Genomic DNA, 67,870 nt, shown 5'->3' on the forward strand with positions numbered 1-67,870 from the left:
GGCTGTCACGCGTGTTCTCAGATGTATGGGAGGGCCAGGCCGAGGCGCTTGACCGTGGGTTGGAGGGCGGCGAGCGCGGCTGACTCTGGAAGCTGAGACAGCCCAGGAAGTGGGTTTCCCCTCACCCTGAGGGCTCTGCCAGGACCCTTGACCTTGGCCTGAACACTGGTTTTAAACTTCAGGGCTCCAAGAGAGAATTGTGTGGTGTGGTGTGCTGTTCCTTTCAACTGAAGATTAATATATTTATGTGAAAGGCAGTTACCGAAAGAGGACAATGAGTGTGTTCATCTAGTTAATTCTCCCAATGGTCACAGGGGCCGGGCCAGGCCAGAGCAACCACGAGGTGCGGACCCAAAGACAGGGGCCGTCTGCCACTGCTTCCTCAGGTGCAGGAAAGTGGAGCAGCCGGGACTTGAACATGGGGTGCTGATGCTGCAGGCAGAGGACTAGCCCACTTTCACACAGTGCTGCTCTGAGCCACACACACGTACCCATTTGTCACAGCTATCGCAGGACGCTTGGCCACTCTCTCCAATCTCCCACCCTTGGGGAGTCCCGGCCTGCTCATGACGGGGACCCTCTGGAGCTGCCACAGGCTTTGGCCACATGTGTGCCACATGCGTGCCACAGGCTTTGTAGAAGCCAGGGCTGCCCGGTGCCTGGAGCAGAGCAGGGGGGAGGGCACCAGTGTCAGAGTGAGCTGTCTGAGCCTGGCATTCACTGACTTATCCCTGCCACCCGGACCCAGTCCCCAAGGTCAACTCCAAGAACTCCAGGACCTGCTTTCACAGATACCTGGAGCTGTGCAGGTGCAGAGAGGAGAGGGAGGGGTGATGGAGTGGGTGGACACCCCAGCTTCCTCCCAGAAGCAGCCCCCTGAGCCCTGGGGAGGTCCGCCCTGTCAATCTTGAGACAGAGCAGGTCGTGTGCCCCCTGCACACCCCAGCCCCTCTCCTGGGACCTCATTGGAGTCTGCAGGGACACCGTGACACCTCACCCCCGGGCCACTAGGTCTGCAAGGGAAAAGAGACGCCCACACCATCACCTCCCTGGCCTCAGCTGAGAGGGACCCCCTGCTCCCTGCATCCTGGCCACCCTCTGTGGCCCCTTCCAGCACGTGGCCGTCCCGACTTCTCTCCCCATCACACCTGCTCCTGGGTTGCAGGGGCTAAGGCAAGAGATGGGTGGACCCAGCTGTCCATGTACCCTGCACCCTCCAGGCACAGCAAGGGATAGCCTCCACCATCCTGAGCCCCTGGGAGCCACACCCAGGGCAGGCACGAGGGCTCCATCTGCAGAGGGTGCCCTGTTCCCAGAGGCCACTGAGCACCCTCAGGCCCAGGGCCGGGGGACACAATGCCCCCTCTCCCCCGGGGCAGGGGAGTTTACTCTGTGAGCAGCATCGGAAGCAGGGTCGGCTGAGGCTGGGCAGCGCGTGAGGGGCCTGGGCGGCGCATCCTGGGGCCCCTGGGACCGTGGAAAGCTGCCACCCCCACCGTGACGCCTGCTGTATCACTGACAAGGCCTCCGCTGGGGAAGGTGGCGGCCCCCCACTCTGCAGATGTCCAACGTGGAGGAGGGCTGTCCAGACCCAGGATAGGGACTTGTGGCAGCGCCCCAGCAATGGGCCCTGGCCCCGAGAGGAGCGGCCTGCTGGGTTTGTCTGCAAACCCTCTCCCTGGGCTGCTGCCTGCCAAGGGGAGAAGCTGCATATGTCTCACCACCTCCTACCCCCGCTGTGCCCTGGGCACCCCGGCTTGCCCACTACTGTCTGAGACAACCTGTGGGGGTCTCTGCTGGGCTGGTGCTGGGCCATGGAGCTGGCGTCTCGCTCCTCACGCTGGCAGGCCCACCTCGGTTTGTTCATTTCCACTTGCAGCTGTGTTCTGCATCTGCAACGATGTATTTAAAAAAAAAAAAAGAAAAGATTTCTGGTAACCTAGCAGCTAAAGTTCTCGCCTTGCACGCGTCAGGAACCCATATGGGTGCCGGTTCTAATCCCGGCAGCCCTGCTTCCCATCCAGCTCCCGGCTTGTGGCCTGGAAAAGCAGTCGAGGACGGCCCAAAGCCTTGGGACCCTGCACCCGTGTGGGAGACCCAGAAGAGACTTCTGGCTCCTGGCTTTGGATTGATGTAGCTCCAGCCGCGGCAGCCGCATGGGGAGTGAGATGATGGATGGAAGATCTTCTCTGTCTCTCCTCCTCTGTGTATATCTGACTTTCCAATAAAAATGAATAAATCTTAAAAAGAGAGACTTCTTCATTTGAAGTCAGAATTGCAGAGAGAGCTTCCGTTCATTGGTTCACTCTTCTTCCACCGTTTTCCCTGGGTGTGTTAGCAGGGAGCTGGATTGAAAGTGGAGCAGCTGGGACTCAAACCAGCACCCCATGGAATGCTGCTGTCACAGGCAGAGGCCTCACTTGCTGTACCACAGTGCTGGCTTAGCATGTCATCGTGCCGTGACCTGGTGTGCGGAGCCCTTTTAATTGTTGCCTGGCTTCCCACCTGTGGAAAGATGCACGGTGCCTCTGTGCCCAGCTGCCCCGGGGCCGAAGGGAGGGGTCAGCCAGGGTGTCCTTCATGTTCAGCCATGTAACCTCTGGGTGGCTTCGTGGGGGAGTGGTTGTGCCAGGGCCCTGGCTGGTGTGAGGTCCAGTGGCATGGAAAGCTTAGGGAGGCCACTCCAAGCTGGGCCAGGCTGGACAGCAGGAGTGAAGGCAGCGCCCCCCTGGTGGTGACTTCCCTCCATGCTGGCCCACAGCAGTCCTGGGCTCGGAGCTGGTCCTCACTGCCCATGCCCAGCCCCTCTACCCAGCAGCCCTGGGCTTGGAGCTGGTCCTCACTGCCCATGCCCAGCCCCTCTACCCAGCAGCCCTGGGCTCGGAGCTGGTCCTCACTGCCCCTAGCCCAAGCATCCCCGGTTGCAGAGCTGGTCCTCGCTGCCCAGTGAGAACACAAGGCTGTCTCCCCCAATCCTCAGTCCCACTCTAGGACTCAAACCTCCACCTCTGGACCACAGAGGACAGCCTGGGGTCATCTTGACCATCATGGAGGTCCCAGGTCCCGGGAGGGATTTAGGCTGGTGGAGCTGAGCAGGTGTGGCCTGGAGCCCTGTCAGCACCTCCCCAGCTGTGAGGCTGGGCATGCTGGCTCTCCAAGGACTCAGTCTTTCCCCCAGGAAATGGTTGCAGGAGCCCCACAACCCAGGGTCGCATGATGAGTGTTAGGGTCAACAGGTTCCCGAGTGGACCGGATCTGAGAAACGCTGGCCAAGCCAACCACACGCACCTGCTGACCAATAGGCCAGTCAGGGCTAACTGAGGCGCCTCTGCCCCTCCCCCGCCACCTCTCTGACATGCTGGCCATGGCCAAGGCCTGGCAGGCCCAGGAGGATGAGGTAGTGTCTGTGCTGCCCGGTGCTGGCGCCACCAGTGAGGGACAGAGGAGGAGCGGGCGCCGGGCAGCCGCTGGGAGGCGCTCTGCCATGCTGTAGGAGGCCAGGGAGGGTGGGCGCAGAGAGGACCCTGCCCAGCCCCTCCCCACGTGGGACCACAGCCCCCACCTGTGCCTTCTAGTCTGGCCAGGCCGCTGAGACGCAAGCGGGCAGAGGCCTGGCCATCAGGACCATCGAAGACAGCTGTGGAGAGATGAGGTCACCGAGACAGGAGGCCTGGTGACCTGCAGCCAACGAGGACATGGAGGGACAGACACTGAGGCCCCAGGCCGGGCTGGGGCAGCGGGGACACTGATACATCACCTGTTAGGAGCCTTGCGGGCATGTAGGTGGGCGCACATGCTCATATGAACATGCACTCATCACACACATTTACAAACATGCCTACATATGCACACACATACACATATATGCAAACACATATACATATGCAAATGCATACATACGCATACACACTTGTCACATCCACACAGAGGGACCCACATATCCACATTCCCATAGGGACACACGCACCCCATTCACACTCACAGGCACACCTGTGCACACACAGTATTTCGGCTGCTGCAGGCGAGACCATGTGTGGGTGCAGGTGGCCAGCTGGCAGTGTCCCCAAGCTCCTAGCTTGTGACGTCAGAGCAGGGATGGGAACACGTGTCTGCTTCAGTAGGGTACCGGGACAGCCTTGGCTCCGGGCAGCATGAAGCCGGCTCTCAGGAGGCTGCCCTCCAACCAGGGTGCCCACCTGTGCCTGGGTCATGTTGAGCCACCCAGGGACGGGGCCCCGTTGCCTAGGCCTGCTGCCCACTGCTGCCAGAGGTCCCGGGGCTGCTGGGAGCAGAGGTGTGCTGGGCCCTGACCTGCCCCGTGAAGCTGTGTTCTCCACCTCGTCCCCCCATGGCCCTCTGCCAGTCGTACTTCTGTGAGAGGTGTTTGCTTTGTGTCTTGTGGTTAAGGCGTGGCGAGTGTCTTCAGCGTCCGAGGCCGTAGGCGCACAGAGGTGGAGCTGTGTACCGTGTGCTGTGGCCACGGGTGCTGGAAATGGGCCATGGTGCTGACCTAGGCGTGTCCCACAGGGCAACGCCTTCACACCCTTGGGGTCCCAGCCTCTGACCAACCCCCACATATACGCCAGGACCGTTTCCACCCTGCAGTGCACCCCAGAGGCAGCCAAGGAAAACTGCCTGTCGCGGGCACCCTGTGGGCACTTGGTGGAGCTAGACTCACAGACCACTGTGCCTTCAGGAGCACCCAGGCAGGGTGACCAGCAGGACGGATAAGATGGAGGGGATGAGGCTGACCAGGCACGGCCCCTGGTGGGCACAGCAGCCCTCCCCAGAGCTCCCAGCGGACACCCCTGGACCTTTCGTTACCTGCTCCTCACGCCCCGTCCATCCCGCCTGGAAACGGCCTGAACAGAACCAGGGGCTGCAGGACCAGTGCTGCAGGCTGGAGCTGACCCTGCCCAGCAGGCTGGACTTGGCAGCGAAAACAAGCAGGGAGTCACTGGCCGAGGGAGGGGCCGGCCGCCCGTAGCCCAGTCTGCCCCAGCTCTGGGCGGGCCTCTAGTTTCCTGGGAAGCAGCCCAGAGCGGGACTGAAGACCCGGCGGCCCCCACTGGGAAGTCTGCCAAGAGCCTGACAGCCGGAGAACTAACAACAGCGGCTCTCAGGAGCGGCCGTGGGCGCCAAGTCCCTCCTGGCCTTCAGCTGCCCGGAGGTTTGCTTTTCCCATTTCACAGGTTGGCAGCTCGAGGCCCAGGCCATCACTGATTGCTCCCTCAAACCTGGAGCAGAAAGGAGGGGTGGGGTCTCAGCTCAGGGCCACCACCTCGGACCTTGTGTGCACACACTCATATACTGCCCCTACACACACACACTGCCTCACACACTCACACACAAACTCACACACACACTCACACACACGCCCTCACACACACACTGTCCTCACACACACACACCCTCACACAGCTGCGCACACATGCGTCTACATGCGCTCAGCATGCACACGTACTTACATGCACACTACATGCACTTGTACACATATACATATAGGCGACGTTGAGGACTCCTCTTCCTCCCTGGGCTCTGTCCCCAGAAGTCTAGCCCCTTCCCCTCAGCTCTGCTGCCCCGTGCACGCCTCCCTGGGGACTCCTGGTCCTGCCCATGGCCTTCGGCACAGTCCGGACCCATCCCTTCTTCCCTCTTCCTAAGACACGGGTCCACCCAGAGGCCGCGGAGCCACGGCCATTGCACAGGGACTGGTCCTGGAGCAGAGGTGGTGGGAGATGGGGCTGGGCTGAACCGGAGGGCTGCTCTGGGGGTGCTGGGGACAGCAGGGACTGCACAAGTAGGAGCAGCCTTCCGGCTCCCGGCAGGGCCCCGGGGGATTTGGGGAGCCACAGGCTCTGCCTTCTCACGGGAATGTGTGCTGGGGAGGCCTGGGCCATCTCAGGCCCGAGTGATCCCTGCCAGCTGTTGGTGTTGCAGGCGCAGCCGGCAGTGGGGCCTGGCTGTTGCTGTCTGGGTGAGGCTCCGGTGTGCGTGTGTGTGTTAAAGAGAGGCAGCTGTGAGGCGAGAAAGAACCTTGAGTCCCCGTCCCACTGACCGACTCAGCGCTGTCACTGGCTGTCCCCTCCCACAGGGCCATCTCCAGCGACCCCACAGGCTAGAGGGCAGGCGGTGGAGCCAGCAGCTTGCCCTGTGTGAGGTCACGCTCAGCGGGCAGAGGCAGCCACCAGGCCAGCTGAGCTCCTGGAGCCAGCCAGCCACCTGCCAGGACAGCCTGCTGCTGTGCCCCAAGCTGCCACCAGGAGTGGGGCCTGCCCAGCCTCCATGGAGCTTTCGAGGAAACCAGCCAGGGGCAACACTGGTCCCTGCCCCGTGGCCATGCCAGCCACGCCCAGCACAGGCCTGAAGAAGGGAGCAGGGATGGAGCGAGGAGAGAGCGGCTGGAGAAGGGCTGGAAGGGGAAGCCCAGGCCCAGGATTCCTCCGTCACCTCCACAGCAGGGTTCCGGCCTGAGGCTGTGCAGGTGGACTGTGAGAAACCGAGTCATGGAGAAGCCACCCCCTCGTGGCAGGGAGAGACAGCACTGATTTCCAAAGGGAAGATGCAACCCTGAAATTTGTCATGGGAGATCCCCAGTAGTGGCTCCGTGTCAGAGGGGTTTGTGTCTGACAAAGGGCTTGGATACACGCTGTCACCTGCCCTTGCCTGCTCCGTTACCGCCATACAGCACCTGGGACTGCGGCGTTCCTGCTGGGGGGAAGCATGGTGAGCTCAGGATTCTGGGGCGGGGAGGGGGAAGCCAGGAGCTGGCACCTGCTCAGCTGGGCAGGGCGCAGGTGGGCTGGGCAGGGGGATTAAACCACCAGCTGCAGTGCTGCCATCCCATGTGAGCCCAGGTTCCTGTCCAGGCTGTTCCACCTCTTATCCTGCTCCCTGCTAACATGCCTGAGGAAGCAGCACAGGGTGGCCCAGGTGTTTGGGCCCCTGCTCCCATGCAGATGGGGTTCCCGGCTGCTGGCTTTGGGGGGCCTGCAGTGCCCAGCAGATCAGTCACTCAGGCCCCAGACGAAGGAGCAAGAGGTTTCTTGTCTTGTCTGCCAGGCCTGCAGTCGCAGAGCCAGGGTTGGGGGGCTCCACCAGCAGGGATGGCTGAGCCCCGGGGCCCAGTTAGGCCCGCTCCCCCCCGCCCCCACCTCCCGTTGGCCTCTTGTCCTCCACCCACAGACACTGCCTCTCCCTGTGTCCTCCTGTGCCCTGTTGAGCGGAGCTGTTTGCTCACTCCTCGCCTGCCCGTGGAGCGGTGAGCACGCTGCACTGGCCCCTTCATCTATCGGGAGGCTGTGCGACCCCCACGCTCGGGCCACGGCTTCTGCTGTCACATGGTGAACAGGAGTGGCTGGAAATCAGCTGCTTCCGCGGCCTGGGACAGTTCATGCTGAGGGAACAGATTTGGAAATTCCGATCCGCGTCTCCTGGGGCCTGAGTCAGCCAGAGCTTGTGCAATGCAGCCGGTGCTTGCCGGGTACCTGTGACGTGCCACACTGGGAGTGCAGAGGAGCCGAGATGGGCAGGGCCTGATGCTGCACCTGTGGGCAGTGTGGTGGGAGGCAGTGCAGAGGACGCAGGTGCACAGGAAAGACAGCTACCGAGTCCGGAATCCCGGTGACTGGCGTGAGGAGGGAGGTGGGCAGCATGGTGCTGGCCGGCTGGCGGCAGCCCACAGTCACCCCTGCTCGGGTCACCTGAAATCCAGCCCTGAGTGGACCCAGGGAGGCCGGCTGGCCTGAGACGCCAGCTGAGGTACCCGTATCCCATGTCGAGCCCCGGCTCCTGCCCCAGCACCCCGGTGGTGTGCATCCTGGAGGCGACACACATGGCGGCCTTGAACCTGGGCCCGGCCTGGCTCCCTGCTTCAGCCTGGCCCAGCCCCGGCTGCAAGGACTACCCAGCCTCGTCCTGCCTACATGGTCCTCCAGCCCCTCTCACAGTCCTTGCGGGGAGGAGTGGACACATCTCAGTGCCGAGCCCTGCCAGGTCTCCTGGGACAGGCAGTGCCCAACCAGACAGGACTCACGCAGGTGGCTCTGCACAGAGCACGCCAGAGGGCAGCCTGGGGAGGCAGCCGGCGGGGCCCAGGACACATGCCTTGCATGGCTGTGACGTCACAGGGCAGCCCACACACTTCCCAAGTCCACGACAGGGCTGTGGGGAGGCCACCCCCTGGGGACAGCCAGCATGGGCAAGGGCCACCAACCACACACCCACGGAGGCAGGCTGCAGGCTGGACAGGGACGGCTGCGCAGTCCCGAGTCTGGGGTCCCAGGAGGCCAGTACTGGCACCCACTGGGTGCTGCCCACGAGGGTAGCAAATGTGAGGATGAGGGCAGGAGGTGGCAGCACGCAGGCCTGGCTTCCTGCACACCCTGAGGGTCATGGCTGGCCTCCTACCAGGCGGCTCGGCCACAGGCACCTGCAGCGCCAGCCAGCCCTGCTCCAGCCAAGCCCAGGATGGCAGGCGTGGCTCAGAGGGCAGCAGCAGAGGAGAGGACTGGCAGGTGGAGTGGGGAGGGCTGGGGGCCCGGGTGGACGTAGCCCCCCGCCTTTTCCTGCCCTTCGGGCTCGTCCTCCCTAACAGTGCAAGTGGCTGACACTGCCTGGCCTCGGGAACAGAGTGGGAAGAGAAGGTGGCTCCCAGTAGCTGACCCTGGAGGACGCGGGCACAGTGGCCCCTGCCCAGGGGACCTGCTGGCTTGGGCAGCTGGGGTCGGGGTCACCATCGGTGCTTCATTGTGACGTGGCTCAGTGAAGTCACACACAGAGGCCACGGGGACACACAGCCCCAGGGAGCACGTGACAAGACAAGGCTGTGTCTATTGATTTTTCTTGGAAAGGCAAAGTTAAACACACACAGAGAAAGATCTTCCATCTGCTGGTTCACTCACCAAAGACTCACAACAACCAGAGCTGAGCTGATGCGAAGCCAGGAGCCAGGAACTTCTCCTGGGTCTCCCATGAGGGTGCAGGGTCCCAAGGTTTTGGGCCGTCCTCGACTGCTTTCCCACCAGCAGGTAGCTGAATGGGATGTGGATCAGCCGGGACACGAACCGGTGTTGAAATGGAATGCCAGCATGACTGGTGGTGGCTTAACCTGCTTGTGTGGTCCAACCGGGGTTCCCTACAGGGAAGGAGGCCCCCGGGTGAGCAGGGGGAGCAGGTGAGCCGTGTGTGTGTGGGGGGGGATGTGTGTGTGCGCGCGGGGGTGTGTGCGGGTGTGTAGGGGGGTGCGTGTGTGTGTGGGTGTGCGGGTGTGTGCGGGTGTGTGTGTGCGTGCGCGCGTGTATGTGTGTGCAGGTGTGTGTGGGTGTGCGCACGGGTGCACATCTACCTGCCCACAGTTCCTTTTCCGGTGGCTGTCCCTGCAGCGAGCCCAGCCACCCATGGCTCTGTGCTCTCTGCCGTGTCATGACGACCCTGGACTGAACTGGGCTTCCTCAGCTGGAGAATTCTCCAGTCACTCCCCACACGTCCCCAACCTGGCCCACGGAGGTGCAGGGCATGGCAGCAGCACCTGCAGCTGGGGGCCCACATGCAGCTCCGACGGCTGCTACAGGCAGCCCTCAGAGCAGGACTCCTGGCTCGGGTGGGGAGGCGTGGGCAGACCCACCTGTGGGAGTGGGGAGGCCTCCCAGTACAGGCTGTGGGGAGCGGCCAGGCCGGAGTCCTTCCTGCTGCAGGGAAATCACCCGCCGTCCCTTCTGCTCGCCCGTAACGACGATGGGGGGTGACCATCCACCCGCCAACCATCCACCCATCCACAGATTCATCCGTCCACCCATCTTTCACCCGTCTAGGCATCCACCTGCCCATTGGTCCACGCACTAGCCAATCCCTCTTCTTCCCTTCCTCCAGCTACCTCTTTGGTGCTAGCCGAAAGCTTCTGTCTCCACGTGTGGCCCTTGTGGGGACCTGGAGACATGGATGATTCAAGCCTGGTCCCTGAGCTCAGAGTTTCCAGTGGGAAAACTGACCACAAACTGGTCAAGGCTGCCCAGAGGACAGAGACTCTGCTGGTCACGGGAGGCCACCTCGCCACAGCAATCACTTCCAGCAAATGAGTCACAGGCAGGCATAGAAAGTGATGGGGTCCCACGACCGTCATGCCTGGTGGGCCACCAGGTTCTGGTGGGGGCAGGCGCAGGGGGGCAGCAGGTGTAGCCAGGGCTTTCCTCGCTTGTATCCCATTTCAGGTGCTCATTGGAGTCCCGGCTGCTCATCCTCCCAGCCAGCTCCCTGCTAGCATGCCTGGGAAGCAGTGGAGGAGGGTTCAAGCACTTGGGCTCCTGCCACCACATGGGCTCCTGGCTTCAGCCTGGCCCAGCCTTGGCTGTTGTGGCCATCTGGGGAGTGAACCAGCAGACAGGAGATCTGTGTCACTCTGCCTTTTACAACGGAGCATGCACCCTGACTACCCCCAGGGAGGCTTAGATAGGCATGGCCAGGGAAGATGCCCAGGGCTGGTACCTCAGCAGCCAGCGTGCGACAGGGTGGGCAGCTGGGTGGCAGCAGGGCGCCACAGGGTGAGTGTGGCCAGAGCGCCCAGACTGCGAGCAGGAAGCCCACAGGGGCTGCGGTATGAAGCTTGGCTTGGGGCCTCCCTATCCACGGAGGCAGAGCCAGCCCATCCCCGCCCCTTAGGCAAAGGCTGTCCTGCTTAGATGGCCCCAGTCCTCAGGGCCACTGGTCCTCAGCACCGCTGGCCATGGGCGTGGACAGGAGGGCAGCGTCCCAGGCCCCGCCCCGCCCCGCCCTGGGGTCTGGGCTCCCCTCAGTGGCCGTGGCAAAGAGCCAGACCTTCCTAAGACAACACTGGTGGTGCGCGCTTGGCTCCCCTCAGACAGAAGCACGCTAGGAGTGCAGGAATTCCTGCAGACGGGACGGAGGCCACTGAGGACAGACCCCGGGGTGGAGCGGTTCTGGGCTTTGTTTTCCTACCCCAGGGCTCGGCCCCAGTAAGACCAGATGCGTGCTTTCTCTCTCAGGGGACTCCGGTGGGACGTGCGAGCCCAGCACAAGATAGGGCAGCCAGTGGCGCTGGGCCCACCAGCTGTGGGTGGAGCTTCACCAGAGGCCTTGGCAGCAGGTGGGGGCTCAGGAGGCTGCACACTCGCCAGCTGACCCCCACAGACCCCCAGCCTCCTCCCCAAGGAGAGCACATCGCCTTCCCAGCAGGCACTGGGTAGGGGGCAGAATGGAGTGCCCAAGGGGCTGTGCCAGGAACTGGAACTTGGTTCCTCCTGTGCTGCCTCTGGGGTGCACGTGAGTAGGGAGTTGGCTGCACCCCAGGCACCCTGTGGTGGGACGCAGCCGTCCTGGCCACAGCTTGGCCCACTGCACCCCAAGAGGCGTGGAGGAATGTAGAGTTTCTAACAGTCTTATTTGTGTCCAAGAAATTAAGTCTGCACATCCTCCCACACTGGAGGACTCGACTCCACACTGTAAACATTGTGGGGAAAGCAGAGCTGGCCGCTGTGTGCCTGCAGCAAACGGGCATGGGCTGGGGGGCAGCCAGCACGCCAGAGCCGGTTCACATCCCGGCTGCGCCGCTGCCAACCCAGCCCCCTGCTCAGGTACCTGGAAAACTGGCAGAAGCTGTCCCAAGTGCTAGGGCCGCCACCTCGCCATGCGAGACATCCGGCTAGAGCTCCTGGCTGCGGCTCTGAACTGGCCCAGCCCGGGCTGCTGCAGGCCTCGGGGTGTGAAGCAGTGGACGCAGATGGCCCTGGGGGCTCCGCCTTTCAAATGATGCGTTCCAAAGCCGACCTGGTCCAACCCCCCTCCTAACCACAGACCAACAGCCACCCTCGGCCCTCCGCTCTGAATGAGCCACCTGCCACTCACCTGGGGTCCCAGTGCTGTCCTGCTGTCCCTGCATGGTCACTGCTGCTACCTGGGCCCCAAGGCCCGTGTCTGTCCCCCAAGCCCGCTCTGTAGGGCTGGCAGCGATGACGTCAGTGCGCCAGCCCTTCCTCCTCCTCCTGGGCTCTGCACCCCCGCACTAGGTCCCTTCCTTCTCTATTCCCCCCATTCTGCCCGCTGCCTGCTGGGGGTCCCTGTCGAGTTCTCACTTGCTAAGATCCACTCCCTCAGGCTGGGAGGCAGCTCCTCCTTGTGCCCCCTGCAGGCCTGTGGCCTCTCAGTCCTCAGCGTGACCCTGCGGACACTAGGGGGGACCTGGCTCCACCTGGGAACAGTATTTGCAAATGTCCTATTTTCATCAGCTCCAAAGCCATTTTACCATATTGTTGCCTGTGCACCTGACTCAACTCCATTCTGTGGGCAGGCTGGGGGACAGGCAGGACAGGGGGTGGGCAGGCTGGGGGACAGGCAGGGCTGGGGAGGGAAGAACTGTGGGAAGGGTAGGCATGAAACTGCCCCCCACCCACTGCCCCCCACCCACTGCCCCTGGGGACAGCACCTGCTTAGGGACAAGCCACCCCGACATTCACACACCCACTCATTCTGACACCCCATGGGGAAACACCTGTTGAAGGGTAACTTCCTGCACCCTCTCAGTGACCAAGGCTTGGGGCTTCCGAGGACCAGGTGCCGTCCTGACAGCTGGCTGTGGCCAACAGCATCGACCCACACGGTTCTCACGCAGCCAAGCGAGCTGACTCAGAGCCGCCCCATTCGGCGCTTAGCAAAGCAGAGCTTTGTAAAAATGATTTCCTGTTTACTCAAAAGATCATATCAGCAGAAAATGCGGAATAATGAGCATCCCATGCTATGACGCCAGCTGCACTGCGGATCACCAACACGCCCCTGGGGTCGGCCCGAGCCCCTTCTCAGCCTGGGTGGCGCTGTGGGTCGGAGGGGTGCGGCTGCGGTGGCCCGACATCCTTGCTCTGCACCCTTGGTCGCCTCCATTGGGTCCGGCGCAGGCCCGTGCTGGTCAGCTACAGCTGTGCCTTCAGGTGCCTGGGCACGGGCTTGTGGACGGCCTGCTCTGCCCACCAGGCAGGCCGCTCCAGCACGCCGCGCTCCTGCAGGACACTGGTCCAGAGGTTCTTATAGAGCTGTGCGAGACACGCGTGGGCACATGAGTGCTGAGGCACGCAGGGGCGCCTAGGGTCTCGTGCGCGCACCCCTGCACCCCGCCTCAGCTGTGTCAGAGGCACAGGAAATTCCCTACGGTCGCCTCTCGCAGAGCCTCGATGATTTATGGCCAATTTACGGACATACTTTATTTCTGAGAGGCTGGGATTGGGGAAACTCAATTCTAGTACAGCCCAGGACGTCACTGACGTGGGGAACAGCTTCGTGCTTCCCGTGGGAGTCCTGCGGCTGCTTGTCCTCAAACGGGTCCTCAGGCAACCCTCCCCCACCCTGCTAGCTGGCCTCACCACGTCTGGTCACGTGGCCCCCAGCCCTGCTGGCCCATCCCACAGTGGGGTCCCCTGTTGTCACCCCGACTTCCCTAACCCCACCAGCCCAGAGGCGGTTTCTGCTTACCTGGCCATCAGCCTTGCCGATTGGTGAGTCCAGGATGAAGTCCGGGGGAGCGATGGTGTCCACCAGGGCCACAGCATCATCTTTCAGCTGTTAGGGGATGGAGTCCGGGCGCTCGATGCCTGGCCAGCTCCACGTGACCCCTGGAGGCTGGGTGCCCTGCCAGCTCCATGGCTATGGTGCCCATCGGCTGTTGCCTTCCCAGGCAGCCCCTGGCCTTGGCCTGGCAGGAAGACTGCTTCTCCGGTCCGAGGGGCCGGACCCAGAGATCGGGGGCAGGCAGTGGGAGCAGGGCAACCTGGCGCTCCCTCCAAAGCCTGTGATTACCCCGAGGCCCCAGGATTGTCTTGAAGCACAAACCCACTTCCGGCAAACACCTGATGACACACCACGGGCAGTCACCTTTCACGGGGCCCAGGAAGGGGGCAGGACCGCAACGACCAGCGGAGCGACAGGGGACGGCCCCTCATACAGAAACCACACCTGCCCCACTGCACATAGAGGCACTGGCTGTTCCTGGTCCACAGGACCACGTGCCAGCCCCTCCGCCTGGCTGACCTCGGTCGCCAAGGGAATGAGGCAGGGGGACATGGCTGCTCCGTGGCAGCAAAGAATTCTGGGCACCCAGGGCACGAGCCGGTGCCGCCCTGCAGAGTCCCCGTGGACGCAGCAGTACCTGGCACTCCCAGGCAGCCAGGGGCTATGGTGGTGGGTGGGGCTGATGCAGGGAGAGGTGAACTAGCCCCAGAGGCAGGACTGCCACCTGCACCATGGGGGAGAAATGGCGGCCCCTTGGGACTGACTCTCATCCCAGCGCCATGGACTTTCTGGGCTCAGACACCGTTGCAGCAGCCTCTGCAGGCGAGCGAACCCCAGGCGTCAGCTCAGCACCACCAACGGCCCAGCAGCCAGGACTGCAGGGCTGCAGCCCGAGAGCAGAATGCTGGCGGGTGGGGATGGGGCTATGCGGAGGCCTGAGCACCACTGCCCACCCTGCCCGAGCACGGGACCGCACCTGGAGCTCGCTCACCTGGGCACACAGGTCCAGGATGGCAGCCTCCAAGCTCTTGCCCGCCTGCTCCCCCGACAAGTATCCACCTGCAAACACAGCCCTGGTCACCCGAGCATGCCAGGAACAGCCCTGCAGAGGCCCGGTCCTGAGACGGGGTGGCCAGCTCAGGGTGCAGACTCAGCTCTTGGACAGTTCATGGCCATGGGGCGGCGTAGGGAGCCGGCCTGCCACGGGTGGGAGTGTGGGGCTGGGGGCCAGAGCGGCTGAGCAGCACAGGAGTGGAGGCAGGCTGTCCCTGGTTTTCCTGTGGGTCCGAGGGTCCAGGGACGGAGCCTGGCATGCCTGAGGCTGTGACTGGCAGGACCTGGGCATGCCCCTGGCCTCCTGGCAGGTGTTGGGGGGTGGTGGGTTTTGCCTGGCTAGTCCTAAGCCCAGAACCACACACAGCAGGGAGGGACCCACTCTCTCTAGGGCAGCAAAGCTCTGTGGCCCAGGGCGAGGGCATCGGGAAGGTTAGAGCACAGCGGGGGGTCGGGCCCGTTACCAGGACCCTCCCCTGCCCCCACTTGCTTGCCCCTATCCCAGGAGCTGACTTCAAAGGGACTCTGGGTCAAGGGGAAGTGGCAGGTGCAAGGCCCCACCCTACACAGCTCCGTGATGCAGTCTAGGCGTCTCCTCTATCTCCCCACACACCCTCGGCTGTGACAGGTACCTGTGGCTGTGACAGGTGCCTGCAGAGTCACAGCGGGTCTCCCCCACAACCTCAGCTGTGACGGGTGTCTGTGGAATCACAGCAGGTCTCCCACACACCCTTGGCTGTGACAGGAGCCTGTGGCTGTGACAGGTGCCTGCAGAGTCACAGCGGGTGCCCCCACACCTTGGCTGTGACAGGTGCCTGTGGAATCACAGTGGGGCGTCCCCCCCAGCTGTGACAGGTGCCTATGGAATCACAGCGCCACCCCCCCACCTCTGGGAGGCCTCACCTCGGTAGAGCAGGGCAGTGTGTTGGCTCAGAGACCACAGGGAGTACAGTGCACTGAGCCGGCCCAGCACGGCTCGTAGTGGGCTTGGCACACTGACATGGTGCGTGTAGCTGAGGAACCGCTGTACCACCGTGAGCTCCATGAAGGCCAGGGCCAGGGACCGGCAGTGGTACACCTGAGAGATGGGGCCACAGGGCACTGCTCAGAGCCCCGCCAGGACATACCACCAAGACGTAGTGCCCAGGCATGCCCAAGGGAACATGCCACCATGAGCTCTGAGACCCACGCTGCCACTGGGGGACTCCATGTGGAGCCTGGGGACACAGCTGTGGGTGGTCGCATCAGGGAGCCCAGGGTGCCTCTTGCACATCCCTTGGGGTACACATTAGGGTTTGGGGGTGCTGCTTGGGAGAAGCCCACTGCTCGAGGGTCTTCCCACAGGCCCTGCACACGCCAAGGATGTGGCTGCTCCAGCCTCTCTCACTCGCCACATCCACACAGACCAAGCCAAACAGGGCCAGGGCGGGCGGCCTGGGCGACCTGCCTGGGAAGCAGGGTCGCGGTGCCTCCCTCGGGCCCGGGCCCGGCTGCACCTCGGGCCCAGCGTCCACAACACAGGCTGACAGTCACAACTTCCTTTACCAGCGTTCCTCCCTCCCCTCCCACCACCTCTTCCCCGATCACTGTCCTCATCAGAAAAACAACACGTGGGGGCTGTGGCTCCCTACCACAAGCACGCACTGCGCCTGATGGAACAGGATCACGCAGGCAGGGGTGTGGAGCTGGGACAGGCGTGCAGGGCCGGGGAGGAGTGCAGGGCCGGGGCAGGCGCGCAGGGCCGGGGCAGGCGTGCTGGGCCGGGGCAGGCGTGCAGGGCCGGGCAGGCGTGCTGGGCCGGGGAGGCGTGCAGGGCCGGGGAGGCGTGCAGGGCCGGGGCAGGCGTGCTGGGCCGGGGCAGGCGTGCAGGGCTGGGGCAGGCGTGCAGGGCCGGGGAGGCGTGCAGGGCCGGGGCAGGCATGCAGAGCCGGGGGAGGGAGGCGTGCAGGGCCGGGGCAGGCGTGCTGGGCTGGGGCAGGCGTGCAGGGCCGGGGGAGGGAGGCGTGCAGGGCCGGGGCAGGCGTGCTGGGCCGGGGAGGCGTGCAGGGCCGGGGCAGGAGTGCAGGGCCGGGGCAGGCGTGCAGGGCCGGGCTGGGCTGGGCTCCTGCGGCCCACCGTCATCAGCATGCTGGGCTCTGGTGTTCAGATTCGTGCTCAGAGATGCTTCAGAACCGGGGTCAGGCACTGGGACCCGCATCCATGCATGAGAACCAAGCCCACCCTCGGCCATGGTGGCAGAGGAGATGGGGCTACCCCACCAAAGTCAGGAATTCTAGGCAACACCCGAGGTGTAGCAGAAGGAAGGCTCCCAGGGCTGCTGCGTCACAAGGGGACTGCATGGGGGCAGTGTCCAGGGCCCCGCTGTGCACCCAAGTGCCCAGGAAGCCATGCCACAGCCCCTGCAGCCCCAGCTCTGGCCTACAGGCCAGATAGCATGAGGCAGCCCAGCACCCCTGCCTCTTGCACACCTCCCATGGCACAGAGCAGCCAGCTGTGGCATGGCAGGCTAGCAGCTCGCAGGCCGAACAAGGAGCCAGCGACCCCAGTGACCCCAGTGACCCCAGGAGCCAGCGACCCCAGCGACCCCAGCGACCCCGGTGACCCCAGCAACCCCAGGGCCCCAGCGACCCCAGCAACCCCAGGGCCCAGCGACCCCAGGGCCAGCGACCCCAAGGCTAGCGTCAGAGCCGCCCCTGCCGCACCTGGCAGTTGTTTCTGGCTTCGAAATCGCTGCATCCGGACACTCTTTCCTGGTGGAGTTTCTGATGACTCTCCCGGAGCAGGTAGCAAACCAACCATTTATATGCGGCCAGAGGGGCTTCAATACGAGAGAAGGGGAAAGGGGAGTGACCACATGGGACCTGAGACGCATGACACGCCTGCCCCGGGCCAGCCAGCACCACGCACATGTGTGCAAGGGATGAGGTGGGTCCAGGTTTGCAGGCAGGGGCTGGGTGGTACCCAGGCAGGCACTGGGGGTTCCTGGCTCAGCCACAAGGCTGCCCTGCCTCATGTAGGATGAGCTCCAGGTCCCTGGTCCTATGCTTTGTCTGTGGGAGACATGGTGCCACAGCAGAGGCCGGCACAGGGCACATACATGTTCTGTCCATGTGGACCACTGGTGCATGACGCGCTCTGTGCTGGGGCCAGAGCTCCCCCTCCGCATGCTGTCCACTGTGAAACTGACCAAGCCAGAAGGAGGCCGCGGACAGACAGCATGCAGGAAGCCCCTCCTCCCAGGGAGGGTGCCCGAGCCGTGGGTGGGGGCTGGGGACCTGGACCAGCCCTGGGCCTCTGAGGCCAGGAGCCCCTCATGCCAGGCAGCTGCTCGTGGCTCAGAGCTCGCGGGAAGGAGAAGGGGGACCCAATGCCAATGGTGGTCTTAGCATGTCCTCCGACGAAGGCCCTAGGCCTTACGCATGGTCTCAGCTACCCACAGGCAGCCTAGGTTCAACAAGCAGGAATGGAAACTTCTAGAAATAAAAATTCCATATGTGTTAATGGCTTGGTGTTCCAGGCTGTGTGATGCAAGCTCACACTTGCACCATGGGGTCAGTGTGTCCCTCACACACACAGGGTGGAGACCCCTGGGGACCGTGTGTCCCTCACAAACACACACACAGGGCGGAGATACCTGGGGACCATGTGTCCCTCACACACAGGGCGGAGAACCTTGGGGACCGTGTGTCACACACACACAGGACAGAGGAACCCTGGGGATCGTGTGTCCCTCACACACACAGGGCGGAGGGCCCCTGGGGACCGTGTGTCCTTCACACACACAGGGTGGAGGGCCCCTGGGGACCGTGTGTCCCTCACGTGCTGACAGAGGGTGGAGGCCTTTCCCGTGCAGTGTCAACCTACACTCTGAGCTGTCTCTTTCGTGGCTGGAGGTCCAGTGGCTAAGCTCCTTTTTCCACATCCCAACTTTCTGCCTCTCCCTGCACACTGCTCCTATGCATCCCTGAGTTTGGAGTCCTTGCCCGGCTGCCTCTTTTGGGGATGTGAGGTGTCCGCTGCTGTCGCTGTGCTTGGTTAGCAGAAGGGCGCTTGGTACCGCGGTCCAGGGACTGTGACCCAGGCGGCTGCTGAGGGACCAGATGGGGCAGCAGCCACAGTGTGTGGACAACTCCCAGAGCATGGACATGCTAGAAAAAGGGAGGGCCCTCGTCCCGGGCTGGACGGGGACAGGCTTGTGAGGGACACAGGTCCCTGCAGGCCTCCACCCTGTGAGTGTGAGAGACAGTCCCCACAGGCCCAAGGGTGTGGTCCCCACAGGTCCTTCACCCTCTGTGTCAGCACATGAGGGACACAGTCCCCAGCGGCCCTCTGCCCTGTGTGTGTGTGTGTGTGACAGAGTCACCAAGGGCCCTCTGCCCTGTGTGTGTGTGTGTGTGTGTGTGTGAGGGACACAGTCCCCAGCGGCCCTCTGCCCTGTGTGTGTGTGTGTGTGTGTGTGTGTGTGTGAGGGACACAGGTCCCTGCAGGCCTCCACCCTGTGAGTGTGTGAAAGACAGTCCCCACAGGCCCATGGGTGTGGTCCCTACAGGTCCTCCGCCCTCTGTGTCAGCACATGAGGGACACAGTCCCTAGGGACCCTCTGCCCTGTGTGTGTGTGTGTGTGTGTGTGTGAGAGAGACACAGTCCCCAGGCCCTCTGCCCTGTGTGTGTGTGTGTGTGTGTGTGTGTGTGTGAGGGACACATGGTCCCCAGGCCCTCTGCCCTATGTCAGCACATGAGGGACATGCGGCCTACGTGCCCATGGACGTCCGGGGTGCCACCATCTGTGCCTCGCTCTCCTGCAGACCTGACAAGGCTGGACCACCCTGCACACAGCACTGAAGCTGAGGAGCCAAGGCAGGCATGCCAGGCCCTGCCCCCGGCCTGCAGCTGAGCCTGGGCAGGGACAGGGGCCAGGAGGCAGTGGGGAGCGAGCGGGCAGACACGTGACGTCACGGCCAAGGTTCAAGCAAGGGCACATGGCAAGCCAGCGATGCCAGCACTGCGCGGCAGGATGAGAACTGGCTGGCAGGGGCTCAGGCTGCTCTCTGGGCCACCAGGCAAGGGACGGAGGAGCGAGGTTCTGGGGAGAGACACTGCAGGTCCCCTTGCAACGAGTGTCCAGAGAACAGGTGAAGGCCCACATAGCCCCTCCCCCTGCTGGGCCAGGAGCCTCCCCACGCCCGAGTCCATGGAGCACAGCTCACCTGCGGGGTCCAGCCAGTCAGCTGCGCAGGAGCCCGTGAACCGCTGGCCCAGGCTGCTGGGGTACCCCTGCAGGAAGTCCACCGACTTCAGGGGGCTCCTCAGGCTGGCTCTGTCTGAGACACGCAACGGAGAGACTGAGAGAGACTGGGCATGCTCCGCCATAGTAAGCAACCAGGCTGAAAGCCGGGGGTGCCCCTGCCCCACTGCTCCCCACAGCTGCGCCGGGTGCCCACCTGGGGCTGGGCTCCTACCTGGGGCCGGGTGCACAGGCAGACCAAGCAGGTAGTTGCTGGTCTGTTGCAGGAGGACATTGTTGTCTCCCTCGTAGGTGCAGTTGGGGTCATTGTCGTCCCGGAGCTTGCCCAGCCGGTTCACTGCAACGAGACCCCAGCCCACCACAAGCTGTGCGACCCTGGGTGGGGCGGTGGCCAGCTGCAGGTAAAGCCACAGGCGTGGGCCGTGGGGGTTCAGACACATCCTGCAAGGTTCCAGCCAGCACTGGTGTACGCTGGACTAAGCTCTCAGAGCGGCCGGGAGGCCAGGGACTGCTGAGCGGCTGACGGACAGCCAGCGCCCACAGGCCGGGTGGTGGGGGCTAGAGGATTTGAGGCTGCCTGGCCCCCTTACTGGAAAGGCACCCACAGGCCCCCAGTGCCCCACCCTCTGCACCTTGGTCCCTGGGCGGGTACACATCCAGCTGCGGCCCACAACACTGACGAGTGACAGCTTGTTCCTGATCACTTATTTAAGAGGGTTGAGGTGGGAGGACAATGGCGACAGCAACGGAGTCCAGCAGCAGGACGGCACGGGCAGTGCGCACTGGCCAGCACCTGCCACACCCACCCACCGCTTCGCCAGCACCTGTCCCTCCACACAGGCAGAGCCGCCGGCCACCAGCTCGCCCAGAGCCCAGCCCCCGCGTGCCATCCCCGAGTTCATTGCAACCAACTCAGGAGTTTCCCATCAGAACTGCCCAGGTTTGAGTCCCAGCTACGGCTGAAAGGCTTTTTCCCGTGGCGTCCAGTGGACCCCCTCACTCTCTCTCGACAAGCTGTCACCCTCGACTTCTGACCAAGATGCGGGAGGTGGTGGAGCTGTGGGCTCTGTGACACGCTGCCACCTCCATCACCACTGCCACCTTGACGGCGCAAGAACAGCTAAGCGGCCTGGAAGTGAGTGCGTGTGGTCGTGTTCCAATAACGCCACCCCCCAGCAGCCTGCACGTGGCCATCTGACCATCTGCTGGCCCTGGCCCAGCCTCAAACGGGCGGCAAAGCTCAGGAGACCACCCGCTGCCGCACGCCTGTCGGAAACCTACTGGCCAAGTAGCCGTGTCCTCCGCACGCCTCCCGGCACTCCTGGATCCCACGCTGGGCAGTCCACGAGACCAGGGGTTTGCCACCTGATGCCAGGGCATGGATCTCACGGCCAAGCTCCTCCTTTGGGGAAAAAACAGGACCAGAGCTGGTGAGAGGAGATGTCAGACCCGCCTCAGAGCCCCACGGGGACGGGGCCGGCCTCAGCACACACGTGTGCCACACTGTCCACTCGTGATCTGCTCCAGTGGCCCTGGGAGTAGGAAACCCATCCTAACAGGGACACAGGCATCTTGTGACTCCAGGCCTGTGTCACAGGTTCTGACTGGCATCTTCCCTGCCTGGGAAGCGGCACCAGGGAGCCACGAAAGATCCACTCATGGGTGAACCGTGCAGGTCAGCTCCAGCCTCACCCTGCAGTGGCCGCACGCCATGCTGGTGCTGTCCCCTGCCTGCTAGCTCACCTGGCTGGCCCCAGCTGGACTCCATAGCTATCTGGGCAAGGGTCAGAACCATGCAATCCATGCAGGGCAGGGGAATAGAGTGGGCCCGGCCAGCGTGGGCGAGAAAGCAGGACGGCCGCTCAGGTCCCGGCAGTGCGAGGGAATGCGGCTGCACTCCTGTGCCACCCACGCCGACTCCCCATTGCCGCCCGGCCTCACCTGCCGGGCACTCCGCTCTCCCCCGAGCAGGTCCTGCTGGAGCTCCACTAGGTCCAGGAAGAGCGACTTGGAGAAGTATTCCAGCGCGAAGATGGCCGCCAGGTAAGGAAGCAGGCGCCATTGCTGCAACACGTGGGGTACGGTGTCAGCACCCCCGGTTCCAGGCAGGCGCATACACTTCTCTGGGGCCTGAGCCCACCAGGAGACCCCACCCCAGGAAACTCAGGATTCTGCCAGGGCAGCCACCCCATGGCGGCTGCTGCCTGTAGGCCTGTGGCCAACCTCAGACACAGACCCGGAACATCTATTGCTCACAGCAACCCACCCAGACCATGGCAGTGACCAAGGGCTGGCCTAGCTGTGGCATGAGTAGGCAGCCCATGGGGATGGACTTTAGGCCTGGCACATGGGCAGGCAGGCTGGCACTGCACACTGGGAGCCGAGCCAGGGGAGAGAAGAAGGTGCAGGGTAGGGGTTCCCAGAGAGCCAAACGCCCCTCACAGCACACAGGGTGCAGCTTTATCTGTGCTGAACTGGAGCCACACTGGGCTGGGGTGGGCACGATCAGAGGGGCAAGAGGTGAGTGAGGGATGGATGGTGGCAGTGAGTGGGTGTGCATGGAGGCAGTGAGTGGGTGTGCATGGAGGCAGTGAGTGGGTGTGCATGGTGGCAGTGAGTGGGTGTGCATGGTGGCAGTGAGTGGGTGTGGATAGCGCACCTGCACACTGAGGACACACCTGTGACCTATACGCACCGCGAGGGCACACATGTGACCTCAGAAGCACACACTCAGGGCACACACGTGACCTCAGAAGCACACACTCAGGGCACACCTGCCCCAGCAGCCTCACTGCCTTCGCCGTTCCTACTTTAGATTAGACTAGGCCCCTGTGAAGCCTCGAGCAGCCTCTGTCCGCTGCCCTGCCAGCCACCTCAGGATCCCCATGGCCAGGAGGTGGCTGGCGGAGGAAGGACGTACAGACCCGTACCTGCACCTGGTACTCCAGCACAGCCACTTCCTCCTCGTCCGTCGGCCCAAACTGACGGCGCGTGGCAGAGAAGCGCAGGGCGATGGTCACTGCCAGCTTGAGCTGCATCACCGCCACGTTCATGATGCAGACGCGGCCTGCGGACAGGCTGCCCAGCGTGGCGCCCAGGCGCTGCCTGGTGTCCTGGCAGGAAGTGCAGGCCAGAGTGGGATGGCGGGACGGCAAGGGCCCGCTCGAGGCACCCTGAGCCGCAGCCCAGGCATGGGTCAGCAGCCAGCAGGGACGCCCAGAGGACCAAAAGCAGCTGCTGGGGCGGCAAGGGCCCACACTCCGCAGTTGCTCCCGCAGTCTTTGGGTGGAGTGATCAGAATCCTCTTAGTGTCGTGCGGGGACTCCCCCCTGTGGTCGGAGCACGAGAGTCCATGTCTCCCGTGGGCCTTGGGTCCAAGCACCCCCAGCAGGGGCCCCTGCTCTCTCTCCAGTGCTGTCCCTGCCCCTATCCCGCAGGGCAGACCCCCTGGCCCTAACAGTGCTGGGAGGAGTCGGTCCTCCCTCCCGGCCAGGCCCATGTCAGCCCAAGCCCCAGCAGAGGCTAGGCAGCTGCCCCCGGGTCCCCCTGCTGGCTGGGGGCAGGAGAGGTGCAGCCCAGGCGGCAGGTGGGGAGGTCTCCCTTGGGGCGCTGAGCAGGGCGCCCTGCAGGTCCGGGCTGCCCATACCTTGAAGCGGGCAACGTAGGCGCCCTCGGGGGTGACGTCTCCATTGCGGTTGAGGAGGTTCTCACGGGGGATCCTGACCTTGTGGAACATGGCAAACCTGCGGGATGGAACTGTGGGCTCTGTTCCAGCTCGCGCCAGCCCCAGGGCGGCTCCCGGGGCACCAAGTCCCAGACCATGGCAGGAAGATGAGGCCAGCAGCCTGCCACGGCCAGCCCAGCCACCAGGGGGTTCTGTGGGACAGGCTGTGAACACGGTCCAGGGCAGGGCCAGGCAGGTAGCACCCGGGCAGCACGCAGGACTCTCCCCAGGGACCCGCAACAGGAGGGGCTAGGCAGAGGAAGCCCGGTGCTGTGAGCTCCAGCCTCTCCCACAGAGCTGGCAGGAACCCATGCACGTGGCCCACCGCCTGCTGCCTTGCCAGGGAGCTGAGATCCAGTGTCAAACCCAGGCCCTTGGATGAGATGCTAAGCCCCTGAGGCACACTCTCAAACACAGGAATCTCCAGGCTGGCTTGGTGGCGTAGCAGATAAAGCTGCCGCCTGCCAAGCTGGCATCCCATGCTGGTGCCTGTTCTACTTCTGAGCCAGTTCCTGCCTACTGGCCTTGGCACAGCAGCAGAAGAGGGTCCAAGTGTCTGGGCCCCTGTCAGCCCCATGAGGGTCAGGGTGAGGGTTTAGGGTCAGCTTTGTTCTGGTCCAGCCCTAACCGCTGTTTCCATCTGGGAGTGTAAGAGCAGATGGAAGATCTCTCTCTCCTTGCAACTCTTTCAAATAAATCAACCAACTTTAGAGGCGCAAGGGGCAGTTCTGACTCTCATACCCTCCCTCAGCCCCAGACCAGCCACGTGCCATCATGTCGTCAGGCTGGCACTGGCTTGGGGTCCGTGTCACTGTGTGTGCAGCACGTGGGACAGCGCCGTGGCTGCATAGGCAGGGCTCGTGGGGGCCCCGTGTCCCCGTGTGTGCATCACGTGGGACAGTGTCGTGGCTACAGGCTTGGGCACGAGCAGCTGCAGTCACAGAAACACAAGAATCATACGAGTGCAGTGCCAGCCTTGCCAATACCAACCGCCCCCACATCGAGCCGCTTATTTGGGAGCCCTCGGCTGTGACGGCTTCGGGCACTGCACCTGCCAGCCAAGCAGAGTGGTCGTCCACACCCCGTACCTGCCCCTCCCACCCCAGCTGGCCCACCCGAGTTGCTGCCCATCAAATGCCAGGCTAACGCAGCTCTGCCTCCACCGTCCGAGGCGTGCCTGCCTGTGTGTGCCTGGGCAGCCCTGTGTGTCAGGCAATGAAAACCCCTCTGTCCCGCTCTCCAGAGCTCTGATCACCAGTTTGCTTCCCCCACCACACGGGGACACAGACCACCCCACACTGCCCACCGGAATGGCCACGCCCCTTCCTGACCCCTCTGACCTCCGCCCCGAGAGCGTCCCCGCCCCCAGCATGGATGACCCTAAGCGGGGCTGCATGTTGCATCCTCCAGGGGGGCGACTGTGTCTCTCCACCCACACAAGGTGGGTCCCTGCCCTAGGGGACCAGAAGGGAGGTCCTGTGCTGGGGCACCTGCTAGACTGTGGCTGCCTCCTGAGCAGTGGCCTGGGGCTGAGCCCTTCCCACAAGGCCACAGCGCCTGGTGCCCACTGCACACTTGACCCCTGGGGCACGGGCACCACTGCCAAGCCCCTAGTTCTAGGCAGCCCTGCCCAGGCCACGTACGGAGCACCCTGGAGCTGCGTGAGTACGTCCACGCTCCAGAGTCCTGCCTGTGTCCAGGTGGGAGCCTACTTCCACAGTCACCCTGGTGCACGAGCCATCAGCTCTGCCCCACAGCCCCTGGCCAGCTCCCCGCTGTGCGGGCCGCTCCGCCGCCCACCCAGGAGCCCCCTTGGATCCCGAAGGCCCGGCCTGGCACCCAGCCCTGGGCTGCCAGCGCATTCCTTGAAAGCTGAGGAATGCTTTGTCAGGCGTGTGTCTGTAAATGGAAAATGCCCTTTTTAAGGAGTGGAAAATCTGTACTCTCGCAGCCCCAGGCAGGGAACAAATCCCAAGGTATTTACACTGCGGACGGCACGGCGGCGTGTGCGCGCGCTCAGCTCAAAGTGAAATTCCACCTGCTCTTTGCTAATCCTGCCTGCACCATGAGGGCCATGCCAGGGAGGGTCAGACAGGGCCACACCACAAGCCAGAACTCAGTACGGGCAGAGGAGTGTGCGAGAGACAGAGAAGGGGAGGGAGAGCTGACCGCGTGGGCGTGCAGCATCGTGGACCAGGTACCAGCAGTGTGCAGTGTGAGGGCTGTATGTGCTGTGCTCTACATGTGGCAAGGAGTGTGTGTGTCACACAGGAGACACCAGGTGTATGTGACACGGGGTCTGTGTGTGATGTGGGGCTAGGTACAACATGATGAGTGCTGACATCAGCCACGTGAGGTATGGTGTGTCGGACACGACACGTGGGACACGGAGTGTGGTGTGCATGTGTGCATTGCACGCTTGTGGCCCAGAAGCACAGAAGTCCTCCAGCCCCGGGGCTCAGGCCCTGCTCCCAGCAATACCCACACCGCCACTCCAGGCCTCCTGCCCCAGCTTCCGGCAATGTCTTTCCTCTCTCAGTGCTACCCCCAGCCCACGAGTCATGGGGACTTCCTCCAGGTGTCTGGTGGGTCCCCAAGGCTGTGCCTCCCTCAGGGCAGACGCCCACCCCGCGCTGGTTGGCTCTTGAGCCACATAGCAGGAACCACGGCGCTCCCCATCTGGGAGCCGGGCCACATCCTTGGGAATTCCCCCCAGAAAACAAAGTTCTGCCCACAAATTGGTATCCTTCTTCTCAAAATCAATGACCTAGACATTTTTTAAACCCCCAAAACCACGGAGTCGTAATGCTAATGTGTGAAGCAGCTGGGGCATCAGGCCAGCTCCTAGCCAGGGATACCCCAGGAAGACAGCGGGCCAGGATCCTGGCTGTGCTCCGGAACCAGGGCGCCCTCTGCTGGGGCTAACAAGCAAGTGCCTGTGCCGCCCAGCGGGCGTCCAGTTCAGACCCCCAGTGAACGCGAGGACGCGGCTTTGCTTTCAACAAGGTCCTTTAACTCAGCTCCCTGTCAAATCCAGCTCCCTGCCTGTTCTGAAGGCCCGGGCAGAGGCCTGGGCTATGCCAGCCCAGACATCCCGCTCCTTAGTCCGTGTCTGTGCTGGCTGGGGAGACACTGCCACAGCCTTCTCTGATGCCCAGGAGACGTAGTCTGACTGGTACATCCAGCCCTGGGGAGGTGCCCGTCCTATTCGCCATCTGAGTCTCCTGGTCCTAGCCTGTCTGGCCCTGAGGCTGGACTCCAGGCTCCCACCCGCCCCGGGGGTGCAGGCTCAGGACATGTTCTCTGCACCTGAGGCACAGCCCGCCCCCAAGTCACCGGCCACCTCCCCCACCCACGCAGCCTCCGCCTGGCCCTCCTGCATGCACTGTGCCTTCCCAAGCCTGACCGGTACCAGCCATGCCAGCGCTCCCATCTGGCTGTCCCAGGCCTTCCCCGCCCCTTGCCATGGGGCAGAGGTCAGCAGGCTGCCTGGGCAGGACCCAGAGTGCATGCCCTTTTCTGGGAGGAGCAAGCTGGGGCTGCAGGTGGCAGCTGTGCACCTCATGTCCCCCGCCCCAAGCACAGGCTGAGACCCCAGCAGGAGGCGGTGCTGACCTGAGTGCGGGGAGCTGCCACCTGCCGGGGAGCCACTGAGCCGGCTCCATGGGGACCCGAGGATGGACACAGCTCTGAGGGGCCCCGGCAGGCCCTGGAGGGTGGCCACGCAGCTTGGGATGTGGAAGGACTGTCCGGGCTGAGCAGTCCCCAGCACGGAGTCCGGGGCACTCCACCTGCACTCACCCATTGTCCAGGCCGTTCTGCCCCAGCTTGCGTCCGATGTCACCGACCATCACCCCTGGCATGGGCAGCAGGGTCTTCGGGTCCCGGATCTGTGCACAGGGAGCCCAGCCGCTGTTAGGGTCACTGGGAGACTGAGATGGACACATCAGGGCACCCCAGAGGCCAAGTTGAGGCTATCCCAGGACAGCTTTGGGGCACAGGTGGCTCAGGGCAACGTGACCTTCTCGTCTGGGAAAAGGGACCATGCTGAGGTCCCAGGGCTGTCCTGGAGTTCCCAGGAGGCCCTAGCCCAGAGACGGGGGTCTATATGTGAGACAAGATGGGGCTGCATGAGCGGAGGTGTATGTGGGTGGGGCCACAGCAGCCACAGGAACCACCGGGGCAGGTGGCCTGCAGGGCACTGGGCATTTCCCACTGCCATTCTGCATGTACGACTCCTACGAGGTTTCAAAAGTTGAGCACACGGCTGCGCACGGCTGCCGTCAGGGCAACAGCCGCGCTCAGCGCAGGGCAAGGCAAGACTCAGTGCGCGGGCACGTGGCCAAGGGCCGTCCCTACCTGTACCAGGAAGGGATGCAGCCCGTGGCACTGGCCGTCGGCTGTGTACAGCTGCGCGAACACCACCGCATGTGTTGCTGACTTGCCCATGTTGCCGACCCAAAACTTGGCGGCTTCGAAATCGGGCGAGTGGATGATGAATTCCTGTGGGGCAGGGAGAGGGAAGAGACGCGTCACTTTCAGCTGTGGGACACATGTCAGCCACGCAGCGGGCAGCTTCTTCCTTCCCCACTGGGTCTGTATTGCGGGCTAAGCTCTCAGGGGTGAGAGTCAAAGTTGACAGTGGGGCTGGCACTATGCTGTAGCACACTACACTTCCCCCTGTGGTGCCAGCCTCCCATATGGGCATCTGTGTGAGTCCCAGCTGCTCCACTTCCCATCCAGCTCCCTGCTTGTGGCCTAGGAAGACAGTCGAGGACGGCCCAAAGCCTTGGGACCCTGCACCGTGTGGGTCCAGAAGCCAGAAGAAGCTCCTGGCTTCTGACTCCAGAGCAGGTCAGCTCTGGCCATTGCAGCCACTCTTGGGGGGTGAACCAGCGGATAGAAGATCTTTCTCTTTGTCTCTTCTCTCTGTAAATCTGCCTTTCATATAAAGAAGCTTTTTTTTTTTTTAAAAAAAGGCATGATCAGAGTTACTAGGGGCCCCAACCCTGAGGGGGTCATCCATTGAGCAAAGCTACAAAAGTGACCTCAATTCACACACAGACCCCCAAGCCCCGGCGTGGGGGTGGGAGCCCACGGCAGGGCCACGCAGCTCTGGGCCTGCCTTCCAGCATGCATGTAGAGGTGCGGGCCCTGGCCTGGCTCACTGGGCAGGGGGGCGCACACACCTGTGAGGCAGGGTCATAGTGAGCAGTCGTCCGCAAAGCCCTGCTGTTGCTCCCGTGGCTGAGCTCCGTCATCGCAAAACACCCAAAAATCTGCACAAGCAGTGTGAGGTGGGAGGGAGGCCCTCCGTGGGGCCGGGGAAAGGGGGGAGGGGGAAGGGAGACAAGAGGGGGAGGGGAGGGAGGAGAGGGAGGAGTGAGGAGGGGAAGGGAGGGGAGGGAGCAGAGGGAGGGAGATGGAGAAGGGGGAGGAGGAGGGAGGCCCTCCAGGCAGCCAGCATGCTCTGCCAGTTCTTTCTCCTCACGGCAGCCACACGCGCCATGGTGGATGGCCGCCATGTGAGGATAGCGTGGTCTCGCCTGTTCCCACAGTGGGAGGGGCAGCAGGAGGCACTGACTGGGACAGGCACTGGGCGATCACATAACAGCCGGCACGCCGGGGACCCCAGGGGAAGGACGGCCCGAACCCATGTCGCCCCCACTCCCTCCACCCCTGAGCAGCTAGCCAGACCCCAAGGAGACGCAGGGCCGCGCCCACCTCCAGGCTTCTGATCTTGTGCAGGTACTCGAGATGCCGTTCAGAACCCGAGCTGTAGATGGCCGAGCCAAAAACCTGGGGAGACCGCCGGGTCACGGAGTCAGTGCAGGTGAGGGGCCGGACCCCCCATGCACTCCCGACACCCCTGTCTCAGGGGTTCTTCTACCCCAGCTCAGAGGAGTGGCCAACCGAGGGCATGAGGGGACCGGGAGAACAGTTGTGAAGGGCCTCATGTCCCAGACCATGGGAAAGCCACCTCGAACTTGAGATAGGAACCCCAGAGAGACAGCAAAGATGGGAGAGCCCAGCACCCCCAGCCACACACGCATGGCCGACGGGGGTACTATCCCCCAGAACTGAGACGGGAAGGAGCCCCGCTCAGCCCGGGGCCCACCGTGGCTCACCAGCACGTGCAGCAGGAACTTGGAGGCCAGGGACCAGTCGTACATGCCCAGCGAGTGCACCAGCACCAGCACCTTCAGGGGGCTCTTGAGCGCGTCATGCATGTCCAGGAAGTCGTACTCAAAGACCCTCCTGCACCACAGGAAGGTCAGCTCTCGGTACTTCTCCAGGGCCGGGCTGGCCCCGGGGGAGCGCGCGAAGAGCGGGTCCTTCTCCAGGGTCGAGAAGATGGTTTTCTGAAAACACACGGGACAGAGACGCTAATGCTGGCAGGGAGGGCTAAGACAGAACCCACCCGGGGCAGAGGGGGGGCTGCGGAGGAGGTGGCCAGCGACAGCAGAATGTCCTCGCCACCCCCAGGCCGTGTGCCTGACACCGTCCTCACCACCAGCCACCGCCTGGTGGCCTGGAGCCCTGGCTCTGCAAACTCCACCAGCCTTTCCTCGTTACAACACTGGCTGTCACAGGCGTTTGGTTACTGTCCCAGGGTAGGGGGCTGTTAGGACCCAGCCTCATGGGAGACGGAGGCTGGACGTAGCCCAGGCTCGGACAGAGAAAGCTGCCCACGTCACGCACGGCCTGTGGGCCCTGCCCGTCTTGAGAGCTGGCGGGAACTCCCGCCGGCCACACCTGTTCAGTGGAGGGAGGGCTGACGAGGACAAAGCCCGTGGTTGAGATGTATACATTTCACAGTGAGAACCAGAGGCGAACAGGAGGGAATGGAAGGGCTCTGCACAGACACACAAGGACAGAGCCTGCTGGGACATAAGGGGTGGCGTGAGGAGGGGACAGGGGAACAGGAGCTGCCAGCTGACGGACGGGCCGTGGCAGGGACGTGTGAGGCCTGGCCTCAACCCTCGAGGCTCGCAGGGGCTGCTGGGCAGGCAGCAAGCCCCATGTTGACCCCAGTGGATGTCCTGGGTTCAGGGCATTTTGGAGGAAGTCCTGGGAGACAGACAGACAGGCACATGCCCCGTCTGCGTGCAAGGCCCGAGCCCTTTCGCTTGTGCCAGCAGGTGGCTGTGGTCAGGGGCCTGGTGGCCAGCAGCCGCTGCACCCGCTGAGCTGGGGGAGCCTCTTCCATTCACAAGGAATCCCGGGGACCCCCAGAGGGTGGGCTTGGAGGAAAGAGGGGCTGAGCCACCAGGGCCCCCCCGGCTCACCTTGAAGGACAGAATGTCCTCGCCATCCAAGAACAGCGCCAGCTGTCGCCAGTCGAAGGACGCCCGGGCCCGGTACACTTGCAGGGGCCCCGGGGGCAGGTCAGGCAGCAGAGCGTCGACACGGGCTTCTGCCGTGGATGTCATCGCCACTGTGTGCCGCCAACCTGCAGGGAGCACACAGCAGCCCGTCAGGGAGTGCCATTCCCTCCCACCGCCCCCAGGGACAGGGCAGGGTAGGGGGCGGCAAGGAGAGGCAGGGCTGGGCGACTTGTGAGGCGGGCACACCGGTCTCTCCTGGACCCAGGCATGGGTGGCAGGCATAGCAGTTGCCATATGAGCTCAGTGGACAGACACACGGCCAGACGAAGCTGGAGACCTGCCCTCCACAGCCATGGCCTTGCTCCAGGGCACCTTGAACTTGGTGAGTGAGGGGGTCCTCAAGGAACCAAATCCAGCCCGTGCTTCCATACCACTCCCCAAAAACTTGCTGAGACACAAGTAGATGGTCCTGAAAGGCTGTCCCTCCAGCAAGGTCTGCCCCGTGGCCAGGCTCTTCAATGTCCCCATGAAACAATAGAAAGGGGCCAGTGCTGTGGCACAGTGAATTAAGACACTATGGGCACCTGGTTCAAGTCCCGGCTGCTCCACTCCTCATCCAGTTCCCTGTTAATGTCTTGGGAGCCCAGCAGAGGACAGCCCAAGTGTTTGGACCCCAGAACCCATGTGAGAAACCCGGAGGAGCTCCTGGCTCCTGGCTTCAGGCTGGCCCAGCCCTGGTCATTACAGACATTTGGGGAGTGGACCAGCAGGTGGAAGATCTCTTTCTCTGTCTCTCCGTCTCTCTGTCTCTCTCTCTCTCTGCAGCCCTGCCTTTCAAATAAACAATGTTTGGGGGTTGTTTTTTTTTTAAGGCATTGGGAAATAGAGCACAAACTGAGCCTGGGCAGAAGGCAGGCGTGATGGATGTGCAAGGACGAGCACAGGGAACACGCACAGAGCGGGGCCTGCGTCCCACATGGGCGCCGCTTTGAGTCCTGGCTGCTCCATGGCCCATGCAGCTCCCTGCTTGTGGTCTGAGAAAGCAGTAGAAGACAGCCCAAAGCCTTGGGTCCCTGTGCCCACGTGGGAGACCCGGAAGAAGCTCCTGGCTTCAGGTTGGCACAGCTCCAGCTGATATGGAGCCCTCGCACTGAGAGAGACAGTGGGTAGGGAGCTGCCAGGAGCCAAGCAGCAGAAGTGCCTCCCAGCGTGCGGGTCCCAGGTGCCTGCAGGGGCCTGGGGTGTACTGTGAGCGTGGTGCGGGTCCCAGGTGCCTGCAGGGGCCTGGGGTGTACTGTGAGCATGGTGCGGGTCCCAGGTGCCTGCAGGGGCCTGGGGTGTACTGTGAGCGTGGTGCGGAAGGTCGCACAGCCCCTGAGAACACACCAAGGCTGACCTCTGTGCACATCATAGATGGCCGAACTGGGTGACAGGTGAGTGGCTCCTCACTCAGCGCCTTTCAGGAGAGACTGGGTGCTCAGCCTGGGAGCGCCAGCTCCGAGAAGTGGCTGCTCAGTTAGAGCCTGGCTTCCACGTGGGGCTGGGAGGTGGATGCTAGGGCCCAGGGAACGGGCTTCCTGATACTGCACGAAAAACCTGGACGCAGCCCCACCTCCAGCCGGCCTCAGCAGGTGCTGCGGGAGTGAGGGGGTGGGCTCTCCCTGTCTCTCTGCCTCTTAAAAAGAAAACAAAGTAACTGCAAAGACCACCAGCTGATGGGGAGGCAATGGACTGTGCCGGCCCTGTACTTGCAAGTACACACAAAAATCTGGTCTGGGATCACCTCAGACAAAGTTTCTTTGGGGATCTCCCCAATCGAACTGCCGGACTCAGAAACCAAGTCTGCCATGGAGTGCAAGTGCCAGAGCCGAGCCTCCTCAGAGGCTCAGACGGAGCAGTGGAGAGCATGACCAGGCGCACATGGAGGACATGGCAGTCCATCGGAACCTGCAGAGGACGCCTGGCACCACCACAGAGGACAGAACAAGTCAATCAACTCCCCCAGCCAGAGGTTGGCAGTGAAAAACAGGGCAAATGGAGCCTCTGAGGTGGACGCTGTCAGTCGGCGGATTGTGCAGCAACTTCATTGTGCTTGCAGTGGCGAGACTGGCAGCAGTTCAGAACTGTTGAACTATCACAACCACTTGAGCAGGACCCTCGGAGCATGCCCCACATCAGAGACCTGGGGTGGGTGGGAGGCTGGGTGGGGCTTCTCCCTTTATCTCCCCCTTTACCCCAGATACAGGAAAAAACAATGTGGAAACAGCGGTCTTACCCACTTTCCTGTAGCCCTTGAACCTTTCTACCCTAATGAACTATGTAAACATTGTCAAAATAAAGAAAAAAATGAAAAAACAAACCCACAAAGTAAGTGCAAAGGCAACTTGTTACCTTCCTGGATTTCTCTAAAACTCCTTTAACATGCAGTCACACCCTTCCACCCGCTGCCTTCCCCACTCCGTTCCCTTCCTCACTACCGGCCCAGAGGGCCATGGAGCCAGCAGCTCCCGCTCTCCCAAGCCCCAGCTGGACCCCGAATCTGCCCCCTCCGCGGCCAGCCTGTCCTGCACACCCCAGTGCCACGGGCCTCCCCGTGTCCTCCTCAGCCTCCACCGCACCGGACACGGGACCCCAGCGCGCACCTGCCACAGTGGGAGCTCCTCTGAAACTAAAGCCGCTCAACGAGCCGTCGGCTGCACAAGGTCGCACATCTGCCACCCTTGATCCCGGCCAGGCCCCCGGGATCCACGCCAGGAAGAATCCCAGGGCACAAAGTCCCAACTCCTGCCCTCCTGCGCTCTCGGCCACCCGGGCCCAGCAGCTCCCCGGCGCGCCCCGGGCCGTGGCACACGGCCGCCCCCGTCCCGCGCCCCTGCAGCGGGCTCGGCCCCGACCTTCGGATTCGCGCCGGGCGCACAGCAGGTGCTCGGCCGAGGCCCGACCCTGCACGGGCGAGCTCGCAGACCCGGCGAACTTGCAGACCGTCCGCGGCCTCCCGGCCTCCGTCCGCGGGGGGAAGGCCCGTGACGCGCGCCTCCGACGTCATGCACCGGCCCCTCGTCGCCTGGCAACGGCCGGTGGCGTCGCGGCTGCAGCCCCGGCGGCTCCGGGTGTCTGCGGGCAGGGGACACGGCGTGGGCTTTGCTCCGGAAATTCCTACCAGCGCTCCGGCTGCCACAGCGCCCTGGCTGGAGGCCCAGGCCCCTGCCAGGGCCGAGTGGGACCGTGGTGGGCGAGGCCAGGGGAGAGGACCCTGTTCGCCCTGGCGGGAGCCAGCTGTCACTGGTGTGAGCCCGGCCCTGAGCCACCTCCCACCACCCACACCCGCGGCTTCCTGCTTCCTCTCGTGAGGTGCTCACCTGAGGCCGAGCCCATGGGACCACCCTACACAGCTGACCTGACCTGGGCACTTGACGGCAGCAGCCAGAAGGGGCCTGGCACGGGTCTCCCTGTTGCTTGCTGTCCTAGGCCGCCACCTCTGACCAGAAGCCTCCTGGTCTCCAGGCTGGGAACAGCCAGTGATGATAGGGCACCCATTTCGGCCAGTGGCCACCCAGCCCTGACCTCCCTCCGCAGACACTCGCCTTGGTAGTGGGTATTGGTGAAGAATTAGGGAACATAAATGCCTGTGTGTATGTGTGTGGGGGGAATTTATGTATTTGAAAGAGAGGCAGAGGCAGATCTTTCATGGTTCTAGTTCACTCCCCAAGTGTCTGCACAGCCCGGGCTGGCCGGGCCCACTCCAGGAGCCAGGGGTTCCATCCGGGTATCCCTTGTGGACAGCGGTGACCCACAGTCCTGCGTGGGAGGCTGGGCAGAAGCAGAGGACGTGAGACTTGAACCCGGGCACTTGGGTATGGGCCGGTGCTGAGCCAGGCGGTGGCCCACGTGGACTGAGTTTTACGTGGAAGGCAGATTACACATGGTGGCCACCGGCCCGGGAGCCTGGGGGTTGAGCTGATATTTGGATCCAGGAGCAGCTCCAAAAAGCCGACCAAGGGCCAAATGGGAGCCGGTGCTGGTGTGGGGGTGGGCGTGTATGTGGAAGGAACCAGTGTGTGTCGCACAAGCCAGTGAGGTCTGGGCCACCTGGCAGGCAAATGGTGCTCCTCATCACAGCATGGCGAGGGGTGAGGGGGGCTTCCAGCAGGGAGCTGCTGCCATCTCAAGCAAGGTACCATCCTGTACCCATCTGGAACCTTCCACCACTTCCTGTCAAACCACAGACTCACAGCACTGTGAAATGCTTTAAGATTTATTTATTGTCACTTAACAGGCACATTTACAGAGAGATCTGGCAGTGATCACTCGCCAAAGGATCACAATGACAGAGCTTTTTCCTGGTCTCTGATGTGGATGCAGAGTCCCAAGGCTGCTGCTTTTCCAGGCCATTAGCAGAGAGCCGGTTCAGAAATGGAGTAGCGGGGACTTGAACTAGAATCCATAAGGGATACTGGCACTGCAGGCAGAGGGTTAGGCCGCTAAGCCATGGCGCTGACCCCCCGCACGTTCACTGGTCTAGAAACTGGCATAGCGGGGTGTGTGCCCAGCAAGCGGAGCCACAGGGCTTGGGTCTGTGGGCAGAAGGGAGGTGAGCCAGGGACACTCCCACCCCAGTGGAGATAAACAGGAGAGGCGTAACGGAGAGCAGGTGACTCCAGGTACGCTTGCTCCTTCCGGTGGAAGCCGGCCTGTTTGGGCACAAGCTGTGCTCCAAAGGAGAGCTGGCAGCGGCGTGCGTGCCTCCGATCTGTTTACTTTGTCCGGCTGGGTCCGGGGCGGGAGCCTAGTCCAACACGGTGCCTGCACCCTCACCCCGCCCGCCTTGAGGCTTTGGGGTTTATGATCCTCCCAAGCTCCAAAGTCCTGCAGGTGTCTGTGGCCTGTAGGCCAGGCAGAACCGCCAAGCCCACAGTGCAAGGTCATTCAGCTTACACGCGGAGTCGAGCAGTTGGTGGCCTGAGCTGGCTGGCACAGAGCCTGAGTTTGCTTAGCACTTTGTGATGCCATAGAGTGCCATGCGCCCTGGAGTTTGGAAACTAGGGGCTTCAGGGTGGTGCTGCGCCACAGCTGCTAGAGCTGCCGCTTGCAGCACAGGCATCCCAGGGGCCCCCACTGGAGTCCCGGTTGCTCCACTTCCCGCCCAGCTCCCTGCCGCTGTGGCTGGGAAAGCAGCAGAGGCTGGCCCGAGGGCTCAGGCCCTGCGCCCACGTGGGAGACTCAGGAGGGGCCCCGGCATCAGATCGGCCCAACTCCAGCTGTTGCAGCCCTTTGGGGAGTGAACCAGGGGATGGAAGAGCTCTGTCTCTCCTGTCATCCTGCCGTTTCACTAAATAAATAGGATCTTTTAAAAAATCAGTCATAATAATACCCCCATAAAGGCAAAATTACATGGTGACAGCCAGCAGGTGCATGGAGCGGGGCAGCTGCATGGCCCCCTCGGGGTCAGCTGTGTGCACAGAGGGGCAAGCAGGGGCCGCCGGCAGCCTTCAGGCCTGCAGCTCACCTCTCCCCACGCCGCTGACCATGGCCGTGGCCGGGTCCACAGCCTAGAACCCGCCACGCTTGGGCCATCGCCGTCGCAGCCCACACACAGCGGCCAGCCGACTCGTACTGGTACCCAGAGGCGCCTCCAGGCTGTGCCCACGCCACCAGCTCTTCAGGCCATGGGCTCTGGGGAGCCGCACCGACTGTGTAACAGGGAGGCCACGTGTCTGCTGCAGGCGGGAGCTCACAGGGAATGAGGCCTCCCAGCTGTCAGGCGATGCCAGCCTAGGCCACGCCCCTGGCACCTGACGCACACAGTGCAGGCTGGCGGTGACTTTTGCCACCGTGAAAGACGCATTTCCTTTCTGTTGTGATCAACCTAGCGCTCTCTGTGAGGCTTGGGGTTTGCAAAGTTAGGAGTCCCTGGGAAGGGTTTTGGTTTTATTTGTATTTTTAAATAAAAATCACTTCTGTTTAACACAGTTGTCACTGAATCAAGGTAAGAGGGGCCTTGGAGGATCGCTGGTCCCACTCTCTGGAGCCCGTCTGTGTCCTCAGGCCCAGCCAGCTCCTGAACCACAGCTCGGTGCAGTGGCAGGGTGATTGGGTCTGTCTGGGCTCATAGACAGCTCAGAGCACGGCTGAGCTCTGGCCCCAAAATCTGCAACTGTGTTTAGAATGCGGGTCTGCAGGCGAATTCATGTTTAAACCGGTTCCCCGGGGCTAGGGTGGCTCTCCTTAGAAGAGATGTGAGCAGAACACGACTGTCCGTTCACAGGGTTCTAGTTGGCCTGAGGGGGGCTCCTGCTGTCCCCAGGACAAACCCAGCTAGGATGCCGGGAACCTCCCTCAGGGACCTGCACCGGCAGGTCCCCCACCCCGGGCTGTGCTGACCCTGCTCGGCGGGAAGAAAGGACAGCAGGACCAGGGAAGATTTCCACGGCCTGCTTTTGCTTATTTCCTGATTTACGGATACATTACGACACTGGTCAACATCTATTGCTAATTTAGAACCTTTCCATCCGCTTGGCTTACTCCCCCCAGAAAACAAGCAGCCAGGAACCCGCCCAAGCGTGCCACGGGGCCGGCAGGACGCCCGGGCCACCCCGCCTACCCGGCCTCGACCCCCGCGCGCCCCGGCCGGCTCTCCGCCCACCGTGACGCCATCGCGGCGCGCCGCGGCAGACGCCCGGGTGGCCATGGCGCCCGCCGAAGTGGGCCGGGTGGAGGTGGCCGACCCGGGCTCCCGGCTCCCGGGGGGCTTCTGGGAGGCCGCGGCCGTGTGGCTGGAGAGGCCGCAGGTGGTCAACAAGCGGCTGTGCGGCGCGCGTGTGGAGGCTCGGCGCCGCGCCCTGCTGCCGGGCGCCCAGGCCTGCCCAGGCTCGCGGTCAGAGGAGCGGGACGGGGCGGGACGCGAGCCCGGGGAGGAGGCCCAGGGCCGGCCCCTGCGCGCCGGGGACCCCGCGCAGTCCCGCGACGCCGCCGGCCGGGACGCTGACTTGGCGGCTGCCGCGGATCTGGATGCGCTCTGGGAAGAGTTCTCGGCGAGCCTCGCCAGCCGCCAGCCGGACATGCTGGCCTTCCTCGGGCGGCCCGCGGCGGGGGCGCAGCCGGGGGCGCGGCGCGAGCTGGAGGTGATACTCCGAACCGTGATCCCCAAAGCAGGTCCCCATGGCGCGCGCGCGGCCCCGGCGAAAGAGATGGCCGTGCGAGGTGAGGGCGTGCTGGGTGCTGAGTTCCCGAGCATTCGAGAAGCGCAGGTGGAGGGGCGGGCGCAGTTCCCCGCGTGTGAGCCACGAGGAGGCCGTGGGGTTTGGTTGGCTGCTTAGGGCGCTGAAGCGGGGCGATCCATGGGTCCTGGAGCTCAGCACGCTCGTCCTCCGAGGCCTGTCGCCTCGCTCCAGTCCTGTGTGACGGCCTGTTAGCCCTCATGGGCTCTGCCAGCTCCCGACACTGTCAGAACCGGCTCATCCAGCTGTGGCTCCCCGGTGTCCGGCTCTGCCCTGGGCTTTGGGCGCCGCAGGCTTGGCCCTACACTAACAACTCCAAGACCCTCTCTTGGCGAGGCCTCCGCGGGGCAGAGCTGTTGCTGGCGCCCACACCGCCACATTGAGCCGTCTCCTCTTCTCCCGCAGATGTGGCCTGCGGGGCAGTGAGCTTCTTCCCCCTGGAAGAGGACGGCGAGGGCAACCTGCACGTGCGGAGAAGCAGCGTGTACCGACTTGAGCTCAGACAGAGCGGACAGGCCTGGTAAGACGGCGCCCCGTCTGACCCACGCTGCGCCTTCCCTTGCCCCGCAGCCGCGGGCCAGCTGAGGCTCTGGGAAGCAGAGGCCGCAGGTGGTCGTCACGCCCCCTCCCCAGGCTCTGACCCAGGCTGGGGCTCCCGCAGTGGGGGCCTCACGGGGTGGCATGTGCCTCCAGCGACAGTGGAAGTCTCAGCTCTTACCCGTTGTAGGGCGGTTCACATAGTGGCCAGAGGGCAGGGTCCCAGGGCAGCGTACCAGTGACCTCCCCGGTCTTCAGGGCCACCAGGATTCGGGCATAGGGGCTCCTTCCCAGCTGAGCTGCTAACACTGTAGCTGGGTCACGCTTCAGCCCTCCCACTACGCCACCCTGGGGCTTCAAAGCTGTCCGCGTTTGGGGACAGCAGGCCGTAGCAGCGTTTGAGGTGGGTGCATGGCCGTGCGTCCAGGCGTCTGGTGACATTCTGCAATGAGCTGCGGTGGGGTAGGTGAGCGTGTAATGGAGACTCCGAGGGGAAACCACCCGCTCACTCATGTTTCTCTTGCTTTTAAGGTTCATATCTGTTTTAATTTTCTGTCCAGAAAGCTGGCACTCAGATGGAGTGGTCTGTCCCAGACCCAGCTGGCTTGGAGGGACGCTGCTGGCCAGGCTGGCCAGGTGGTCTGTGGCAAGCAAGAAGCGTGCCTTTAAGGACACCCTGTCCCTCATCTGCGTGGCCAAGTACAGCAGGACCCACCAGGCGCTCAGAGAGAAGTACAGAGCCCTGGTGAAGGTGAGGCACACTCCCGCAGTCTTGCTGTGGGTTCGTGTGCGTGACTGGTCGCTCACAGCCATGATGTGACTCAAGGTCCCAAGGCTTTGGCCTGTCCTCTACTGCTCTCCCAGGTCACAGGCGGGACCTAGATGGGAAGTGGGGCAGTCAGAACCCACACAGTGTCCACATGGGGTGCTGGCCCCGGCAGTGGCCTTACCAGCTGTACTACAGGGCCAGCCCCCTCTGCGTCTCCTTGTGTCCCCGTGTGTGCAAGACCAGGGTCAAACCTGTGCTTTCGGTGGTGAACCTGCGTGTTTCCTGGCTCGACTAGCCACGTCTGCCGCTGCACGTGGCGGCTCTTGGAGCCTGGCGGGGTGACTGACACTGGCTCATGACCGCGTTTCAGGTGTGGCCTGAAGTCACCGACCCTGACAAGTTCGTTTACGAGGATGTGGCCATCGCTGCGTACCTGCTGGTAAGGGCCGCTGTGGGGCGCAGAGCCAGGGCAGAGCCGGGCCACAGCCGGCGGGCTTCCGCCCTGGGGGAGCAGGCCGCACCGCGCGTCGGTCTCCGGAAGACGCTCCTCGGTGCAGGCCCTCTGTGATTCTAGATCTTTCCCTCACTAGCTTGCTAGCTGGCTGGGTAACCAGACCAGACCATTTCCAATTACCTGCCAACTTGCAACATCTTGTCGTGTTACCAACCAAACATTTGCAGAGAAAATGTAACGAGCCCACTGCAGCCTTGGTGCTCCTGCACGTGGATGTGGCAGGCTGGGGCACACGGCCCAGCTGCACCGGGGAGCAGCGGCTGACGTGGGCCGGCTCTGCCGCCCCAAGACCCGGACCCTGGGTGTGGGATCTGTGAGGCAGGGGGAGTCATGAGTTGCCGTGGAAGCAGGCGTGCCACCAGCTGGCGTGGCTCTACCTTTGCCCTCCTAGGTCCTCTGGGAAGAGGAGCGAGCTGCCAGGGGCGTGACGGCCAAGCAGTCCTTCGTGGACCTGGGCTGCGGGAACGGCCTGCTGACTCACATCCTGTGCAGCGAAGGGGTGAGGCCGCCTGTGCACGGAGGCCCCAGGCTGTGGAGGCGCTCTCGCAGCGTGGGGCCTGCTGTCGGGGCTTGCTGGGGCTGTGGGGGCACAGACTGGGGTGGGGATGCCCCGGGGAAGCCCAGGATCTGGCTGGGAGAACCGTGACTGCACATGGGCCACCACTTGGCCAGCGTGCTGCCAGCACCCAAGGTGGCAGCGCCCACAGTAACAGCGCCAGCTGAGCAAGACGAGTTTTTGATCACAGTCCCTGCAAGAACTTGTCTGGGGGCTGTTCACGTGTGACAGGCGACCCCAGAGCTGACCTAGAGCCCACGGGCATGTCCTGTGAACCTTTTGCCCAACCTGCAGGCAGCGAGGTTCCCTGGGGCCTTCCTGGGACTGGCAGCTGGACAGGGCTCAGAGCTCCGCTGTGGGGACATGCCAGCCCTCAGGCCACTCTGTCCCCTCCCCTCTAGTTTCCTAGTGCCTCTGGCCGCCCTGCCGGGGCGAGGGCCTGGCTCAGGCGGCTGGGCTGTGCCAACCCGTGCTCCGGGCTACTGGTCATGCTGGAGCCATGGCCCCTGTTTGGTCTCCATGGCGGACGGCACTAATGGGCTCCCCTCTGCTACAGCATCCAGGCCGCGGAGTAGACGTGCGGAGGAGAAAGATCTGGGACCTGTACGGGCCACAGACACGCTTGGAGGTATGGCTGTCCTTTGGTGTGGGTCCGTAGGCCCACGTTCCTGAACACTCTGTACTGTGGAGGGGACAGGGTGTCCAGGGTGCCCCAAGGAGAGGCGCTGCTGTGCCCCTGGAGGGGAGGCCGCGCGCTGCTGGCCACGTGGGCCTTGGGAACCTCGTGGGACTTCCTCCTGCCCAGCCCTTGGGGGGCTGTGCAGGGCCGGGGGCGGGTCTCTCCAGGGCCAGGGATCTGCAGCGGCTTGGGACCTCGTCCACGGCATAGAATCCCAGGTGGCTGGACAGGGCCGGCAGCCAAGCGGGCCGGAGAGGCTGTGCAGGGTCGAGGGGCACATGGACAGGCTGGCTTTGTGCAGGAATTCTGAAATCCACTTGTGGTTTTGGTTTTGTTATAAGATGTGTTCATTTTTATTGGAAAGTCAGAGTTACAGAGAAGGGAGAAAGGTTTCTACCTGCTGGTTCACTCCCGAGAGAGCTGCAAGCTGGCTTGGGTGTGCCGGGGCCTAAAGCTTGTCTGGGCTCACACGTGGGATGAGTTCACAGGCCCTTGGGGGCTCACAGGCAGCATGGCTCCACCTCTGGGTGATTTGAAAGGCAGTTAGACAGAGAGAGCTTCCTCCTGCTGATTGGCTCCCCAGAATGGCCGCAGCAGCCAGGGGCTCCGTGTGGGTCTTCTGGAACGCGTGCAGGGGCCTAGGCCACCTTCCCAGCTGTGTTAGCTGGGAGCTGGATCGGGAGCAGAGCAGCTGGGACTCGGGCAGGCGCTCTGATGCGGCGGCCAAGCGCAGCGAGCTGCCTACGGCGCAGTGCAGCCCCTGTGTTTCCTGCACGCGCATCTCCCAGAGGGGTTCTCTCTCTTCCTCTCCCACCTCTCTCTCTCTCTCTCTCTCTCTCCCTCCCTCAACCCTCGCTCCTTTTAACGGCCTGTCTGCTGAGTCCATTGACGAACTGCTACTGACGAGAGAGGCTACTGTGCCGTCCGAGTCTGTAATGTGGGAAGCCCGCTGCCCAGCCTGCCTCGCTCTGGGAGCTGTGCAGACGGCAGGTCACCCTAGGGACTACGGTGCCCACGTGCAGACCGACAGGCCGCTGAGCCCGCCTCGGATCCCCTGAAGGCCTGGTGGCTTTTCCCGTGGCTGTGGCTCCCCCTCGTGTCAGCCGAGCGTCCACGCTGCTTGTCAGAGAGCCCTGTCTCTCCGACCGTGACCCTGGAGGTGCCCGTGCCATTCAGCGAGGACAGGGTGGCTTGGCCACCTCAGTTCCGGTTACCTGGGCCACAGCGGCTCTGCATCAGGCACATGCTATGTCACTCTGGTAGGAAGAGGCCATCTCCCCAAGTGACAAGACCCTGTTCCCTGGCGTGGATTGGCTCATTGGTAACCACTCGGACGAACTCACGCCCTGGATCCCCGTCATTGCGGCCAGGTAGGTGGGCGCCACCCGCCGGGTGGGGCTGTCAGGCTCTTGGGGCAGGGCCAGCTCAAGTCGGTTTTTACAGATGTATTTGTTTACTTGAGGGTGAAGTGACAGAAAGAGAAGATAGTCTTTATTCACTGGTTTATTCCCCAGAAGGCCGCCCTGGCCAGGGCCGGGCCCAGCTGAAGTCAGCCCCTGGGAGCTTCATCTGGCTCTCCCATGTGGCTGCAGGGGCCCAGGCGCGTGGGCCATCTTAAGCTACTTTTCCCGGCGCATTAGCAGAGAGCTGGATCACAGTTAGACACCCGGGACTTGAACCAGTGCCCCATATGAGGTGCTGGCACGACAGGTGGTGGCTTTGCACACTGTGCCACCACGCTGGCCCCTTAGTAGCTCGAGGTCACTGCACTACCAGCCTTGGGGTCGACATGAATTCCACCTGCTCTGCTTCTCCTGAACCTTGTAGACCGTGACTCTTGGTGAGTGATGTCATGGTGCCGTGACACCAGCCTTGGCGTCCGTGGCCTCTGCAGTGTGCACGCACCATGTGCGGAGGTGCCTTTGGAGCAGTTTGTCTGGAGGTGCTGCCGTGGGGGAACAGGGCTCCCTTCTGCAGGCCATGCAGTCAAGCTGCTGGCAGGCAAGCCAAGCCCCTGGGGCAGGGTGTGCCTGGGACGTGCCCAGGGCTCTGTCCCAGCTTGGCCCGGGGACGAAGGCTCACAGGCTGAATTCTCTGAGAGTCTCTGGTGACAGACTGGAGAGAAACAGATTTCCTGCTCCAACCCAGTTGGGGGGGGCTGCAGCTGTGAAAGAGCCAGTGCTGCCAGCTGGACATGGTGCCCACCCCAGTCCACTCTCCCTCCCACTGCAAATTCCCGGCCAGCTGGGCATGGTGCCCGTGAGGCTGTCCGAGTGGCACACCTGCCTGCTGTGTCCCTCCCACCACAGGTCCTCCTATGACTGCCGCTTCTTCGTGTTGCCCTGCTGCTTCTTTGACTTTGCCGGCAAGTACCGCCGCCAGCACAGCCAGAAGACACAGTACCGCGAGTACTTGGATTTCGTCCAGGAAGTGGGGCAGACCTGCGGCTTCCACCTGCAGGAAGACTGCCTGCGGATCCCTTCAACCAAGCGGGTATGCGGGCGTGGGCTGCTGCACAGTGGGTCCCGGAGCACCCTGGCGGCTCCCGAGCCTGTGTTCTCCAGGGCTGGCCGGTTGGGGTGCGTTGGACGCCCAGTGCTGTGCAGGCGTGGGTGTGAGCCAGGCCAGGGCAGCAGTGGTGGGGTCCCTTTAGTGGCTCTGGATGGGTGGTTTTCCACGTGGAGCTCACAGCATTGTTGATTAGAATTGGGGCGTTTCATGCTGTGTGTCTGAAAGCTTCCTGTCTCCTGCCCGGGGTCAGGCGCATGCGGGCTGTCGCCCACGGCACCTGTGCTTCCCGCCTCGCAGGTCTGTCTCCTGGGGAAGTCCAGGACTTACCCGCCCACCGCCGAGGCCGCCGTGGACGAGCGTAGGGCCCAGTACATCCGCAGCAGGCGGGGCTGCCCTCCGAGCCCGCCTGCCCTGGAGCCGCCGCCTCCCCCATCTCATGCCCCCGAGGCCTCAGACCCCTGGCTACCTGGATTTAGGCCCCGGGAGAAAGCTGAGCCCACCAGGAACTGCACCTCCCTGCCCCGTGACTTCGTGGACCGGGTGGTGCTACAGGTGGCCAGTCTGCTGTTGCGGGGAAGACCACTCAAGCCAGGAGGTGCCTCGAGTGGGAATATGCAGGCCTGGGACACAGGAGGTAGGTGCCCTTCCTGTGCTGGCCGTGGCCTTCAGCACAGACCATGCTGGAACTCTTGGGCGTTCAGACAGTCCTAGGGGGAGTCGAGGCTGAGAGGGGGTGCAGGCCCGGAGCGGTCTCCATGAGGCGATCCGGCTCAGAGGCTGGGAGTGACACCCCAGGTGGCCAGGTGGGCAAGGGTCTCGCGCCCTGGAGATTCTTGGTTTCATGCTTTGCTTTGAAATTCCTTTTTTTGCTTTGAGATTCCCAGAGCGCACACATTCCCGCGGTCCGGCCCAAACAGGGTTGCCAGACCAACCGCCAGAGGGCGCCTGGGGACTGTGTGGGTGGCAGCCAGCCCAGGCTTGCTTCTGGGAGGACGGGAGCCCGCCCTGGCGGGGCCCTTTGCCTGCCCAGATGTGGCTGCCCCACTCGGCCCGTCCTCTACGATGACAGGTGATAGAGTCCTGCTTGCAACGACTCCTCAAGGGGCTTAGCTTGGGGGCAGGAGTACAGCCAAAGCCAAGGGAGCCAGAACCCTAGGGCCCCGGGGCCGTGTCGAGCCCTGGCTTGTGCCCACTGCTGGTGCAACTGGGAGGACCCAGGGCCGGTGGGAGCTGGTCTCAGCCCCCGGTTCATCTGCCGTTCTTGGGATGAGCCCATCTCATTGGTGGTAGGTCAGGATGTTTTGAAATGCATGTGGATCCTCAAAGTGGGAATTATAATGCTGGAGGCTCCCTCCATGACCCCGTTAGAGCTGTGCCACTGTGGGCCCTGGTCCCCGGAGCTGAGGTCAGGCCCAGCAGCTTGCACCGGGCCAGCGGGGCACCGGGCCAGCAGGGCGCTGACACAGTTCCTATTGGGGGCACCCCTGCTTCTGCAGAGAGCCGCTCCTTGGCCGAGGTGGCCCGCGTGCTGGACAGTGAGACGCTGCGGCGGCTGAAGCGGGAGTGTGGGGGACTGCAGACGCTGCTGCGTAACAGCCACCAGGTGTTCCAGGGTAAGTCTGGAACGGGGTGCGGAGCCCCTCGGGAGACCAGAGCCACGACTTTCCAAGCAGCTGCCCGGGGCCACTCCCTCCTGCCCTGGTGTGCCCACCCTGCTCCCCTGCAGAGAAAGGTGCCCCGGAAGCCCCTCCCTGCTGTGCTGCCACTCCATGGTCCGCAGCCCACCCCACCCTAGTCTGAGGCTGGGGTCTCCCTGGCACCCCCCTGTGTCCTCACCTCCTGCACACGGTCACCCCACACATGGCCTCAGCCTCCTGAGGCCACACTGCTGCTGGTGCTTGGTGATGTCCCTGCACGAAGGACAGAGGCTGGGCAGCGGGGCACACTTGCCTGGACCCCTGCCTGGCCCGGGCAGTGGGGCGCATTTTTCCACGCCCCTCGCTGGCCTGGAGAAACACCAGGAGCCGGCAGCTGCCTGTTGGTCCTACCCCAGCAGCAGGGGTGCGGGCCCCAGGACAGGGGTGGGTCTCCCCAGGCCTTCCTGGGCTGCAGCCATGTGAGGAGGCCTCCACTGGCACTGGCTAGGGGCTGCCTGGGTGGCCTGGGTCTGCCCTCACAGCTGTGGATGTCTCCCTTTGGAGGTCTTGCCCCAGGCCTCCCTCTGGGGGCTTTCTGGAACTCTCAGCCTGGGCTGATATCAGGAGGACATCCTGGAAGGGGAGGATGTGGCCAGGAGGCCTGGGTGCGTGTGCCCCACCTGGTGCTCCCAGGACTGCCGTGACGGCCAAGGGCATGGCCTGGGTGGCCCGCTGGGAAGCTGGCCGGGGCACGGCCACCATCTCTGGGATAGAGCCACCGCAAGACCCAGGGCGTGGAGCTAGCTTTGCACTGGCAGTGCGGGGCCACCTCTGCCGCTCCAGGAATGCCTGGCCCTGCAGACCGCTCCCACAGCTGCCCAGGGAGGGCCTGCGGGGCTGGGGGCTGTGTAGGCATACTGCTGTCACCGGGTTTCCGGCTGCCTCTGCCCACCCGTACATCCCAAGGGAGCCTGTGAGAGCCCCATCTGTGAGGCTGCAGCCCCATCCAATTGGGGCGCACACCGGGCGGCCCGTGTCACTGAGCTGCAGCCCCGCAGCCCGTGTGGGAGCATTGGCTTGAGTGCCAGTTGCTCTGTGTCCAGTCCGACTCCCTGCTGAGCTGCCTGGAGGGCCCCAGGACCTGCCAGGCCTCCCGCCCGTTCCCTGCATTGGGGGCTGGGGTGCCCGTCACGGCGACGGTATCATCTCTCCCACCCGCAGTTCTCCACGGGAGGGTGCGCATTCGCGACTGGCGGGAAGAGGGGCCGCCGGAGGGCTTGCGGTCAGGCGCCAGGCGGAGACAGGCCTCGGAGGCCCGCAAGACCCGCACCTGCTGGTTCTTCTCTCACCACCCCGACGGCTGCGTCCTGCCTGCGCACCGCTGCCCGTTTGCCCATGGGCCGGAGGAGCTGCGGCCGCCCCTGACCCCCAGGAGGAAACAGCAGATTCCATGAGCCACATACTCTGTAATTTACAGCCTGGCCAGAGGCTGAGCCGAGGGCAGGGCTCCTGCCCGCCAGGTCCTCCTCCTGGCTCTTGGCAGCTGAGGCCACAGTCGCACCCAGCCCTCGTTGCTGTGCCAAGAGGCAGCTGCCCCAGACATTCCTGCGGCATCCCTGCTTCTCCCCTGCAGGGCCCCGGGGGGACTCCTCAGGGCCCGGGCACCCCTGCAGACATGGCCCTGATGGTTCCTGCCCCTGGCCACCTCCCTCAGCAGGGTCACGGGCAAGGAGCCCTCTGCCCCAGCCGAGGGCCGAGTGTGTGCCTGTCCAGCACAGCCTCCTCCAGGAGCGCCAGGACAGTGGCCACAGCTCCCACATCTGCTCTGGATACTCGTGGGCTCCAGAGCTGTGGCGCTGGGTGGGCAGGGGGCTCAGCCTGAGAGCTGAGCTCAGCACCCCTCCCCAGCCAGCGCCACCATATACTTCACCAGGGCCCTATGGTGGCCACCAAGATACCCCGTAAGGGCTTCGGTGTTCACCTCTGAAGGATTGGGATGGAGCGGGTGGCATGCCAGCATGGCGCTGGCTGGGAGTGCCCAGCCATGTCCTGTCACAGGCAGGAGGACAGCTGCCCTAAGCCCTGGGGCTGGGCTGACAGGGTGTGTCAGCAGTATCCATGGCAGTGGGAATGGCGGGCCAGGCAGAAGGTGCTGGTGGCAGACCATGGAGGTGACAGGGCCGACTGCTGGGCTGGAGCAATGGCCCTGGCAGGGCCGTGGGGAGGGCCGTGGCGTGGCTGCCTGCACATGGACGCTTGGGGTGTGGGTCCGGCGGCTGTGAGCTGCCATGGCCAGAGTGACTGTGTAGGCTCCTTACCAACTCAGAGCTCTGCCCTCGGACATCCGTAGCTAGCTGCTGTGTGCCCTGGCACTGGGCCGGGCTGTCTGCATGCCCCTGAGGATCTGTCGGGCACCAAGGGTCAGCGTCCACGGGGGAGTGGTTCCCAGGCCAGCTCTGTGGAGTCTGCCGCAGCCCTGGCCTGAGCTGTGGCATGCTGAGGCCCAGCTGGAGCGGCCACAAGGAGTGGGAATTCTCCAGTCATAGGCGACTATATGTGTGTGTGTGTGTGTGTGTGTAAGCAAAAATAATAAAAGCTAGCGTGTTTACAGAGCACGGTCAGCCTGCTCGTCTTTGCATGCACAGCGAGGAAAGGACTGTGCTGCTTTAGAAAACCCGAGACCACAGCCGCAGCTCACTGTCGCTCGGGGCCACCCTCGTGTCCGCCACAGGGGCTCACGGACCTCCCGTGCCAACAGGCTTTGGCGCCCGTGCCCAGACGTCCCGCGTTCCCAGGCGTGTGCTGCACAGGAAGCAGGCTGTCCGCAGTGCCGGCATCCTCTGTGGGCGCTGGTTCGAGTCCTGGCTTTTCTGGCCAGTGTGCCTGGGAGATGGTGGAAGGTGGCCACCCAGGAGGGGGACCGGGATGGGACTTCTGGCTTCTGCCTGCCCCAGTCTGGGCGACTGGTGAGTGAGGCTGTTGGTAAAAGATCTTCTGCTTTTCAGATAAACAAATCTTTGGAAAAAAACTGGGTGTTTGAGAAACATCTGAATTCTTTTAGGGCTGTTCCCTTAGTCATGAAAAATGGTAGCAGCGACACAGAAACTCCAACTCCTCCTTGGGGAGGTGGGCTGAGTCCCCAGCGGTGGTGTACCCCAAAGAGAGACCCTGGCAGAGACCCAGAACAAGGGGGGCTGGAAGGGGACAGCCTGCAGGCAGGACAGGGACATGGAGGCAGGTGCCCTGGGGAAGCAGGGGGCAGCAGACTGCCAGTGCCTCCCAGGAAAATCGTGGGGTGGTGAGCAGGGCCAGGGGGCGGCCCACAGCACCCCGCGGGGGTGTCCTGGCCAGCTTGATGAGACCAACCCAGGGGTCCTCGGCCTGACCCTTTCTCCCTGCCTGGCAGGAACCAGCCTGGGGCTTCAGGGCAAGTGCACGCAGCCCCACGGGGTCCTCGCCCCCTCACAGACTGGCCCCCCTGGCCCCTGGCCCCCTCACAGACTGGCCCCCCTCGCCCCTGGCCCCCTCACAGACTGGCCCCTGTCTCCTGTGCTGCATTCTCAGAGCTCTCTGGATTTGGTAAAACCATGTGCTGGGATCCCATATGGGCACCAGTTCGTGTCCCAGTGGCCCTCAGGTCGGGCTGTGGGTTTGGGTTTCTGGCTGCTGGCTTTGGCCCCGCTTCCCCACCGCTGTGGGAGGGTGACGGGGCAGCTGGCAGGTGGCGGTCTGTCCATCGCCAGTGCTTTCCAAGGAATTTCCCAGGGTCCTTGTGCAGCCACCTCGTGGATTTCAAAGTATGTCATTTCAAGAAAATTTTCACATGGAACAGACCAGTTTAGCAATAAACCCAAACATATGTATTCCATAAACCCTTTCTTTCTATGAAATGTAGGCGCAAGAGTCCGTGCATGTACTGCTTTCAGCAGACAGTGTTGACCTGTTTCCATCCGCAGGTTTAAGCATTGCCTGGTTCACTGTGACATTAGGGCTTTAGCTTGGGGAAGAAGTTTGTCCTGCTTCATTCACCTGAGTGTCTTACAGTCAGACCTAATCTGCTCTGCCACCAGCTCCAATGACGTCCTCATCCTGTAAGCCCCTACTCTGAGCCACACTGGAGCCGGGGCTGCTGGCACGAATCTCCACCGGACCACCGCCACCCGTGGGGTGGACCACCGCCAGCCGTGGGGTGGACCACCGCCATGTTCACGACCTTGGGTGGCCTGGCTGGCAGCCCAGGCTGGGGTCGCAGGCTGTTCCCTAAGGCATGCGTTCAGGTCCCGCTCAGTAACCCGAGATGGACTTGGGTCCTGAGAACTGAAAAGCAGCGGCCCACCGTGCCCCCCCCCATCCCGCCCCCCTCGGCCTCTCTCCTGCTGGGAGCTAACTTTCTTAAGTGTTTGTTTATAGTTCAGGGAACAGACCTCCCGGTGACCCTTTTCTGGGTCTGTCTGCCTGGCTGCTGGCCTGAGGGGTGCACTTGACACGTGGGGGTGGGGAGTGGCTCCAGACGTGGCTCCAGGCGCGGTCCACGCAGGTTTTCTGCACCGTTCCGGTCCTGCGTGGCCAAGCAGACATCTGCTGTGGAGGACAGAGGGCTTCTTCTGTTGCCATTCTGAGCCCAGAGTGTCCCCAGGGCCTGGGTGGTCAGCACAGCTGCCTGGGCACATCTTTCCAAGGTCGCCGGAAGCCCAGCACGCTGAAAGTCGCATTCCTCAGGGGGTGGCCGAGTCACGCCGGCTCTCCTGGCAGTTGCGTGGCTGTGGCCGCTGCCCATGGCTTCCTCCACCCCAGTCCGTGGTGCGAGAAAAGGCCCAGATGGCTCTGCCTTGCGTCTGTCTCCTGGGGTTTCTGTTCGGTCACAAACAGCGGAGGACAGAAGGCAAGGCCCCGCCACGTGGCCCCAAGGTGGCGGCTTCGAGCTGTAGATCTGGGTTCCATCACCTACCAAGACAGCCTCCCAGGAATCAGGAGACCCCGCGAGGCCTGTCAGGGCTTCCCAGGGCCCTAGCCCGGACGGTGCCCTGGGGCCTTTAGGCGGCTCTGTCTGGAGCGTGGTACTCAAGGGGCCACAGCCCGTCTTCTATCCCCTCCCTGCTCCCAGGCGTCTTCTGCCCCAGGTGAGCTTCAGAATTGGGGAGGAAAGAGAAGAAGCAGAGAACTCCCCCTGCACCCCGGAACATCAACATGGCTCTCAGTGGGACCCCTCAAGGGAGCCATGGACACTGCACAGGTCGACCTTGGCTTTGTGGTGACCACATCCAAGTCATGTTTCCCTGACGGACAAGTCCCATCCATCTCCCAGGCTGGGCTGCCGTGTGAGAGTGGTGTGCACTGGGATCCCCAGCAACTACCCAGTCCTGGGCAGGAAGGGGTGGGCCGGGACCCCCGTGAGGATTTGGGAGACAACAGAGGCCAGCGTGCAGGGCGGGCAGGTCCTGTTGAGGAGTGTCTGGGCTGTGTCACCAGCCACCCTGGGAGGTGCAGGCCAGGAGCCTCAGGGCTGTCCCTCAGCACCTGGCGTCCACACGGTGGCGCTCAAGACACAGATGGCAGGTGCAATATGCAGGCTCAGCTTCTGTGATGGTCTCTGTTGGGCTCCCACCTGGGCGGGGGCACCCGTGGGGGCCCCTCAGGCCTGTTGGGGCCCTGCCTGGGTGGGGTGGCCCATGGGCAGGCACAGCCGCGGGGACCCCTCAGGCCCCATGGGCAGGCACGGCCATGTGGGCCCCTTCAGGCCCCGTGGGGGCCCTGCCTGGGTGGGGTGGCCCATGGGCAGGCACGACCGCGGGGGGCCCCTCAGGCCCGTGGGGGCCCTGCCTGGGTGGGGTGGCCCATGGGCAGGCACGACCGCCGGGGGCCCCTTCAGGCCCCGTGGGGGCCCTGCCTGGGTGGGGTGGCCCATGGGCAGGCACAGCCGCGGGGACCCCTCAGGCCCCATGGGCAGGCACAGCCATGTGGGCCCCTTCAGGCCCCGTGGGGGCCCTGCCTGGGTGGGGTGGCCCGTGGGCAGGCACGCCGCGGGGGCCCTGCCTGGGTGGGGTGGCCCGTGGGCAGGCACGACCGCGGGGGCCCCTCAGGCCTTCGTCTGCAGTGCAGTTTTGTTCCCCCAATCTGGGACTTGAGACAGAGCTGGTTTGCAGCCAGGGTCTTCGGAGACATCGAGGGCCCTCAGCTGAGGAAGGGGTCCTTACCTGTGGACAGGGAGACCACGGCGACACTGGGGGTGCAGCGAGAGCTTGGGGTCCTGCAGGCAGCAGAGGCAGGGAGGGAGAGGGGAGGGAGACCTCCAGGCGGGGGCCCCCTGGCCTGCAGTGAGGCGCTTCATGACTCCCGGGCAGAGTAGGGGCCACAGCAGCCTGGTTCCACATGTGGCCTCTCTGACGGGTGGCCTCTAGGGAGGGCTGGGATCCGTGTCAGCCCACAGCCTGCAGCTCGATGCCCCTGTCCCCCTCCTCAGGGCATTTGCAGGGCTCGGGGGTGGTACCCCCATGGCTGCTGTGTCCCTGGAGAAGTCACAGCCGCCAGCAGGCTGGTGCCAGCCGTGAACATGTGAAGGGTACAGGAGGCCACCCTCCCTTGGCTGCCCAAGGCGTCTGCACCGCCGCCTCTTCTCGCATGGATGGGGACCTCAGGGAGGCAGGGGCTCTTGCCCAAGGCCACACAGCAGCCTGCAGCCCCAGAGCCTGGCCAGCCCCCTCTCTCCCCAGCACCCACCATGTCCAGGGGCTGCCCGGGACTTGGCTGGTGGAAGGGGTTCTGTGGCAGAGCTGGAGCAGGGGGGAGCCCCGCCAAGCCTTCAGCCACCCAGAAAGGCTGTTGAGAGGAAGCTCTGTCCCTTGAATGGCACCTTCCCTCGTCTCAGCTACATACACACACACAGAGCGAAACAAAACCAAACCTCAGCCAGCAGCCCACGCGCCCGGTGCTGACAGCCAGGCCTGAGCCGGCAGTGTGGCTGGGGCCGAGTTCACCTGATTTAACCTCCACTCCAGGCTCCACTGGGGATGCGTCCCCTCTGTCCGCCCAGGGCCGTCCTGCCAAGTGCTGCGTGTGCACCCGCTGGGGCCGTGGGGAGGAGGCTGCTGGCCAGGCACGTGCTCCCGGGACCCACCCCGCATCTTTGGCTGGAAGACTGCAGCTCACTCCCAAGCTGCGCGGTCAGCTGGGGCCAGAGGGGCCAAGGATGCCGCCTGACAGACCCGAAGCCTGGAATGGCTCCAACTTCACCACCCAGGCTGGACCCACAGGGCCTGCCCAGCTCAGACCCACAGGGCCTGCCCAGCCCAGACTGGAGCCACCTCCAGCCGCCAGCAGGCATTTGCCCATGGGAGGGGGGTCCAGGGAAGCTGGCCGCAGGGAGAGTGTGTCCTTGTCCCAGCGATTCTCATCCTCTTATTCCCGTCTCGGGACAGGGCAGGGTGGGGAGCAGAGCCAGCGGGGGTTCTGCAGTGGGATTTTGGTGCCCAGGTGGGCCACTTCGAGGCCGGGCACCTCCCTGTGTGCCAGCTGTCATCGGGCCTGTGCTGTGATGGGGAGGGAAGCAGGGGCTCCTGCCAGGACAAACCAAGGTCCAGGGAGACCAATGGGCATGAGGGGCGTGGCTACCCTTGCTGAGAGGCGGCCACTGTGGGTCCCTCTGGGAGCTGGAGCCACTGAGGGAAGTGGGAGGGTGGGGGCGCCCGGAGAGTGGGGAGGGTCCTGCTGTGTCCCCAGTGGTCCCTGTAAACTCCTGAGCTCCTGGTCAGTCACGGGGCTGGACCCTGGGTTCTCAGGGTAGCTCCTGCAGGCTTTTGAGGAGTGCTTCCCCATTCCTGTGCCCCACATCCTCGGAGCCTCCGGAGCCTCATCCTGATGGGCTGACCCCTGCCCACTCTGCCACAGGCGTGCCCTTCCAGTAGCTGAGGGCCACCTAAGCATACAGGGCTCCTCCTGGGCTCCGGTGTGTCTGTGGGGGTCTGGGCACCGTGACTCTGCTGCCCCCTGCTGGGGACCTGGGAGGTGGGAGGCAGGATGAATTCAGAGGAGAGAAGCCCAGTGGCCCACGGCTGGGGCCCTGGACGAGAGGTCCTACAAGGGAGCCCCTCCCACCACCACCTCCCACTACCCACCACCACCACCCACCACCCACCACCCACCACCACTTCCCACTACCCACCACCACCACCTCCCACTACCCACCACTTCCCACTACCCACCACCCACCACCACCTCCCACTACCCACCACCCACCACCACTTCCCACTACCCACCACCTCCCACTACCCACCACCCACCACCACCTCCCACTCCCACCACCACCTCCCACTACCCACCACCCACCACCACTTCCCACCACCACCTCCCACTACCCACCACCCACCACCACCTCCCACTCCCACCACCACCCACCACCACTTCCCACCACCACCTCCCACTTCCCACCACCACCTCCCACTACCCACCACCCACCACCACCCACCACTTCCCACTACCCACCACCCACCACCCACCACCACTTCCCACTACCCACCACCACCACCACCCACCACCTCCCACTATCCACCACCCACCGCCACCTCCCACTACCCACCACCCACCACCTCCCACCACCCACCACCACCACCCCCCATCACCCCTCATCACTGAGGACTCACTGTGCTAGGCAGTGCTGCCTCTTGGTTGAGGTTCCCAGAGACCCTGGCTGGGATGTCCCACTGGTCACAATGCTCCCTGTACCGCTCTCCCCCCCCCCCCCCCCCCCCCGCTCTCGAGCTGATTGCAAGCAAGAAGTGCGCAATGTAGATGAGACTTGTGGCCAGCTCAAGTCTGCCTGGCGAGAGCGAGGAAACTGCAGAGGGTCCAGGGAACTCGGCCCCCTCTCAGCCGGGCTGGGCACGGGCTGGGCACTGCAGAAGGTCCTGGGAACTTGCCCCCTCCCAGCCGGGCTGGGCACGGGCTGGGTGCTGCACTATTAGAGCTCAGGACACCCTGTCCCCGGTTCATGAATTACTTGACAAGTCTTTACAAAGGAGACCAGGCCGTCTTCGAGGTTTCCTGAAGCCATGATTCATCTGGAAGTGGATTTTGAAATTCATCTCCGTGCGGGGCGGGGCAGAGTGGAGGCGTGCTTCCACCCAGGGCCCTGGGACGAGCTGCCCCTCCCCCAGTGCCGGGAAGGGGCTGGGCAGGGAGCCCCCGCAGCCTGGAGACCGCCACGTCGGCAGCGCCTGCCCCCACAGGAGGCTCAGCCCTGGCCACGGCGGGATGCAGGGCCGGGTGCCCAGGGCGGCTCGCGCTCCTGGGGCCAGCGGGGAACAGCGACTTCCAAGAACCAAGCCGGTTCAGGAATCCTTTCTGGAGAGTTGCCTGGCAAGCGGGCGGTTCTGCCTGGCCGGGGTCAGACGGCAGGGAGGCCCACTCTCCCAGCCTGGGCGCTTGGGGCCGGCCCTTCTCCGCTCAGCCCTGCTCCCAGCCGGACCCCCAGGCTGCTCCATCGGTGGGCAGGGGCAGCAGGTCCCTGGATTCCAGGGGGGCTGTGGTGTCTCCTGCAGTGCCTGCCGCTGGGACAGCTGAGGGTGGGTGGCTGTGGCCGGGAGTGACCATGGGTGTGGTGAGTTTCTCTACCTGCCAATGGGGAAGGGGAGGAGATAACGGGCATCCATTCATGGTATGGGCTGGGCATGACCCCAGGGTTCAGGTGTAGCTGCAGGTCAGGGCCAGCACAGAGTGGGAGTCCACCCGTGTGGACTCCAGCAAAGGCCCTTGAAGGGGAGCACACAGCTGCTGATTCCCAGCATGCCCTGCTCCTCACCTGGAATGTCGATGTGCTGGTTGGAGCTGCAGCAGCCTGTCTGAGACCTTGATGGTGGCGCAGAAGTAGGAAGGGCAGGTAGACCTGACGTGTCCGTCCATCTGAGGGAGGGGCCCCCACTGCCTGCAGGCCGCCCTGTCCATGCTAACCCCATCTTGCATGCGGGGTCATAGGCAGGCCCTGGCGAGGTGAGAGGGAGGGAAGGCAGATTCAGGGAACTTTTTACTTTTCCAGGTGACTACAACAAAATCAAGCGCTCAGTCTAACTCAGCAGCCCAGCAGGCGAGTCCCTCGATGGGTGCCAGGAGCCCGGTTGGGTCCTGATAGCAGTTCGGGGCTCCCCTCACGGGGGGGGGGGGCAAGACCGTTAGCATCGCCACTGGGGACGATGGAGAGTGGTGTTCAGGACAGCTGTCTCCATGTCAATCCTGGACATAGAAGGTGAGGACAGGGCTGGCACTGTGGCACAGTCAGCCAGGCTGCCGCCTACAGTGCTGGCACCCGATGGATGCTGGTTCACGTCCCAGCTGCTCCGCTTCCCATCCAGCTCCCTGCCTGTGGCCTGGGAAAGCAGTCGGGGACAACCCAAAGGCTTGGGACCCTGCACCCACGTGGGAGACCCGGAAGAAGCTCCTGGCTCCTGGCTTCGTACCAGCTCAGCTCTGGCCACTGCAGCTGTCTGGGGAGTGAACCAGCGGATGGAAGATGTTTCTGTCTCTTCCTTTCAAGTAAAACAAATAAGACTTTAAAATCAAAACTGTTGATGATTCAGTGGCTAAATTCTCTCCTTGCAGGTACTGGGATCCCATAAGGGCGCCAGTTCATGTCCCAGCTGCTCAGCTTCCCGTCCAGCAACCTCTTTGTGGCCTGGAAAAGCAGTCAAGAATGGCCCTGCGCCCGCAAGGGAGACACAGAAGAAGCTCCTGGCTCCTGGCTTTGGATTGGCTCAGCTCCGGCTGTTGCGGCCACTTAGGAAGTGAACCAGTGGACGGGAGATCTTTGTATATCCTCTTCTCTCTGTAGATCTGATCTTCCTTTCCAATAAAAATAATAACTTTTTTTAAAATTAAAGAAAAAACTGCTGAGCGCCAAAAGAACCTTATCTTTGCCTCGTTTTCTGTGAACTCTTTATAGTCCCAGGGATCAGTGCTATTGAGGGGTGAAGGCAGGAGGCGACCCCCTTCTGCCCTCCAGCAAAGCCTGGTCCACTAAACCAGAAATTCTTCCCAGAGCCCCTGGGGCCCAGGCCCCATCACAGGCCAGGCCTGGCCAGCCTCCCGGCCCTTGGCCTCCGGGCCCGTGGTGTGGCCGACTCCCTGCCGCCCGACTTGTCTCCAAGGGTGGAGGTGGGGCATGGCCGGGGCCAGGGAGCAGCCTTGGGAAGCTACGGGGCAGCCGGCCTCGCACCTTCAAGGGGCCAAGCAGGGACCGTCACTAGCCTTCCTGGTCACGCAGTCTCTGCTCTGGGACGGGGAGATTCAGACAGGTGCAACGAGGTACCTGCCCCGGCTGCTGTCAGGGACTGAGGAGGCCAGATCAGCTCATTGTTCTAGATGCCCAGGGGCACGCCCAATGCCAGCATCCTCAGCTCTGGCAAGGACTGCATGGGATCGCAGGTGCTGGGGGCGGGGCAGAGGGCACCTGATGGGCTCAGAGCGGCCACTCTCAGCTGTGACACTGACACTGGGGTCCCACATTTGACTTTGCTAGCCAAGGGACCCTCTGCTCCCAGCCTGACCTCTGGGCTGCACAGCGCCCAGCGGGAGCCCGCGTGGACAGGGAGCCAGAAAGTCGGGGTGGGAAAGATTGAACCCTCCAACTACAGCGGACCCTGTGGATAGATGAGGCTCAGGGTGCAAATGGGGGTGTGGTTCACAGAGCTGACCCCCTGGTGAGCATTCTGGCCTCAAAGCTGGGCCCTCGGAGACAGCCTCGGGCTAGGAGGGTGGGTGTGGCTGAGGGAAGGCCAGCTTCTGGAGCCTGTGGGAATCCCAGCCCTGTGGAATGGGGGGTCTGGGCCACGTGGCTGTGGCCATCTGGGACTGAGGCAGGGCAGGAACAGGGCAGGATCTCCACTCACTCCTCCGATTCCCGTCACAGGGCTGCACACACAGTTGGGCAGGAAGTCAGGGGCCACGCTGTATCCCAGACGGACAGCCCAGGGCACCCTCAAGGGAGACCTCGTGTCCAGGGGCCTGTGCCCTGCAGCTCTACCCTTCGTGCCAGGCCCAGGGCTGCCCCTTGGGGGCCAGAGAGGGTGCCCAGCTGAAATTCAGCGAGACATTGGGAGGCCCTTGAGGAGAGGCCTGCACAAGGTGTCAAGATGAGCCGTGCCCTGGCAGAGCCAGAGGGAGCCCCTGGGTGCTGGCCAGGGCCTTCCTGGAGGAGGTGTTTCTGGAGGCAACACGAGCTTCGGACCGCTCTCCTCGGAACCCTCTCTGCCTTCCTGGGGCACAGAAGTGGAGAGGCCCAGTTGTGGGCAGGGAGCTGGGCGGGTGTGAGCAGCCCTGTTCCAGCCCCTGGGAGGCAGCAGTGACGGCTCAGGTGCTTGGGGTCCCTGCCACCCACGCGGCGCCAAGGGCACCCGTGGAGCAGAGGAGCCTGGAGCTGAACCACCACGCCGCAGCTTTGGAAACGGGCCCAAGAATGTGCCTCCGCATAGGAGGCATTTCTGGAAAGTTCCCTCTGGGAGCATTTGTGGAATCCCAAATATTCCAAGTGTTGCAGCATTTCTGAGCTCCTGCAGACCCAGGGGGAGGGCACTGTGAGGCCAGGGCCCTGAGGGGCGGGCCCAGCGGGGCTGGGCATGCAGCCTCCCTGAGTGGACCTGCCTGGGCTGTGACAGTCACATCCAGGGGATGGTTCTGGGTTTCGCGTCCTCACAGAACTCCTGGGTCACGTGGCCAGTAAATCTACTGTTAACGTGCTAAGTGTGTTGGGGCGGGGAAAGGGAGACAGAGGGAGGTCTTCCCCAAATGTCAAGACTAGGCCAGTCCGAAGCAGGACAGCTTTTCTCCTGGTGGGGATGGGGGGTTGGGGTGAGAGAGACTAACAGGACCTCAAGGGAGGAAGCCAGGGAATGGGAACACACGAAGATTCAAGATCAGGTTTGAAGCACCAAGTGTCATTGCTGGGGTCCCCTTGGGTCCGGCCAGGATGGGGGGGTGTGCCGTCAGGCACTCCGCACCGCGTTCTTGCCAGGGACCATCGGGGTGAGCCTTGCCCAGACTGTCCTGCCCAGGAGCTCCCCGAGTGTCCCACAGCATGGAGCCCATGCCTTGGGCCTGGAAGTGGGACCTGGACATGGTGCCTGGCACAGCCTCACTGCCCTGCTGGGACTGGCCACACAACCTCTCTATCCAGCACTGCCAGCCCCAACAGGCAGGTTCGTAATGTGCTCACCTTCGTTCCTGCAGCCCTGCACATAGCAGCTCGCCCCAGAGCCGTCTGTGGACGGGCAGGAAGGACTGCACCCCCTGGTCACCCTGCCCTGGATCCTAGAGACGGAGGACTTGCTACCATGCCTCCTGTCTGCCCCGGAGGGCACTTTGGAGACCTGACTTTGGGCAGCCTGCTGGCCGACATCCTGACTCCCTGCTCCCCAGCCCGCCCAGCTCCACCCAGGATGCACACCAGTGGGAAGCTGGGTGGGAAGTGGAGCTGAGACCTGACCCAGGCACTCACTCGGGTGTGGGCGTCTGAGAGCAGGCAGGGCCACACACCACCCACTTGTGCGGCTTTAACACAGACCCTGTCGGCCTCCAGACACAGCCACTCCAGTTGTGGGGACACCTGAAAGGAGCTGGGGGGCCACAGGGCAATGGGGAAGGGCAGGCCAACTCCAGGGAGACACCCAGTCTGGATGGGAAGGAGTTCCTGGCTCCCAGCCAGCCTGGCCGCCTCCACGTCAGCTAAGCTCACTCTCTGTGCGCACTACCCACAGAGTTACCATGCCCTGGCCGCGGGGCAGCAGACAGGGACCCCAGGCCCCGGGGATGCGGGGACACTCCCTGGCTCCCAAGTGGCCACCTGACCTGCAGGGCCTGCTCCTGGTGCCACCCTGGGCTCTGCCCCTCCCCTGCACCGCCGTCCTTTCCTGGTCACCCTCTTCGGACAGGCCACAGCCGACTGCAAACGTTGTGGGCAGCGTGTATGTGCTACGCACATGTCCACACTGGATACACACACGTCCACACATGTGTGTGCATAGGCATACACACAACAGAACACGTGTGCACACGGCCACCCTGTAACTCCACAGGGGGAGCCTTGGCTGGGTCCCCTTGGTGGGCTGTCCAATTCCACCTGCTACCCTCTCCCACCTGCGAACCCACCCTTCTCCCTCCCAGTCCACTTCCCTGCCCTCATTCCCACCTTCCTTTCCACTTCCTGCTGCCCTGTTGGACTCTCAGAGGTGGACCCAGCGCTCCTCCACGGGAGGGTGGGGGGAGCATGCTCTCCTTCTAGCCCCCGCCCCATGTGCCATTCCCCAAGTTACTGGGCCACACTCACTCCAGGTTACTGCAGGGCAGGGAAGGAGAGGCACGGTTGTGGCAAGGGAGGCGATGCCTGCAGGGAAGAACCCACCTGTCCGCTGGCACCTTAACCACCTGTGCGTCCCTCCGGGGGAGGTTCGGGCTGACAGTGACCACTGCGGGGACAGGCGAGTGGGAGCGTGAGGCGCGCGTCCAGCCCCCCAGCCGCGAGGAGGGGACAGGCCAGCCGGGCAGCTGCTCAGAGACCTCCGCCGGGTCTGTACTGTGCCCGGGGGCGGCAAACGCGCTCAGCACCCTGGACAGCGGCGCTCCCCGCTGCCGCCCCCGTGCCACCCGATCCGCTTCTCTCCAGCTCCCGTGCCCGCTTTCCGCGCGTGTCCTGCCCGGTCCGCCGCACCTGATCGTCGGGAAGCCGCGGACCCGCCCGCGCGACCACTACGCCTTCCCAGCCGCTGGCGCGGCCCTCGCAGCAAGACGCTGCTGGCGGGGCTGCTGGCCACCGCCGGGCTGCTGACCGCGGCGAGGCTGCCCACCGCGCCTGGTCGTCTTCCTGGTGAACCCGTCGCTGAGCCACCTGCTGTTGGCAGTCGCCGGCGGCGCCCGTGAGCACCGCTGAGACGCCTCGTCTACTGCTGACCCCCATCGTCGTGGCCACCCTCGCCTGCCGGGGTACAGCGGCACCTTTGCGTCCCGTGCCGCTGCGCTGCTACCCACGCGCGAGCGCCGCGGCTTGGCCCCTTCACCACCGAGCTCGGCGCAGGCTCCATGCTGCCAGGGCACAGGGGCCTTGCCCCACCTCCCCTGCACCCGCTGAGTGGCCCAGCTAAGCTGTGCTCACCTTCCGAGGTCCTTCCCAGTAAGGATGAAGGTGCATGCCCCACCACCTACAGAGCCCCAGCCCATGGCCATCTGGCTTCAGCGACGCCTTAAGGGCCATTCAAAGCTGTGACCTCTGACCCTCTGTGGCCGGGTTGGAGACTGGGCGTGAGGCGGCCTTTACTGGGCATGGTTCCCGGAAAGCTGCCCGCTTCCTGCTCCCCCCCAGCCCAGTTTCCCCCATTGGCCCCCTCCTCCTCTCCAAGTTTGAGCAGGGCAACCTGGGCAGATGGCATCCTGGTGCAGTGGGAGCTAGGCTCCATGGGCCACAGGGCGGGGCGGGTGCAGCCCGGGGTTTGAATTACCTGCTAGGAGCACCTGCCAGGGAGCAAAGCTTCAGCACTCTCTCCTCTAATCCTGCCATGGTCTCGAGAAGTCTGCTTCTGGAACCTTCCACTCGTGCGTGTTGGTGTGTGCGTGACCACTGCCCCTGTTGCCAAGCCTCACACAGGCTGCTGGCCGTGGGATCACTGGAGGGAGGCCTGGGTGGCCTGGATGCCATGTGGCATCCCACACCCAGCAGCATGGCTGGGGGAAGAGGTGCAGGTGCCCGAGTGAGCGAGGGTGAAGGAGCCGCTGGGTGGCTTGGGCGCCAGCCTCGGCCTCCTGGGGGCAGGTAGCCGGCTTGGAGCCCACCTTCCAGTGTGACAGTGTGACACTCCAGGTGTGGCAGGAAGCCGCACGCATGGTGACCAGTGCCTGAGCAGTGTTGGGGGGACAATGTGACAGGGAAGGGGCCATGCAGGTGCAGGGCCCACCAGGGTGGCCTGGTTGCTGTGGTGAACACCCCAAGCTGTCCCCTGCCAGGACTCCACGGGGTTCCAAAGTGGACGGGGAGGGAGCCAGGAGTCCCATGAGTGCACAGAGCTGGGTTGAGCCAGCTGAAGTTACTGTGAGAGCCCACGGACCCTCCCCTCAGCCCGGCATAGCCACGGCTGGGACTGCAGGGGCTGGAGCTGGGCTATGTGGCAGGATAGTGGCCCAGCCGGGTGACAGTCCCCATTCATTGCCACCGGCAGCACCTCTGCGGGGCCAGCAACTGTGGTCCTGTGCTTCTTGGTCAAGTCTGACTTTCCAGAATGGCTTCTGGCCTCAGGGGCAGCTACGTCGCCTGGCTGAGGGCAGGAGACACAGACGGGGCCCAGTTCTCTGCCCTTAGCCCTGTGCTGCCTGCCGCCCCTGCAGGCTGGCTGCTGTGTGGTCGCAGCTGCCATGCACACTGGACCTCCCCCAGGGCCGGGCAACGTGGAGCCCTCCCTTGCGGCTCCCACAGCAGCACTGCCTGGGGCCTCCCGGCACCCTGAGGGAGCTGGCCCGGCGAGTTCTTGTCCAGTCAGGAGCCACTCAGGTACATGACAGCAGGCATGTGGTCAGAAGGGGACACTGTCCCCACCTCGGGCCTGGCTCAGGGTCCCTTCCCCTGCCCTGCTGGAGGCTGTGCCCACGGGCTGGGAAGGACAGCAGCTGCCCAGGAAGGGGTCCCTGAGCCCGGTGTGGGCCGCTCAGTGTGGCCCCACAGCCTTATGCTGATGGAGTGCCACCAGGAGGAGGAGGGTGCACTCACGTGCCTCTCCATGGGAGAGAGGAGCGCAAGGTGCTGAAGTCCATCACTGGCTCACTCCTCAGACGGCCGTAACGGCAGGGCCGGCCCAGGCTGAGGCCTGGAACTTGGGCCCCATCCGGATCTCATGTGGGTGCAGGGCCCAAGCACTTGAGCCATCCTTCAATCCTTTCCCAGGGGAATTAGCAGGGAGCTGGATTGGAAGTGGAGCAGCCGGGACTTGAACTGGTGCCCATTTGGGATGCAGGCACTGCAGGAGGCAGTTTTATGTGCAGCGCCACAGTTCCACCCTCCAAGGAACTTTCTGGAAGAGCATAGGCACCTGCCAGGGGGTGTCCGGCCCTGCCTGTGTAGCATTGAGACACTCTCCCTGCTTTGCTTGCCAGTTCATGGGGCTCACCCTCTGGACTGCAGCCTTGTTTTAATTCTCAGAAGTCACCCTCCCCTGCCTGTGTGCCACGGGACAGGGCTTGCCAACCATAGTCACTTGCATGGGGTGGTGGTGCAGCTGGAGCTGGCACTGCGTGTTCCAGTGTTCCCCCCACGGCTGGCCACAGCTAAGGCTGAGCAGGGCTCAAGGCTACTTGGAACCTGCCGGGCAGCTGAAGGAGCCTGGAGATCCAACCTGCCATGGCGCTCAGCTTCCTGCCCCGTCACCCAGTGCCCCACCTGTTCAGACAGGGCAGCTGGCCAGGACTGGGAGCAGGAGCTGCTGTCCTCCATACTGCTAGACTCAGCCCGGTGCCCTCCCTGGTGCTGGCCAGGGACCTCTGGCTGGCAACAGGGACGGGGTGGGATCCCGTGGCTGCACTCTTCTGACACCACGTGACTTGGCCTTGCAGAGCTTGGTCAGCAAGGAGCTGCCCGACAGCACATCCCACCATGGCCAGATGATGAGCACTTAGACCCTCCCTGCAGAGCTGCTGGCTCATTGCCACCGGGCCCACCTGACTCGCACTGGGCTCCCCAGCGCAGCTGGGTAAGCTGCGTGGATGTAGGGAGTGTGAGCCCCCCTTTCACCACCAGGTTCCTCAGTCCACAAGTCTGGCCCCTCCATGACCCAGGCAGCGGCCTGGGAGCAGTGGGAAGAGGTCCCCCACTGGGGAGCAGAGCCCTGAGCTGAGAAGGGGTTCCGCAGCGTCCCACGATGTCCCCCAAGTGCACACCCAGCTGGCCCGTAGGCTGCCCCTTTCCTCCCTCCTCCGAGGGAGGCCCAGAGCCCTGTCATTAGGCCTGGCCCGCGCTCAGCCAGCCGGGGTCACTATGGGGCCGGGACCACTCCCCCCCCACCCCACATCCACACCCACAGCCGTCCGGACTGGCAGCCAGCCGGGAGGTGGACTGCCGGGCGCGGGGAGGGCAGGCCACCCGCTTATCTGCTCCCGCCCTGCGCATCGTCCCCCGCCCGCCGGGGCTGCCCGCTGTAACCCGACTCCGCGCTGCGGCCGGGCCCCCCTGCGCGCGAGGGGCGGGCGCCCGAGCGAGCGCCCAGCCCGGCGAGTGCCACATCACTGCGCCCTCGGCGGCCGCCAGCCCACCATGCCGCCGCCGCCGCTGCTGCTCGCCGTCCTGGCCGCCGCCGTCGCTGCCCGGCCCGGGTGCCAGCAGACCCGGGACCCTGCCGGTGAGACCCCTGCCCCGTGCCCACCGGGCTGCAACTTGAAGCCCGGGAAAGCCTCGAGAGTGGCTCCTTGAGCCGAGGCCCGGCCAGGGGTCTCTTCCCCTCCCCCCGCAAGGGCTTGGTGGGACAGGGAGGTCTCTGACACGCACAGAGCTGGGGTGGGGGCGGTGGAGCACACGGGGGAGGGGTCAGGCCAGGGGCCAGTTGGTCGCAGGAGGGGCAGCCCTGCGGCCAGGTCCCAGGGAGCAGGTGCCAAGACTTTCCAAGTGGAGAGGGCAGCGGGTTCTGGTCCTTCTAGGAACGGGGAGGCCTTGGCAGCGGCAGACTTCAGACTCTGCCCGCTGCCAGTCGGGGCTGGGCCGGGGCTGGGAAGGACTGGTACCTGTCTGTGTCCATGTGAGCTTACTGCAGCGGGTCCCCACAGCTGGGCTGCACCTCTGAGCTTCAGGCATTGGGGCTTGGACCCCAGCCCCTAGGAAAGACGTTCAGAGGCTGGGGGTGAGTCCCCCAAGAGCCCGCAAGAGTCAGACCCAGCCTCTCCCTGTTCTGGCCATTGTGCCTACAGAAGTGCCTGATTCTTCCCCTCCATCTCCGGCCTCCCCGAGTGCCCGAGTGTGCAAGGGTGCTGCACGGGTACCACACATGTTGGATGCTGCCGGAACTTGCACCATGTCATGGACAGAAGCCACTCCCCCTCGTCCCTGCCCCTTCCCCCACCCCCCGGAGAGCCTAGGAACTGTCTAGAACCAGAGGCCATGCCCTGTTCTTGGCCACTCCCTCCTTGCCCAGCAGGTGGGCGCTGTTCCTCACTGGCGCTGGGTCCTGCAGGGACGCCAGTCAGCGTGTTCTAGACCAAATGCTCCCTGCTCTGTGCACTGTTCCCTCCTCGCTGATGGGGTAGAAGCTGACCACAGGCCGAGGTGGGCAGGGCCAGCAGCTCTGAGTCCAGGCCTCTGTGCCCAGGGGCACAGAACGAGCCTGCCCCCAGCAGACGACTCCTGGTCTTTGCAAGGGCCAGGGCTCTGGGTTCCAGCCCCGATGCCTCCTCTCTGCCGTGGGACGTTTGGCAATACCCTGACCTCTGGGATCCAGCCGGCAGGAGGACGCGCTGCGGACACACCAAGGGAGGGGTGAGGACGTGCTGCCACCTTGTGGCCGAGTGGTGGCAGCATGTGCCGAGTGCCAGGTGGAAGGGCACCAGGAGCTGATTTACTGGGCACACACCTAACATTCACGGAGACGCGACTTCTCAGGATGCACGTGGGTGTGGGCTCTGCAAGCGCCAAGTGCAGGGCAGGCGCGTGGGGCTCATGCTGCCCCTCCCCCGTATCTGTCCTGCCCCTGAGCCTGCATGACGTTAGGTCTTCTGGCTCTTCGGGAAGCCAATGCCCGGGGCTGAAGGGGCTGAGGTGGGCGCCCTTCAGGGCACAGTCTGTTGCGCAGCTGCTGTGTGCCTCTGCGAAGGTGCAGTGCCTCCCCCAGACCCGCTGTGCTCCCCTCCCCCACCCAGACTCCACCACGGCCAGTGTGGCACACTGGGACTGTCCCCTTCTCCATCTCACACTGCCCAGGTGAGTGTGTGCGTCTGGAGATGCGGGTCACCCTGGTGGCTGGGGTCCCCCAGGGGTATCAGCGAGGGTCCTGTGGTCCCAGGAGAGCAGGGCCTCTGCTGGGTGGGCAGCACGCGGAGTGGACCCTGGCTTCCCAGGGCTGAGCCAGCACGTCTGTGCCAGGAAGGAGCACCATCGGCAGCTGGTGTCTCTCCTCATGGGCAGTGTTCTGGGGCTGAGCCGTGTGCACGAGGGGCACAGGCGTCCTCTCGTGGCCGGCCCGCAGGCAGCGCGAGCAGCAGCCAGGGCACTGTCCCCAGCGAGCACCTCCTGAATGGCACTATCTCCTCCCCAGGTGACTGCCGAGGGCCCCCGGCTGCACAAGGCGGTAGGTGCCAGACCCTCCCGTTTCTGAGCGCTGCAGAGCCCTGGCCCACCCTCAGGGCACTGGGAGAGTGAGCTCAGGGCTTCCAGAGCGGGCAGTGCATCACAGGATTCTGAGACGTTTCGTGCCCACTGGCCCTGCCTCCCCCCTCTGCTGGACCGTGGGTGCCCCGGCCCTTGGAGTGACCACTGTTCCCTGCTGCCCCTAGCCGCCTGTGTGGACCTGCAGCTGCGCACCTGCGCCGACATGGCCTACAACCGCACAGCCTTCCCCAACGTGCTGGGCCACAGGTCGCGGGAGGCAGTGGAGGCCAGCCCGGAGTACATCCTCCTGAGCGTCCTGCACCATCTGCTGGAGGGCCAGTGCAATCCCGACCTGCGGCTGCTGGGCTGCGCCGTGCTGGCCCCGCGCTGCGACAACGGTGGCAGCCTCGCACCCAGGCCCTGCCGGCACGTGTGCCAGGCCCTGCGGGAGGCCTGCCAGCCGGCCTTCGACGCCATTGACATGGCCTGGCCCTACTTTCTGGACTGCAGCCGCTACTTTGCTGGGGAAGAGGAGGGCTGCTATGACCCCCTCCAGCAGCTGCAGGGTAAGGGGTTAAAGCAGAACCAGTGCTGCCATTGGCCAGGGCAGGGGATGGAGCCAAGCAGAAAACCCAGTGGGCTGCCTGGGCTCAGGACAGGGCCAGGGTGGGCCCAGGATGTGGCTGGGCCTGAGGGCCATTTGAGGGGCTGGTTGTGGCAGACTCCCCGTGGAGGGCTACTTGTGTGTCCCTGGTCTCGGGGTTGCCCGGTGCTGGACTAGGCAGGCACAGGGCCCTGTGAGCCCCTGGTCTTGGCGCTGTGCCGAAGGGTCCCGGGCTCCCTGAGGGCCATGCTGGAGGGGGCCGAGTCCTCGTTGCCCTGAGGATGCTGCTCACCCCGGCCATGAGTGGAAGGCTATGGCCCACAGGGACTTCCTGGGTGGCAGCCACGGTCAGCACATGCAGCTCAAGGGACATGGCCAGCAGGACGGACGCCCCGAGTTCCCATGGCATCTCACTGGCATGAGTTTAAGCTAAGGCGGCACCCGCTGCTGGGTGTGACATTGCAGTAGTGTGGAGCTCAGCCCCTGCCTCGTGCATGGGGATCCCGGGGCCTCGGGGCCGGAGGGCATTGGCCAGTCGCTGGGTCACTGGGGACCCAGTCGCTGTGGGACCTGGGCATGCACAGTGGCCTCTGTCAGCTCTCTCAGAGCCCCAGGCCACCCCGGGAGAGGGGCTGCCCGGTCCGCAGGGCAGTGTCTCTCCTCAGCAGCATGGGAGCAGCCCCACAGTTGCTGGGCGGGAGGCCCCAAGCACCCGCTGAAGCCAGCTCTCGCTCTTCCCCAGGAGGCCTGGAGCCGGAGGAGGTGCCTCCCTCAGGCCTGCCGCCCAACTTCATCCGCTTCGTGCACCATTCCTACTCACAGATGGTGCGGGTACTGCAGCGGACAGCAGCCCGCTGCGCCCACGTGGCCAGGACCTACAGCATTGGGCGCAGCTTTGAGGGCAGGGACCTGCTGGTCATCGAGTTGTCGGCGCGCCCTGGCCAGCATGAGCTCAGTAAGGGGGCTTGGTGGGAAGACCCTTTGCCTCTGGAGAAAGAACTGGGGCTGGGGGAGCCGGGGCTGGAGCACAGAGACCTCGGGGTATGCTGTGTGCGGCACCTGCCCCGATGCTGTCTCGTCCACCCTCAGACCTAACAGTTTTTGCTATGAACAAAACGCCAAGCTCTGGAGTCCCACACTGAGAGTGCACCTCGTGGCCAGCACGTCACACCAGCTCAAAAGCAGGTGTAGGCGGTGTGGACATCCCGAGCCCCACACAGAAACTAACTCCCAGCAGAGGTCAGGCCGTTGTCCAGGGCACAACCCTGAAGCCCTGAGGCTTGGGGCTGAAGGCCAGAGCTCCTCTGCATTGGCATCTTGTGGGAGATGGGCAGCCTTCTGATGGGTGACATCGGGGACATGGTGTCACTCTCATAGCCACAGGTCGCTGGACCACACATTGTTGGTTAGGGGAGAGAATTCCTACAAGAACAACATGTGGTCCACAGGCAGCAAGCAGCCAGGTTGGGGCACTTTCTACAGAATCCATCCATTTAACCACCAGTCAACCCACCCACCCACCTACCGAAATATTCATCCATTGTCCATCCATCCACGTATCCATCCACCCATCCATCCACCCATCCAGCCATCCATTCATCCATCCACCCACACACTCATCCATCCATCCATCCATCCACCTACCCATCCATCCATCCACGTGTCCATCCATCCATCCATCC

The 67,870-nt window shown here is 63.8% G+C and overlaps 3 protein-coding genes across 4 annotated transcripts in view; 2 read left to right on the plus strand and 1 right to left on the minus strand.

Moving 5' to 3' along the window:
• Nucleotides 1-12,664: 12,664 nt before the first annotated feature.
• ACOX3 (acyl-CoA oxidase 3, pristanoyl) lies at nt 12,665-37,547 on the minus strand. The gene is made up of 20 exons (XM_058670395.1): nt 37,461-37,547; nt 35,472-35,550; nt 33,569-33,973; nt 30,821-30,984; nt 29,660-29,893; nt 29,256-29,330; nt 28,721-28,810; nt 27,891-28,034; nt 27,333-27,421; nt 23,454-23,550; nt 22,738-22,920; nt 21,749-21,871; nt 21,089-21,209; nt 20,022-20,144; nt 19,770-19,883; nt 17,265-17,380; nt 15,466-15,640; nt 14,501-14,568; nt 13,474-13,560; nt 12,665-13,037 (listed from the first exon to the last, which is right to left on the minus strand). The coding sequence occupies exons 1-20, from the start codon at nt 37,545-37,547 to the stop codon at nt 12,918-12,920; spliced, it is 2,694 nt and encodes an 897-aa protein (XP_058526378.1). The 3' UTR covers nt 12,665-12,917.
• TRMT44 (tRNA methyltransferase 44 homolog) lies at nt 37,522-46,783 on the plus strand. The gene is made up of 11 exons (XM_036498285.2): nt 37,522-38,059; nt 38,482-38,596; nt 39,145-39,364; nt 39,753-39,821; nt 40,288-40,395; nt 41,009-41,080; nt 42,395-42,501; nt 43,441-43,624; nt 43,940-44,276; nt 45,139-45,255; nt 46,501-46,783. Exons 1-11 carry the CDS (start codon nt 37,546-37,548, stop codon nt 46,731-46,733), a joined length of 2,076 nt encoding a protein of 691 aa, XP_036354178.2. The 5' UTR covers nt 37,522-37,545; the 3' UTR covers nt 46,734-46,783.
• Nucleotides 46,784-63,438: 16,655 nt separating this feature from the next.
• CPZ (carboxypeptidase Z) overlaps nt 63,439-67,870 on the plus strand; it is an 11,503-nt gene continuing 7,071 nt past the window's right edge. The window contains exons 1-4 of one of the 2 annotated variants that reach the window (XM_058670323.1): nt 63,439-63,629; nt 65,532-65,564; nt 65,770-66,150; nt 66,931-67,143. In XM_058670323.1, coding sequence (XP_058526306.1) covers nt 63,545-63,629; nt 65,532-65,564; nt 65,770-66,150; nt 66,931-67,143 — 712 coding nt within the window. In that variant the 5' untranslated portion in view covers nt 63,439-63,544. The remainder of the gene's footprint in view (nt 63,630-65,531; nt 65,565-65,769; nt 66,151-66,930; nt 67,144-67,870) is intronic. The other variant, XM_058670324.1, reaches the window with a different exon arrangement.

The sequence above is a fragment of the Ochotona princeps genome, chromosome 11, assembly GCF_030435755.1.
Source record: "Ochotona princeps isolate mOchPri1 chromosome 11, mOchPri1.hap1, whole genome shotgun sequence".
In the NCBI taxonomy this organism is placed as follows: domain Eukaryota; kingdom Metazoa; phylum Chordata; class Mammalia; order Lagomorpha; family Ochotonidae; genus Ochotona; species Ochotona princeps.

Coding starts and splice junctions, on each gene's coding strand:
- TRMT44 (XM_036498285.2), top strand. CDS start 37,546: ATGGCGCCCGCCGAAGTGGGCCGGGTGGAGGTGGCCGACCCGGGCTCC. Junction 39,365..39,752: donor AGTACAGAGCCCTGGTGAAG/GTGAGGCACACT, acceptor ACCGCGTTTCAG/GTGTGGCCTGAAGTCACCGA. Junction 40,396..41,008: donor ACATCCTGTGCAGCGAAGGG/GTGAGGCCGCCT, acceptor CCTCTGCTACAG/CATCCAGGCCGCGGAGTAGA.
- ACOX3 (XM_058670395.1), bottom strand. CDS start 37,547: ATGGCCACCCGGGCGTCTGCCGCGGCGCGCCGCGATGGCGTCACGGTG. Junction 27,422..27,890: donor TGCATCCCTTCCTGGTACAG/GTAGGGACGGCC, acceptor CCCTGTGCACAG/ATCCGGGACCCGAAGACCCT. Junction 21,872..22,737: donor TGCTGGAGTACCAGGTGCAG/GTACGGGTCTGT, acceptor CACGTGTTGCAG/CAATGGCGCCTGCTTCCTTA.